Source organism: Peromyscus leucopus, chromosome 9, assembly GCF_004664715.2.
Source record: "Peromyscus leucopus breed LL Stock chromosome 9, UCI_PerLeu_2.1, whole genome shotgun sequence".
Classification (NCBI taxonomy): domain Eukaryota; kingdom Metazoa; phylum Chordata; class Mammalia; order Rodentia; family Cricetidae; genus Peromyscus; species Peromyscus leucopus.
The window spans coordinates 54,277,768-54,349,856 of NC_051070.1; the positions used below are offsets into that span (position 1 = coordinate 54,277,768).

At 39.9% G+C, this 72,089-nt stretch overlaps 1 long non-coding RNA gene across 1 annotated transcript; it reads right to left on the reverse strand.

Annotated features, from left to right (window-relative positions):
• Window positions 1–21,802: 21,802 nt before the first annotated feature.
• On the reverse strand, window positions 21,803–41,995 carry LOC119088511. The gene is made up of 3 exons (XR_005092160.1): window positions 41,435–41,995; window positions 22,275–22,375; window positions 21,803–22,007 (listed from the first exon to the last, which is right to left on the reverse strand). It is a non-coding gene; the product is annotated as an uncharacterized LOC119088511 (long non-coding RNA).
• Window positions 41,996–72,089: the final 30,094 nt, after the last annotated feature.

Below are 72,089 nucleotides of genomic sequence, written 5' to 3' on the forward strand. Positions count from 1 at the left end.
GATGGGTGCAGAGACAGGAGAATTCCCAGGAGCTCATAGACCAACTACCCTGGTATATCCAGTGGTTATCAAGAGAGTCTGCATTAAACAAAGTAGAAGAGGAGGGCTAGCATGTGACCTCTGACCTCCACATGTGTGCCACAGCATGCACATGCCTGCTATACACACACACACACACACACACACACACACACACACACACACACACACACACACACCTGTATGATTGCTTATATTTAAATCTTGGCTCTGGTACTTATAATGATAGATCTTTGTGATAAAGTTACTGTGAATGTGACAAGAATTGATCCACAAAATGCCCTAAAAGACCTTTTGGCCCAGAACACCTTGATACATAGTGATGCTTTTATGCACACGATCATCTTTCCAATGAACAAACTAAAGCTAAGAAGAAGCAAGTGATTTGTTCAAGGTTAAATAGGAAATAAGTGGGAGACAGGAGCTCGAGTCTGTCTGGGATCCCTTGTCCTTGTGTTGTTTACTCTTCTCAAGACAATAAATGCCAGCAGCCTATGTAGATATTGTAACTGTGTATGTACCACAGAAGACAATGCCCAGTGTGCTTGTCAAAATGGCATTCAGCAGTCACTGTGAGAAGAAATAAATGACTGTGATTACTGATACTGTGTAGAAGTCCCCATGCTTGCTCTGGAGGGATGGGCTTCCTGTTTGCATATGACCTGTTCACCTGCTGTGTTTTGCATATCTACTACTTGTGCTGGTGGTTTGAATTTCCTAGACTTTACCTTGAGAACATTTCTGAGATAAATCCCGCTAGTAGGAGTTTGCTGTCCATGATTCTCTAGTCCTTTACATAATTCATGAAGCACATTTTGAAGCCAGCTGTGCCTCAAGCCTAGAAGTTTCCTGTTTAGCATTCTTTACAGGACTAATTATTGTTGATATGTTGAGGAGGGTTCTTGTGGATGATGATACTGCCTTTCCTGGCCCTTGGACTTAATAGACAGAGATGTAGGAGAGCCAAAGGCTGCATGCAGTCTTTGCAATAGTCAGTATCATAATTCTGGCTACTTAGTAACTGTGAAACAAAAGAGTAGTTGTTTACATTTCATTGCAAATTTGTCATTCTAAAAATGTCACAATGATTGCTATGGTGCGGAATATTTATTACATATCACCCACGCCTGGGTTATAAACCAGGTAGGCTTTTCTGTGTATCTTTTCATTGTAACTCTCACTGTAGCTTGGGTTGTAAGATCATTCATTTCTCAGACTCCTCAAAGAGTCTAAAGTTAAAATTCAACATTCAAAAGGATTCAATAAAGAGAAGCAAATATAACAAAGAACTAACTGAACTGCATCCATTACTTCAGGCTAAAGGACTCTAAACTAAAATGATAAGGTTGAGAAGCTTTTCCCTGAAGGTAACCATCAATTTATCACCTTGACTTCCCTAATCTAAGGAAATCCTTCCTGTTCTGGGAAGGATACTAGAGAAAAATATGTGATGATTTATTTCTATTCTAATATGTTTAAGAGTAATGTAGGTCAGAACGTATATGCAAATAGGATAACACATCCATAGTCAATGTAATTCCAATGAAAATAAAAGTCAGGCGAACTTTTAGAGTCATGTACTCCTTTTATCTAAAAAACCTTTCATTTGAGTATTGTGCTGGAGTCTAGGCCTCACTCATATGCAAGAGCTCTACCACTGATATATATATATATATATATATATATATATATATATATATCCAGTTGTGAAAAAATATTGTTATAGTTTATTGTCACAACAGGAATATTATTCCTGATCTTGTTACAGTCTAGAATTATTTGAGATAAGAGTCTCAATTGAGGGAATGTCTAGAGCAGACTGACCTGTGTCTGTGTCTGTGGGAGATTGTCTTGATTGCTAATTGATGTAAGTGGATCCAGCCCACTGTGGGAGCACCATTACCTGAGCTACTGGTCTTGAGATATATATGTACACACACACACACACACACACACACACACACACGCTCACAGGCTCACGTTTAACTAGCTCTTTCTATATAGAGAGCTAGTTAAGCATAAGCCTGCAAATGTGCCAGTAACAAAAACATTTCTCTATGGTTCTTCTCTTCCTTCCACTTCCTGCTTGAGTTCTTGCCCTGATTTCTCCCAATGATAAATTGTGACCTGGAAGTATAAGCCAAATAAAATCTCTCCCTCTTTTTTTTAATTCTAAGTTGCTTTGGTTGGGAGTGTTTTATCACAGAAACAGAAAGGAACTAGAACAATTCCCAAAGAGCTAGGAGAAGGCTAGCTTCAAGATAACCTTCTTAAGTGAGGGAAAGAATCATCCAGTGGAAGCATAAAAACATGAAGTCATGCTGAGTATTAGGGTTCAGAGTTCTTACTTGATGTATGTAGATGGATTTGTTTCATGGTAGGTTTATTGATATGATTCACATACTGTGTGAACTGCACATGGGTCTACATGGTGACAGCTTCCAGCCATGGTTTAATAACTTCCATAGTATGTTCTCATGTTTAAGGTAATACCACAGAAGATTCTTGCTTTACCCTTTCATACTAAGTCTACATTCTTGTACTGTTCTGTGCTGGAAAAAGTTGATTCTAGGGCTAGTTTCTCTTTCTGGAGGTTCCTGGAGAGTCCTGAAACTCTGAAAAATGTGTTATGGGTCCTCATCTGGGTGCAGGGCCTTAATGGTCATTGGATATTCCTATCTCAGAAAAGGAATACCATTACCAGCTCCAAGGAGTTCTTTGAGGGATACTTTATATATCAGAATAAACTGTACAGGAGGCACCCAGGCTTTTGTTCAAACATTATTCTGGATATGTATGTGAGGCTGCTTTGGGATGAGATTTTGCTTTATACCAGCAAGTTGACCTCTTAGATATAGGCCCACCTCATGCATTTGGTTAAAAATAATAGAATAAAAAAGCTAAAAAAGAATTCTTCTATTCTGACTGCTGAGCTAGGACATCAGTCCTATCCTTCCTTCAAACTCAAAGTGACACATTGGCTATTCCTGGGCTTTGAGCTTACCTGCATGCAGACATGAACACATACTAGTAACTCTACTGGTTCCCAGATTTTTCATCTCAACCTATAGCCCCTCACCAGTTCTTCTGAACTCCATCTTTCTGACTGAAGATATGAAGGTTTCTCAGCACCCATAATCACACAAGCAAATTCCTTGTAAGTATTATCCTTGTCTCTCTATATAAATATGCATACATCATATTGGTATTATTTCTCCAAAGAACTCATATAATTTCAATGAGTTAGGGCACTGCCAGATACACATATTATAGTCCAGTGAGAAGTGATAATTAGGGTTATTCTATGACTTGTATTTTGATTTTTTTATTGCATTTTAAGAAAAATTAATTATATTATAAGAATTGATATTAAAATGTCATTTGTGTTTCTATGCCAAAAATATGCCTGGAGAATTTGATAGGCACTTTTAGAGCAGTGGGTTTTTTGCTCAAGAGATAAATGACATTTAGAAATGAAAATTATCTTCATTTTGAAAGTAATTTTGCTCTTATTTTTTTTATAAGTTCCAAATGTAAGAGTGGATTTGCTTTGTCATTCTTCATTTTAGTTTGCTGCCAGCTCTTGGTTTGTCCTGGTCTTAGTGAAAATAGTTTCATTCCCTGTAGAAAGGGTGTCCAATTGTTTTAATTTTCTTCAGTGCATCTGTTAAGCAACTCTTTCATCTTTACAACAGATCAACTTTTGTTGCATTTGAAATCCTTCAAAATGAAAATTTGCTCAAGACAAGAATATTGACCTTGGAACACAAGGGTTCTGATTAAATGGAAGGGTCATGTAGGGAGAAAGGCCAGGCACAGCACTGAGGGCCCTGGTGATTGAATAACTGTTGATCTATTTGGAGAAAACTTTGTCATCTTGGGCCTCTATTGAATGTTCCTTTTGATACTCTCCTACACTGAATTCTAGTTGGGTTACATTCTGTCTAATATGAATCATCAATTTTTAGTTGGTTCTTTTCCTGACCTGGCAAAAGTTATTAATAGCCATGAAGATGTATTAGCTCATTGTCTCTTGGTATGACCTGGCATACCATAGACTAGGTAAATCACACCTCAGAGAAGTTTATTTTGAATCATAATTCAGGAGCCCCAAGAACAGGATGCCCATGCTCACTTAGATTTTGATAAGGACTTTCCTCCTGGCTAGATAGATGCAACATATGTGAGATAGAGAGGGCTTCTTTTCATATCTCTGCCTCATCTTATAAAGTCACTAACTGCATCATGAGGATCCCACCCTCATATCTAACTTTAATTGTAATTACTTTTTTATGTTATTGAGCTTTCTGTGACTATAATAAAACCCTAAAGATAATAGATTCAGAAATAGATTGATCAATACATAGCCTCTATGTAATTCTAAAACCCAACAAGAAAAACCATCCTAAACCTCAAGGCATTGGAATTATTTTCTTTGGTTCCTTGTCCTGCTGCATGGACATGCTTGTATTCAGGTTGGGCCACCAAGACCTGGGGCAACTCAACTCTTAAGAGGTCAGAAATAGATTATCTGCTTTGCTTTGGGCCTGTGGTGAGGTAGCACATCATGGAGGGAGAATGTGGTGAAGTGAAGTTGCTGGCCTCATCACCCAGGAAGCAGAAAAAAGGGAACAGGCCAGGTTCTATGACTAATTTCAAGAGCATGCTCCCAATGACCCAAGGACCTGCTGCTGCTCTCTACCTCTGAAGATTCTACTAGCTTCTAGGAGAGTCACTAGGGACCAAATCTTTAAGACACGGACCTCAGGAGGGTACTCATCTAGGCCACAATTCCTCAGAAATGTCCTGTCTCCATAATATCACTAACATACAACCTTGGGGATTAAGTTTCCCAAGCATGAAATTTGAAAGACATTTCAAATCTTCAGATTTTTCTCTTGGACCTTAAAACCCATGCCCTCCTCACAAACAAAACATTAATTTTATCCCAATAGTGCCACAGTCTCAAGTTCTTCCAGCATATCTGAAAAGTCCAAGTCCAAAGTCTTGTCTGAATCAATATTGGTGAGCCAATATTGACAAATGAGACAAATCCACTCCAGCTATGAGTTTGAAAAACAAATAACTTTGATTCTAGAATATCAGAACTGCTGTAGGATAGTCTCACTCCTTACGGGAAAAATAGGTTTTTCATTAATGGTGCTGACCTGTTTAACTACCACAGCTGCTTTTTCAGATAGAAAATCATACAGATAATTCCCCTCCTTGTATCTTTCAGGTGCTGGGCATCAGCTCTCCATTTTTTTTTCTCAGCATTCTTCAAGTTCCTATTCAAATGGCCTTTAAGCTCTGCTCCTAGCATTCAATGATTTTGTTTCTCTAGAGACCACTGATTAATACATAACCCCATGTAATTCTAAAACCCAACAAGAAAGCCATCTTAAACCTCAAGGCTTTGGAATTATCTTCTTTGGTTCCATGTCCTGCTGCATGGACATGCTGGTATATTGGGGCTGGGCTGTCCAAGATATTGGACGGCCCAACCCCTGTGACCTTCCTTGATTTAACCCGTGCTCCTTTTCTTAGTAGATACAGTCTACCTGTAGCTGTCCCTAGGCCAGCCTTGCATGCTCTGAGTAAACACCGCCCTGGTAAGGATCTTGTGCATCAGCTTCAGCCCGACGTCTCGGTTTGTCATTATGTTACAAAGGTGCTCTCTGTGGTGGTTCTGCCTCTGTGATAAGTCTCTCCTAGATCCTCAAATAGCTAGAACATCATTTACAATTGAGGTGAACTTCTCCATCTTCCCACAGTTCTTGCTTTATGCATGTTAGCAGATGTAATGCCATGTAGAGGCTGTCGTGGCTTGTAGTTTGTGGTCTGTGGAGTGCCAGGTTGAGTTGTACTGAGAACTGCTGGAGCTCCGGCTAGAGAAGCTATGACTAGACTATAAGGATGGGAACTTCAAGCCACAGCTTTATGCTTGGTAGAAGGAGCCAGGCTTGGTGGCTGTGTGGATACCATGAAGGTTCTAAGTATTACTGGATGACACCATGGGTTTCAGGTGGGGCCGTTGATTTCCCCAGCATCTCCATAGGTTTATTTTGAGTGTAGCCACAGCATACATCCTTCATTTTTGATTAACTTGAAATCATACAACATCATTTCACTTGAGTCTTTCAGCAGGGTTTCTATTTATAGTGCCCCTGTCTTTTATACATATTTGTTATATGTCATGCTGTTGCACAGAATAAACACTATAATTGATTATTATTTTAGGCTTCAGAGGATCAACAGATTTCCTAGAATGATGGCACAACCTGTAATGCTAGCATTTAAGAGGCTGAGACAGGAGGATGACTTCAAGTTGGAGGTCAGATTGGGCTACATAGTGAATTTCAGGACAGCCTGGGTTACAGAGTGTGACCCTGTCTAAAACAAGCAGACAAACAAACCTCGATCAATTAACTTTTTAAAAATTATTATTATTAATTAATTATTACTATTATTGTTATTATACCCTGACCACAGTTTCCTCTCCGTTGTCTCCTTTCAGTCTCCAACTTCCCCTCTGCCCCACCATCTACTCCTCCATTTCTATTCATAAAAGGGCAGGTCTCCCTGGATATCCACCAGACATGGCCTATCAAGTTGCAGTAAGAATAGGTACCCTCAACTGGCTTTTTAAAAAAGGAAAAATCAGAAGAAGGCTAGTCTCTATGTTTCCATACATGTTCAGTATTCCTACTGCTTTTTTTACTTTTGCCTGCCTATTTAAAATTTTGATCTGTTCTCACTTTGCTTTGGTCAGGAGGATTCTCTTAGTATGTGTTTTATAGTGAGGAATGACAGAAGTCAAATGCCTTCAGATTTTACATAAAAGCGAATTACATTGTTCTCATGTTTGAAGTGTTTTCTGCCTAGATGTAGAATTCTAGGTTGACAATTCTTTCAGCACCAAAAAGACAGAGTTCCATCAGCTCATGGACCCCACAGTTTCTGAGAAGGTGATTTTGGCAGCTCCCATTTTTTCCTAAAATGTATAACCCCTCCCCTCTGCTCACCTTGTCTTAAAGAGTTTGCCTTTTTAAATCTTGTAACCCCTCCCCTCCTCCCCCAATCCTCTCTCCTTTTCTTCCCTCTTCCTTCCTTCTCTCCCTCCATCCATTCTTCCCCCTTTCTTTCTCTCTCTTTCTCTGTCTTTGTTCCTTCATTCATTCATTCATTTCTTTCTTTCTTTCCTTCCTTCCTTCCTTCCTTCCTTCCTTCCTTCCTTCCTTCCTTCCTTCTTTCTTTCTTTCTTTCTTTCTTTCTTTCTTTCTTTCTTTCTTTCTTTCTTTCTTTCTTTCTTTCTTTCTTTCTACTATTACAGGCATAAGCATTATTTTCTTCAAGTATAGACTATTTTATCTGCCTAGATCCGTAATGTTTCTGAACAAAATTTGGAAAAAATTTAGGCAATTTTTTTTTAAGGATTTTGTAATTCATTATCTTCCCCTTTCTTATGGAACTATAATTACAACCCAGCAATGCTCCACTGGTGACTGACTGATCTTCATTTTTCTACTGATGTATTGTAGTGTGCCTAACTGTGTGCTTTGTGTTGACCTGTGTTTTATGTTTGCAGGTCTTCTCTCCCTTTGGGTATGAATACTGTCCAACAACAGTCAAGTTTAGCTGTCCTATTATTTTAGGTTTGAGATTTCTGTTTGGTTATTATTTATAGTGTCAATAAATAGAATATAATTTCATTATAGCAATTCTATATTGTTCATAAAATAACCCATCTTTTGGCCCATTAAATATATATTTTCTTGCAGATTCTTGAACATATTGATCATTAGTATTTTAAAGTTCTTATTAAGTCAATCTAGGGCATCTGGAACACTTGTGATTTTGTTCTTATTAAACAGAAAAAACATTCTGTCTTTATTTTAGGTCACATTTTCACAAATCTAAAAATATTTTATTCAAACACTGTACATTTTGTGTCACTGGCTTTGGAGCCCGTGATTCTCTGAGTGGTGTCAAGCCTTGCCCTCGGCTCCTTGCAGTCTCATCCCATGAGGTGATGTTCAGGTTGAACATTAACCGTGAGGGTCATTTGTGGGCAGAATTTGGAGTTCTACCTTTGTGATTTTCTTCAAGCTTCCTACCTTAATTTGTAGCTACTGTGGCAGCCCCGATTCCTCCAGCATGTTCAGAGGCTGAAAATACTATGGTATTCTGCTTGAGCTCTACAAGTTAAATGCAATGAAGACCCATAAATACCTAGAGCAGCGTCAGGAGTCAATGGAGTAAGAAAGATGCATGCTTTGTGTGCAAAGTTTGAGCAGGTAATCACAGGTCACCCAAGGATTGGGTTGCCATATGAAGATTATGTTCCTTACATTTTGAACTGTATTATGTGCATTCCATATGAAGTCCTGCCTATCATACAGGGAAACCGCTGAATAAAAAAAGAAAAAAGAAAAAGAAAATTAGTCATTACAAAAGAAAATTGAAAAGAAGATAAAACAAAACCAAAGAATGGTCTTTATCACTTAGTGAACTCACACACACATTCACACACATATATACATACTCATATGTACACACACACACACACACAACACACACACATGTGTATACACAAACAAGAGAGAAAGAGAAGAGGGAGAGCACACTGAGAGGAAGGACTATAGGTCAGAGACATGAGTGTATTTGGGACAGAAGATAAAAATTATATGAATGTGAAAGTTTCCTGTTTTACCTGTTGGAGGAGCAGACACCTAAAGGACTATAGAGAAAAATGTGAATGAAAAGGAAGGTCCTGGAAGAACTATAGGCTATCCAGATAGGAGACAACAAGGAATGTGACAAAAATCGGGGGCTCAAAATCTATATAATCGATAGTGAATCTTAACACTCTATCTCCCACCCCAGTCAACTGCATGTCTGTCTTGTATATCACTTCAGATGACAGAGACTAGTGCATCAGGAGAGGTCAAAATGGTCTGTTCCATGCCAGAGGTTAAGCAATGTATTTGAAGTAGGGGGATGCAGAGAAAATATATGTCTACTGGGAATATTCTTGGCTCTGTTTCGATACTCTGCAGCCGGCATATTGGCAGCTAGCCTTCTATCTCCCTTGGCAAGAAACTATATAATTATTCTCTGGAGGAACTTGCTTAAGAGAAATGCCTACAGATGCTAACATCTGGGAGTGCAGTAATGAAATGATCAGGACTGGGTCAGATTTATAACAAGATTGTAGCCTTCGATCTACTTATGTCAGAAACTAACAAGCCAAAGAAGACAACACTGAACAGAAAGCTGCAGCTATAGAAGAAATAAGTTTGGTGCCTAAACTCCTGGTGTCTAGTAAACTGAAAACAAGCAAAGACTTACTGTTAATAAAAATGGACTGTTTCAGACCAAAGGGGAAAAATCTTCACATATGTTATAAAGCAGAAACTTTATAGACTATATTTCCTAGCTCTATAGCATGGCATCATAAATTGCTAGTAAAAGCACTTTGTGGTTGCAAGCAACCGAAGCTAATATGATTCTTATGGACAGTAAAGAAATTTGTTGGAAGAAATGCAAAGAGCCTATGGAACTGAATGTACACTGAAGAATTGAGATGAGAAACAAAGACGCTCAGGCTAGGCATCAGGAAAGATGGCCAAGGGCTGATATTCAGGTGTCATTGTATCTATCAGCACTCTTGACATCTGCTGGCTCTGGACTTTGCTGCTGCCCACACCACTGCATCTATTGTTTTGTATGTATGTGAGTCCAGAGCTAACCACTTGGTATTAAATAATCAATGAGGGGCTCATTCCTGGGAGGGACTATTTCTCCCACTGTCAGCATTGCCTAGTTCCCTGTAGTTCTTTGTCTACAGGTGAGGCATCATGAAGTTTCCTCCTTTTTGTTAGCATATCTATTGGTGTGGTACTTTAGATGTCTTGTTTAGGCAGCCATTTTGTTGTGGTATCATGGTTGAAGCTTCTCTGTCATTTCTAGGAGACACAATCTCACAGCAGCTTCCTTGATCCTCTGGCTCTTAGAGTCTTTCTGCTTCCTCTTCCTCAATATACTCTGTGCTTCAGGTGCAGAAGCCATATTGTACTTGGGGGTGGGCACCCCTTGATTTTTTGTTTTCTATATGTTGACTTGTTGTGGTTTTCTGTGACAGTGTCTTGCTGCAAAGAGAATTTTCTTTGATGATGGGTAAGAGCTAGACTTATCTGTAGGCATGAGGGTAGATATTTAGAATTATTGTGTGTTAGTAAAAGAAATAGAAGATAAACAGATTTCTCAACAACCTAGATCAATAATCATCATTTCAACAAGACAGAAAACTTGAAGATAACAAGAATCAAGGGAAAACAGAAAATCAGTTACTGACCTATCACTTAAAAATGAGACAACCGGCCCCAAGGGAAGAAATCAACCTGATCTAGGGAGAAATAATGCTATTTAAGGTATTCAAGCAGGAAAATATGAGGTGTCTCCTAACTTCTCCTATGTGGCTATGGAGTCTATAAAAATTGATTTGAGAAGAGTAGTGCAGGGCTGGAGGGATAGCTCAGCCGTTAAAGGCTAGGCTCACAACCAAAAATATGAGAAGTGTAGTGCAAAGAAAACTATAGATTCATTTCATTTGTGCACAGTGGTGTAACAAATAAATAAGCAGGATATTTTCAAATTTGCTGCAGGGATGGATTAACAGAATAATCACATTCTAAGCATGGCTTATCCCAGGGATCGCAAGAATGATTCAACAATTGGAATCTATTACTCTAGATTAACATATTAATTGAAAAAAAACAAACACATTGTAATATCTTCTCAGTAGGTGCCACAAGGGTTTTGATGGCGTTTTAACATTTGTTCCTGATTTTAAAAAGCCTCCTCAAACTAAAAATAGAAAATAGCTTCCTTGGGTTGATAACACCCTGTATCAGAAAATTACAGCACCCAGACTAACAATTACAGAAACTCTAGATATATCTCCTGGAAAGTCAGCACGACCCATGCTGTTCTGAGTCCTCTTTTCATAACCATGTCTTCCTTTCTAACAGAACATCAGGGTCCTTTAGGGACAGATGTGATCCCAGGTCATGCCTGTTCATCATGCCTTAATTTGAACTAAGAAATAAGTTCAAACCCCAGGTAAACCTCAGCATTTGAAGGATCGTGAAAAAAAAAAAAAAAAAAAAAAAAAAAAAAAAAAAAAAAAAAAAAAAAAAACTAGATGCATTTCTGGAACTTTCCTTGAGCAGTTATAGCATAACCAACAGCCTGTGGCTTCCTGCTTCTGATAAGAGGAGAAAGGAGGGAAACTTTAACTGAGCTATTCCCAGAAATAAGGCAGGAATGCCCTCTATAATTAATACCACCCCATGAAAGTGTTAGAAGTTAGAGTTGACATGGTATGAAGAGAATAACTGATTAAAATCTTCAGGCAACAGGCAGATTTGCACCATGAAGAAAATGTCTGCCTCGGAAATTGAACAGAGTCATTGTAAAAACTAAAACACTGAAGGGGATTCTACAGTAAATGGTTATAGTATTGACATGCAATGGTCCACCATTATCCTGGTTAGGAAATAGATGGGGGGATGACACCACACATGATAGAAACAAAACTAAGCAATGTTTAACAGGGCACATGCATCTATTCAAAGACAATTGAAAGATTGGGCTGATGGGCAAGTTAAGTACAGAGACATATCTTGCCCCTATGTGATTTGATATTGATTGAATGATTCAATATTTCAGAGGTGCCAACTATTTCTAAGTTATTTAAAAAATTCAGTGAAATATCAAGTTGAAGTTCCAGCATAGTATTTTATTAAGCTTACCAAGCAGTTATAAAAGTTCTACAAACATATTAAATAGACAAACTAAGCAAGAATATTTGAATGTAGAAAAAAATAATTTAATGACTATTACCCTCCCTTATCTAAGCATACCAAAAACAAAAAACAATCAAACAAACCAAAAAAATCCAGGATAATTAAAGCAGTATGATGTCATCCCTGTAATAAGTCAACAGTAATAACTCAGTTGGTTCATTAGGACCAAACAAAGACTTAAGAAATGAACTTGTGTTTATGATAAAGGTCTATGTGTTTATGGATACATATCTGTGTCTTAGCCTCTTCTAATGCTCAAGGTCAACATATTTTGAAGACTTTAAAAATTATTGTTAAGGAAACATCATTTAGATGGACTATATTAGATCTATAAACATACCTAAAAGAAAGGTACATAAAAGTGCTGCAAAGACAAAGGCCAAATGTGGATCCTTTCGTTTTCATAACCTAATGTTGATATACACTCTCTGATGTCTTGAAATTCTCAGATCTACTGGAGTACAGACATTAACAGCCTCTGAGAAGAGGTAGCTTAGGTGTCCTTTGGATTGGTGGCCAGGTCTCTACAGAACATCTTTGATTACAGAATAGAGCGAGAGTCATGGGCATAATGTGGCCAGGTCTGGATCACTCTATAAGCTCAGCCACTCTGGAAAATGTTGTGGTTTGGGGGATGAGAACTGAGCATTTGAGTATTCAGCCTTAGATGAATATTCAGCTAACACTGTGAACTTGGGGGCATTGGAACCAGGGAAAGCATAAATATGGCAGTGGTTTTGTGATCCTCAGACTGTACAGGGATGGATGGTTAAAGGAGCTCCCTGTGGCACAATCAGACATGTGGAAGCTGTTAACAGACTGGCCGTTCTAGTGCCTCATTCTGCCTAGTGATTGGCAATAGATTTGAGGAGCACCCCACTACCACCATAACTCTGCCCTACTTCCTGTTGTCATTTACAGCTAGGAAGGTGAGGGGCCTTGAGAAGATACCAGATCTGTTTATAATCTCACACATTCAAGATTTAGTGATTAGAAAATGCATCTGTTGTGTTCTCTTATCTGATAAAGTTACAGAAGATGTAATTTGTGGATGTCACAGTCTACCATTAAAATTATGAAGGAACTCATAATTGCGATTTTATAAACTTAACTGTTTTCACTCCATATGTGTCATCTACATCTTTCTATACTATTGTAGATAAACACACTCTATTCTTTTAAAGAACTTAAAGGTCTTAGTTTTGGAAAATGCAAATACTTTTTTTAAATGTCTCTTGCTGTTGAATGTACCCACTGTTTTCCTCACTTTATTGGAAACTGCAGTGAAGAGTATCTACATGAATGCATCTCTGCACCTTCTGTGGGGTAAATGTCTAGAAAAAACACTGGACCAAAATGTATGTTTGAAAAGAATTGTACGACTGCCAAATTGCTCTCCTAAAATTTTTGTTTCAGTTAGCAATTGCCAAAATGATGTTTTAGAGTGGGCCTGGTTCCTTCTTGGCAATCGGTGAATATTCCTATACAGTTGCCAACTGATAGATGAAAAACTACATCATCTCTTCATTACTGTGTTTTGAGTTTCTTAAAACACAAGAGGCTAAGGTACTTTTAATATTTGCTGGCTGCTTATATGCCTTGATACAAAGGTAGCCAGCAAAGACTTTGTTAAACACATTACATTTACAGAACTAATATTTGTGTTATCATTTCTAATTTCTTTTTATTTTATTTTCCTGGCATTACTTTTTCTAGGTCTTATTTTTAACCTTGCATGTCATTTCACTTCATATGCTTTTTGAAAATCACAATTACACTATAACATATACTATACCCTTTGTTTTTAATAGATACAGTGTATTTATTTGAGTTTGTTATTTTTGATATGTCTGGACCTTTGGGGACTTGATGACTATTATGCATATCTTTTCTAAATTTTATTTCCTCTGTGGTCTTTCCCTCCTTATCCACATACATATCTGTGTTTCTTCTTTGCTCCCGGGGTGATTTGAGATTCTACATTCAGGGTGGATGTTGGTTGTAGCTGCTCAAGTATTTAACAGGAATGTTTAAATGACCTACCAGAAGATGAATTATGAATAATGTTAATGGCTTTTCTTTTTGAACAAGAAGAGATCCTTAGTCTGCTGCCTCAAAGCCTGCCCAGTCATATCCTTTTCTCCATGCTGAACTCCTGTTTTGCTGATATCACTGACAATTTAGTTTTTGGATGTTAATATTCTTGTTATAACTCCATCACATGTTTCCCATGATGCAGTTTTGATTGTTTCTTAGCAATATCATCAAATTTCATAGACATTATCAATATTTATCTAGATTTATTTAACATCTCACTTAATCTGCTATATCACATCCTCCTCCTCCTTAGGGACTTACTCATGGTCAGTTGTGCCTATTTGATAGGCTTCTTAAGGAAAGTGTCCAAAATGTACTTAGATGTCATTCTTCTGCATTTGGTTCTGATCAGGTTTGATTTTTGAGATAGGTTCTCATCCAGCTCAGGTTGGCCTCTAATTTGTTATATAGCTGAGGATGGCCTTGAACTCCTGATTCCCCTTCCTCCACCTCTTCTTGAGTGCTGAGATTACAGCACTGAGCCACTATGCTTGACTTTTTTGAGATTCCATATATTTAAAAATATCTTCCTTCTTATTTATGTGACAAAAGCTTGACCTTTTATAACCAAAGCTCTCAAGGGCATCTTGATTGGCTTTGAATTCTATCCTCTATGTGACTAGGGTCAGGGAACATTCTAGATAGAAAGGCCAGAACTGATGACACTTTGAGAGCACTGATTGTGATTAAATTTATCTTTATAAAGGATGAGAAGTCGTATACTAAAATGAATGAGGAGGCTGGAGAGATGGCGCACCAGTTAAGAGTGCTGGAAGCTCTTGAAGAGGACTCGCGTTTGCTTCCCGACAGCTAGATGGTGACTCACAACAGCCTTTTTACTTCTAGCTCCAGGGGAATCTGATACCCTATTCTGGATTCAGTGAGCACATGCACTCACACATGCACTGTCGCCTTCCACCCTGTATGAAGAAAGAAAGAAAGGAAGGAAGGAAGAATGAATGTAGCTAGAAAGGAAGAATGAGTGTAGCTAGAAATTGGGTAGTTTGAGAAATAGAATCATGTGTCATATTTTATTACATGTATTTATTTGGTGTGTGTGTGTGTGTGTGTGTGTGTGTGTGTGTGTGTGTGTGTGTGTGTGTGCCACACACATGAGTAGAGGTCAGAGGACAGTTGTAGGTGTCAGTTCTCTTATTGCACATCTGAGTTATAGGGCTCCAATTCAGATGTCAGGCTTGGAGATAAGTGTCTTTGCTCACTAAGGCATCATCCTGCTTTATGGGACACAGTCCTGCCTGGGGCATCCACTGTGATCCTGACATCACACTGACACCCTGACTCATGCCAAGACCTCTCTGCCAGGCTTGACAGCTTATCTCTCCTGACCAAGTGCATTTCATCCTAGAATAAAATGACTACTGAAAACACAAAGCTCTTCTCAACAAACTCCCCAGGACATTTCTTGAATGACCTCGGTTTACCTCTGAGAAGTAGTGTTCATGTAAGAATTCCACAGAGGGACTGGCTTTGACATAGCTCAGATTATGTGTCCTTGGGAGTGAAAAATATTTTCTATCTGGATGCTTGGATCCAGACCCATGGGTTTCCTGTCAGATGAGGCAAGGACATCAGGCTGTTGCAGCTGGGGAGACCCCCGCTGCTGGCTTAGCTTATCTGAAATTGCTCAGAGATACAGCAAATGTCATTGAGATGTCAAAGCCAAGAGACCATCAGCAACATTGAGCATCTGATTGGGTTTTATGTTTTGAATTACAAAATAATTAAGCTTGCTCTCCATTTTCCAAGAAAAACCAAGTGAAGTTAACGATTAGATATTAATTCCAAGAGATAAGTATTCCTATCTTGATTTCGAGGGCCTCTCCATGAAACAAGGGGGCGATCTAAACTCCCCCATCCCTGCTCTTCTGGTATGAAAACATTGCAATCAAACACAGTGGTGATTTGGGGAACAGTTTCTCTTCTGTCCTGGGGTACCATTTCTTATTGGATAGGTCTCCCCCTTTCTCTCCCATGCTAGCATCCTTTAAAAGCAGTATAAATGCAAATGGATAGAGTGATTTATAGCTGCCCTCACTCATAACAATTCTGGAAAATTGCTTTTGTAACCGAGCCGATTCTCAGTTAGTGCTCTTAGTTATTTTCAGATTTTTCCATAAGCAAGCTGTGCTGACCACAGAGAGGAGGTAGGGATATAATCCTTCATTAATTTGGTGAGAGAGAAGCAATGTCACCCCGTCCCTACTCTGTGTAGCAAGTGAGAGGTGACCTTGTCTCTTTAGTGGGGAACTGAGCATAAGAGAAGATACCATTTTCCCGGAATAAAAGCTGGAAGGAAAGAAACCATTTTTTTTTCTCTTTTTTAACCCAGGAACAATGTTACATGCTTTTATTTGCCATTTGTCAGTGCCCTGACACCCCATGAAGTAGGTTATGGAATTCTCTATTTGTAGGTTTTTTTAAAATCCAGGCTCAGGAAAGTCACTAAAGCCAGGAGGCAGCACTTTTTCACCCAAAGGACAGCCTTGTCCTGCAGCACACGGGACCTAAATGAAGAGCTAGCTGACTACTTTGGAGGGAAAACATATTGGAAACTTCACACCAGGTAATGATGATGTGTACTTCTTCCAAAAACGATTCAGGAGAAATTGAGAAAACCTAACGGATACAATGTGATCTAGATCGGCAGGCTTCATAATGTTAGATGGGAACAAAATTTATGTTGTGACCCATGACCACATGCATTTTTTAAACTAGTCTGTTTTATAAGAAAATGCTGGACTAAGCTCTGCTAAGTTCATTTCTTGGTCAGTTTAGTAGTGAGCTGTTATCCCCGGATCTCTTTGTAAACTATAGAGATGGAGAAGGAAGACATGCAACCCCTATCCTGGGCTAATTTTTAGAATTACTTCTCCAGACTTTCTCTGATACCTTATGTACTATTCTTCCTATCAAGACCTAAATTACTGGGCCTAAATTACTTTTTTCTTCACTGTGCCCTGCTCTTTGGTGAGCCTTGGCTTCATGGATTCAGTAGAAGTCAAATACTAGACCTCCCTTAAGAAACGTTAAGATTTGGACTTGACCTTCTGAGCCATGCATTAAATCATAATAAAAAACATAAGCACTTCATAGGTTTGGTTTAGCTGTATGGATTCCTCATGTCAGCATCTTAAACCACAAAAGTAATTTTATTATTGATGACATCAAGGACTGAACTTGAAGATGCCTGATGAATCTTCTACAGTGTGGGGAGTCTTGGAAATGGAGTTAAAACCAGTAAATTGTGTAGCTTGAGTGATGCCCTCCAGGAGCTCTTTCATGGGTGCCCCCAGCCCATTTAGGAGGACACTTTAGAATTCATGAGATTTATTGTGAAGTAGGAAGTTGAAGAAGCCTTTTAATCTCCTTTCTTCTTGGTTAGGATTTAGAAGCCCCCTAATAGATGGGCTTCACCATCTTGTTTATTAGTTTGCAATGCAACTGTGATTAACTATGGATGTAAAATGCAAGGCAGCAATGATCCTCCATAAATATGAATGCGAGTATGGAGTTTCCTCAGCTTGTCTTGGTCTCAGCTCACTCTCCACAGCCACCAGGAATGCAAACTCATTGCTGGTGGCTCCCAGGGCTTGGGAAACTGCTGCTCTCGAGCTGTACGAGCTCTGTACGAAATTGGAAACCAAGTCAGGGGGACTGGGGCTTCTCAGTGGACTACAAAGGAATCTCTTCTGCTTCTCCTAGAATCCCATCCACCTGGCGAGTTCAACGAATGTGCTCACAAATGCGTTAATTTTTTTAGCTTTTAGAAGGAGAGGGAAACAAAAAAAGAAAAGACCCTTAACTATTAACAGACTACAGAAGTTGAAGTGGGACTATGTAAACTCTAAGAACTATAGATGAGAGAAAGCATAGATTCATTTATCTGAAAAAGTTAACTTGTTTAATATGATCATCTCCCACAAACAACATAACTTTGCTCTTCTTTGTGGCTAAGAAACATAAATTTGCGTGTGTATGTGTGTGTGTGTGTGTGTGTGTGCATGTGTGTATGCCTATATATGTATATGTGTATATATATGTATTATTATGTATATATATATATATATATATATGGTATTGGTCATATATCATACATATCACATTCCTCTGTTGTTGGGCATCTACGTTGGTCCAGAATTTGGGTATTGTGAACAGTGCTGAAATGAACAGTGCTATCTCTATGGCAAGTGGGCTTGGAGGCCTTTGAGTAACAAAGGGGATGAATGGGAAGATGACTAGGGAAGAAGAGAGACACGGGGAAGATAAGAGATTCAGGATAAGGGAGAAGAGAAATGGGAGACAATATGTTCAACACACAGTATGTGCTGCCGGAAATACCTTAAAAAGAAAGTGCTAGAGGGATGGGCCGATGAAAGGAATTTGGTAACAACTGAATAAAGTTTGAAGGAAAAACCCGAAAGAGGACAGTGAACTGAAAGATTCCATTTCTGCATAGAATAAATATTCCATAATCGCTTAGACACTCTGTTTTCTTGTGATTCCCTGGGCTACCATCCTCTCCTCCTATTTGAGGGCTTAGAAAGCCAGTCGCTCATGCTGTAGCCCTCATGTTATGCGTGTCAGATATTGTGTTGGTGCTGCCATGGGAAGGGGACTTAAACATAGCCCCTTCCTGCAAGTCATGTAGTACTACAGGTTACAACAGCCTAAATTCCAGTGGGTACTGGAATAAGTATAAAACCCTATCAGGAAAATAAGAGGAAGTGGGAAGCCAGCAAAATCCTCCAGTAGACATTGCTGCCTCTGTGGGATGGACTTTCAGGAGATTGTAAAGAGGGGAATGTTTATCTGCCTTTCTCTTTTCAAGGCAGGAGCGACTGCTGTTGGGTATCATAGACCAGAGCTACTGAAGGGATGATTAAACTTTGGGACTGGTCTGAGTGAAGCCAGAGCCAATATCCATATATTTTCAACTGTAATGCAGACATGAACTAAATGTTCAAATAATGGCTTTCATGACTCAGGTGGTCACAGCAGGATGTTCCAAAGCTATCCCTTCTTCCTGTAAATCTTCTAGGTCACAGCCAGTTATAGACTATCTTGCTGTTCATCTTTGTGTTTTACCGGGACTAGAACGTGCCAGGCTTCTCTTCTCTTCTCTTCTCTTCTCTTCTCTTCTCTTCTCTTCTCTTCTCTTCTCTTCTCTTCTCTTCTCTTCTCTTCTCTTCTCTTCTCTTCTCTCCTCTCCTCTCCTCTCCTCTCCTCTCCTCTCCTCTCCTCTCTCCTCTCCTCTCCTCTCCTCTCCTCTCCTCTCCTCTCCTCTCCTCTCCTCTCCTCTCCTCTCCTCTCCTCTCCTCTCCTCTCCCCTCCCCTCCCCTCCCCTCCCCTCCCCTCCCCTCCCCTCCCCTCCTCTCCTCTCTTCTCTTCTCTTCTCCCTTCCCCTCCCCCACCCCTCCCCTCCCCTCCTCTCTTCTCCTCTCCGCTCTTCTCTCCCCTTTCCTTTTTTCTTAAGCTAAGATCTCATTGCATATCTCTGGCTAGCCTGGAACATGCTATGCAGACTAGACTGCCCTTGAACTCACAGAGATCTACCCGCCTTTGTCTCCCCAGTGCTGTGGATGTTTTTTAGCTAGATTGGCTGGAGAGCAATCCCCAGTGACCCTCTTCAGTCTCTCCCTCCTGGGCTAGGGACACTGGAATGTGTGTGGAGTCACACCTAGCTCTTATGTGGGTGCTGGAATTTTAAACTTGGGTCCTCATGCTTGCAAGCACACACTACCATCTCCCAATCCCTTTAACCTCATTTTTTTCAAATGAGAAAAAAGAGATATATACACACAAACAAAAAGAGATAAATATATTTAACATATAATGGTACATATAGAAACATTCAAGAATTCTTGTATTTTGAATTCTTGTCTCAGTCGGTATGTGTTTACCTTGCAAGTGCAAGGGCCTCAGTTCAATCCCCAGAGCCTGCATAAAAAGTTGGTCAGTAGCCAGGTGTGGTGGCACATGCTTTTAATCCCAGCACTCAGGAGGCAGAGGCAGATGAATCTCTGTGAGTTCGAAGCTAGCCTGGTCTACAAAGTGAGTTCCAGGATAGCCAGAGATGTTACACAGACAAACTCTGTCTCAAAAACCCAAAACAAACAAACAAATATGCAGAGACAGAAAGGACCCCTGCAGTCTTGTGGGCTAACTAAATGGTGTAATTTCACACCAGTGAGGAACTCTGTCTTAAACAAAAGGTAGAAGGTGCCTGAGAATTGAAATCTGAGTTTTTCCTTTGAGTTCCACACACATACAATGTACTTGTGTACCCATATGTATAGCCCTATATGTATACCCTCCCCCACACTCAAAGTATTCTTTAATTTAAGTACATATATGTGTGGTGATAAATAAACACACACACACATATACATGTTTGTGTGTATATATACTCATATGCACTCAGACACATGTAGCATGAATTGTTAGAAGGTCTTATTAATAAAAACAAACCCAGAGCCAGGTATTGGGGTGAATGTTGAAAGATCAGAGAAACAGAACCAGCCACAGCTAACCTCACTTCTTCAGTTCCTCAGCTGATCACGTTTCCTCAAACTGGAAGCCTCTGTGTCCTCATCTGAATGGATCTCAGCTGAGCTCAAAAGCCTAAAAGCTTAAAGGCTTAACCAGACTCTAGTTCCTGGTCCTCATGCTTTATATACCTTTCTGCTTCTTGCCATCACTTCCTGAGATTAAAGGTGTGTGTCACCATGCCTGGCTGTTTCGAGTGTGGCTTTGAACTCACAGAGATCTGGATGGATCTCTGCCTCCAGAAGGCTAGGATTAAAGGTGTGTGCCACCATTTTCTGGCTTCTATGTCTATCTAGTGGCTGTTCTGTTCTCTGGCCCCAGATAAGTTTATTAGGGTGCACAATATATTGGGGAACACAATACCACCACAGACACATAAATGCATAAATATAATATATCATACTTTATTGTGTGGGAACCACACAAAAACAGGTATCTTTGCTCTGCTCATTAATATATCTCAAGTAAATAGACTTACAACTAGTATATGATAGATGTTAAAAAAAATTGTTAAGGGAATTTTCTGAAGTTTGGAATCTTCAGAGGCCCCATTTTGTCACCTTCAGAGACAAGATAAAACCCAACGTCAGTTTACAAGTGAACTTAATCTTGCTGTGAGGGCTTATGGATTGCATTTCATGCATACCGCATTCCTTATATACCCTTAAAAATGTTGTTGCCAGTCATGTTTGGTTCTGTCCTAGGTCTCAAGAGGAGGAGGAAGGATTATGGGAGTGAGAGGAGCCAAGGACACCTCAAGAATCAACTAACCTGGAGTCCCAGGGGCTCACAGAGACTGAACCACCAACCAGAGAACTTGCATAGGACTGACCTAGGCCCTCTGCACATACGTTATGGTTGTGTAGCTTGGTCTTCCCGTGAGACTCCTAACAGTGGGAACAGGGGCTATCTCTGACTATTTTACCTGCTTTTGGTACCCTTTCCTCCTACTGGATTGCCTAATCCAGCCTTAAAAGGAGAGAAGTTGCCTAGTCTTACTGCAACTTGATATGCCATGGCTGGCTGGTATACATGGGAAGACTACACTTTTCTGAAGAGAAAGGAGTAGATGAGGTGGTGAAGAGGGGAGGTTGGGAGAGGACTGGTAGGAGAGGAAGGGGAGGGGACACTGTGATCAGGCTCGGAAAAATTAATTAATTAATTAATTATTATAACTACGATCATATAATTAGTTAATATAACTATTATTATTATATAATTAATAAAATTGTCTAAGATTTAATAAAATGATTGTGGCACAGGTCACCAAGAGTGCCCTTGTATCAATATTAAATAGGGAGATTTTCCCCTCTTCTTAGCTTCTTTTCTTCTGCTTCTGTGTAGAGTCAGTGTCCCTGTTCATTACGCCATCTTCAACCATGTGTTCTCATCTAAGGAAAGTGTGGCTCAGGCATCCACATCTTAGTGTGAAATCTGGAAAAGAAGGAGAATGAGTACATGTGTCTCCTTAAGTTGTTCTAGATGAGTACGTGTTTCTTTAGGGCAAAGTTTCCAAATTTTTGGCACCCCTAATATTTTTAGAACAGTACCTATCCTGTGCACAGGAAAATGTTTATCCTACTGAGGGCTTATCTTACCCATAGTAGGGTGTTTAGCAATATACCTGTCTTCGCCAACTTGATGACAGCATCCATCAGTCCGCTCTACTCCCACTTACCATGCTCTCACTTTCAGACTTACCCCCCTTGAAGAAGAGGAAGAAAAACATTCTCTTGGTTGAGGAGCACTACGCAGACAAGTGGACCATTTCTCCAAGGTTGTTTACCATTACCAAGAGTTTCCTAAGAATGAAATTTTAAAAGTCTTAAGAATGTATCTGGGGATTCCTTGTTTAGAGGTCCATAGAAATATTTAAAAGTGACTGGTTATTAGGATTTGAAGCTTAGAACTCATTCACTTTGAATCTTGCATGGGGCTTGAATAGGTTAAACATTTATGAGCTATCTAAAGACTCTTCTTGAATGTGTATGTGAGCTTTTATGTTCATCTCCTGTGATCTTCCATACTTTTAATGTTACCAGAATAGACTGTGTTTATACACTACGTTAGACTCCTTTCTAGCACTGTAACAAAATACAAGAGAAAGTGAACTTGGTATATTTACTTTGGCTCACAATTTCAGAGGTTTCAGTGCACCATAGTGGGAAGCACATGTTGGGAGAAACAAGAGCTGTAATATAATGGATAGGATCCCAATGACCTAAATTCTTACCATTAGGCTCTACCTCTTTAAAGGTTTTATCTCCTCTAATAGCACTGTGGGCTGGTGATGGAGCCTTTAGCACATAGCTCTTGGAGAATATTTAAGATCCAAACCATTATATATATTTAATAATAACATAATAGAGGTGTGTGATAGGATGCCACACCAATGATTACAATTATGAGAATGACATTCATCAAGTGACTTATCTGCTTCAGCAACTGTGCTGAGTGCTTAGTATGGAATAATTTACTTCTCCTAGCAGCCCTTTGTAATAGATGACATTCACAATTGTGTAGCAGATAAAGGACAACATATGCTAATTGTTATGAGTATTAGTGCTTTACTTCATAGAACATTCTTCCTGAGCAGTTGATATATGCCAAATATTCTGGAGAATAAAAGGAAACATGCCATACACTGGTTGTCTTAGAAAATGAGTTGTACCATCCATCTTTCTGTGTTGTGATGCATATACAAGTCTGTTTCTAGCACTTGTGAGGAACTGCCTTATTGTTTTTGGATCTCTGGTGTTTGCTACTGTCCTGATTTAATTTTACTGACATGGTCTAGATTTCCCCTGGGGAGAGGGAGCTACCATGTGTGCGCTGGGAATTGAATTCTGGTCTTCTGCAAGAGCAACGAGGGCTTTTAATCACTGAGCCAACCAAGACTTTTAAAAACATTCTCTCCCACAGTTGCTGCTATGAGGATGTGGGTCAGTAAGAAAGTAAGTACCTTTTCTGAACCAGCTATTTTATCAAGGATATTCTTTGATGTTATTCCTTATTATCTTTACGTGGAATAGATATGCAATTATTAAACCCCATTGATTTCAAGAACAAATGACTAAGGCTTAAAGATGCTATTGGGTCACTTTTGTTCCAGATCAAGTAATATCCATTGATGTAGCTGGACAGACAGAGGAAGTAAGATGGCAGGGAACAGAAAGGAATATAGGCATGAGTATACAGGAAGTAGCTCTCGCTTGGCCTAAAGATTTCCTAGTGGTAAGAAATTGTGGCTGTCTTTTCTATTCCTCTGATCTGGGTTTATTTTAATTAATTAATTAATTAATTTAGGTTTTTTGAGACAGAGTTTCTCTGTGTAGCTTTGCACCTTTCCTGGATCTTGCTCTGTAGACCTGGCTGGCCTCAAACTCACAAAGATCTGCCTGCCTCTGCCTCCTGAGTGCTGGGATTAAAGGTGTGCACCACCACTACCCGGTCTGTTTTTTTTTTTTTTTTTTTTAAATTATTTTATTAATAAGACCATTTAGCAATTTGTGTTGCAATCTGTAGAGTGACTATCATTGTGACAGTGAGTCTTCATTGCCCACTGATTTTAGAATCACCACGGCAACACACCTCTGCATGTATCTACAAGGGTCTTTCTAGTAAGGCTTAACTGAGGAGAAAAGACCGATCCTGGATATGAGTGGCACCACCCCATGGACTGGGATCCCAGACTAAATAAAAAGGAGAAGATAAGTTGAGTCTTAATATTCCTCTTTCTCTGTTTCCTAGCTGGGGACACCATGTGACTGGCCACTTCATGTTGCTCGCCATGATGGACTGTATCTCTTCTAAATGTGAGCCAAGGTAAATCATCCTTCCTTAAGTGACTACCTGTCACAGCACCAAGAAAAGTGATTTATTCAATTACTCTGCTGGAAGCTTTGCTCCCTTAAATGCACATTGTTCTGTGGAAAACCATCCCATCTAGTGAAAGGATTGTGTATTGTGATGCTCCCACTGAACTGCTGTCTTTTGTTGGACTTGTGGAATTCTAGCACCTCATTTTCCTCAGCCTTAAAATATGAACATTGCACATTTGTGCCATCTGACCATGTCAGTGAGTATTTTGAAATTTTTAAATAGAAGTCCTTACATAAACAACCAATATAGTCATCCATTGACAGTAAACTATGAAAGAAAGTATCTTGGGGCTATAGTATCCAATTTAGTCCTTTCAATTCTTTTAATCCAAGTGGAGACAGGCTGGGTACATCGTTCCACAAACCTCCCAATAACCACACTTTACAGAGTCCGGCATTCTGTCTGGTTCTAGTAGACACAAGGGTTAAGCAGATCATACCAATACCCCAGCCTGTGGCTCCGAGGAGTCTAGGTACATCAAACCAGATGTGCAGGCCACTGAGCCATGCCCTCCAGCTGTTGTAGGAAAACATTTTTTAGACCAAGAATGAACATCATGCTTGTCATCAGTGAGCTGTGCGTAGCTTCCAGCGAAATGGAGACCAGCAAGTACTTTTCTGTGTTTTGATAGTGTCGAGCTCTGTTCATTCTTGTGGTCTGCTTTATTTGTGTGTGAGAGAGGCTTTAAAGAATACATGTTTTCACTCTATCTCTCTTTGGGTATTTTCTTGGGGACAGTCTTGATTGAGGACAATTGGGGATTGCCCAATGGCCAGTAGTGTCATGACACTGTTATCTTATTTTCCAACTAGACAAATTGCTTCCTCCTAAAACTGTTCATATGTTGACCTGTATGGTTCCAGTTTGGGGATATCCTCTTAACCTTTGTATAAAATATCATTTGGGCCCATTCGCGTTCTAGAACATCAGCTAATGGCTTCTACTGCTATTTCAGACTTTTCCAGTGGTAAAGATGCAACAGCTGGAGCGCAGTATGAAGAAAGAAGCAGATAAAACATCTGGATTCACTTATCCTTTGGATAGATGCCTCTTCCCTTGTGTCTAATCCAGTATGCACGAGTTCTGGGTATCAGGTCGGAGAAGAAAATGTCCTGGGACATTGGTGTCTGAAATATCTCCCTCCTTCATGATATGAGCAAATGATGAAATCATTTGAGAAGCATTTTCCCCTCTGTCAGCTAGTAACCATTCAATAGATGTAAGGCTAAGTTGCAAACTAGAATGTCAGTGACCCTGATGCCCAATTAAATATGTGGGGAAGGTAGCATTCCCATCCCCATGCTCCTTTCATGGCAGTTTGGACAATGGAAACACTGTTACCTTAGAAATATGCACCATTGCGCAAAAAGCTTTTTATCTTCAGACCAAAATAAATGCTTGTGTGGTTAAAAATACACTCAAAGAAACCTCAGGAAAACCTGGAGTAAATTAGCCAATTGATGTCAAAATGACAGCGGCTGGTACATTTGCCTATTACTGTCACACACTGGCTATGACCTTCTGAGTGCCTCCCTAATAGCTTCCCTCCACTTCGCTTTCAACATCGAATGTATTCTTATTTTCCCATGTTAGACATTCTTTACTCTCATCCTAGGACACATCATCTGCTTATTGATATCCTTTTTGCCCTGAGATGATACAAAGGCATGGTGTGTACCACTAGGTTTTCCATCCTGGGCTTCTCTGAAAGTGAAACTCTGCATTTCTATCGTGTTCCCTCAAAGGACACAGGACTCTGCTCAGAAAATCTGTTTTCCATCACCTTGAGTCTTTGGGTATCCCCTGTCTCACGTTAGTTTACTGCAAACAGAATTATTCACTCTGGTTTTCCAGAACAAGGAAACCACCTTCCTTTTTGAAATTGAGTGACACAGAATGGCTTTCTCTGTGCCTACTCATCTGAAATGAAAGCTTTGCAAGGAACCAGTGGCCTGACAGTGCCCATGTGGGGCAATTAATAACTAAAGACAAATATCTCTAAGGAATGCTCTCTCAAAACAACTTGATCTAAGCCAAACTTTCTGAGAGAAAGGATGGGTACTAGCGTGCCCCGCAAGCCCAACATCACATTTTCCTGGTTTGGTGCCCTTTTTGTTTCTCAATCTGCCTCCCGCTGTTCTTATAGTCTTTATTTAGACCATACTGAAATGTGTGGCATTTTGATCAGTCTTGTGATTTAGACATGGTGTAAACACCACAAACCATAACAGCAATAAGGCATCCTATGGACATTGATAAATTCTGGCAAAAACATGGAATTTTTATATACAAGTTTCCTTGCTGCAAACTCACATTTCTCTTGGCATCTTTGAACCTTCCTATCCTACCTTAAATATGTTTTGGACCCAAATTGTTCTTTTGAGGCTACTGATAAGCACTAGAATGTGCAATATGTCATTATTTCAGTATGACTATTCAGAATGAAAGGAGTAATGAATGAAAAGGGTATATGATTTTCTTTCTAATCTTGTCACTGACTAGTGTAGAGTTAATTAGGACCTTAACAAAGGGCTGAATCCTTAGATTTACTTCTTAATGCTAAGAAAATCTTAATGATAGTCTGAACAATGTTTGTAATAAAAAGCATGGAACACAGAACAGCTTATCAAGACCCATCCATGACATATAATCTTATGTCCATAGATGCTCTTCCATATTATCTGGTGGGGATAGATACTAAATTAGGAATCATAGATGAATGCTTTATACTTCACTTATTACAGAAATACTGATTGAAAGCATAACCCTACATGACATCATCTTTTCAACAAGCTATTCACAGAGGTGTCATGTGGAAACCAATGACTCTCTTAGTTAAAACCAGGGGATATATAGATGCAAACAAAATTAGCAGATTATAGGAGATTAAAAATGTCAATAATCTGTATGTCAGGGTTCTGAATAAAATTTGTGAGATTTAAAAGAAAAATAGTGAATTTAATGAAATATAAAATACATAGGGAAAAATCTGAAATTCTTCATATGCCATGAAATTATTGATCAGGGTAATTAAAAAGTCAAGATTATGTATGTTTAGCTTTTCTGCTCACAAATTTATATCAATGAGTAGTTGAGTATTATCTCTATAAGCCCAATAACTTATATTGGGAAGTTTTGTAAAAGATAAAAACAAGATCATCAGTCACACAAGTGTTTGCCTCCATGGAGTGTGTCTTTTCATTAAAGAAACACTTTGCCTTCAGTAGCTTGTGCTTTGTGGGTTCAGTAGGCATGGAGGAAATGCAGAAATGAAATAATTTTCTTTGGTAGGCCTGCTGTGGAATAAATAAACCATGCTGTTAGGTAAATTCTTTTATTGCTCCAAGAGTTGGTTTTCTCATTTATGAAAATAAAGGCATTGGTTTCTCTGTTGGATATAAGTTCATTTCTATATTGAATAGTGTAAGAAACTACTGGAAAATGTGTGTTCATAAAAAACAGGGGCATTTTAAAATCCAGACAGATGCATAGGCACTAATTACTACACATTTGGTGTGGTCAAAGGGGCAGAAGATGAATAGTCAACAAAAAATGCCTATGGAGAGAGAACTCAGTGTTGACAGTGATCACTACATTGCTCCCACTAGGACAGGGCTGTCTGAGGGACTAGAAACAGTTCATGTAGTTGACTAAGAGTTGAAAGCTGATATCATGATAGTGAATGTTGTGGACTATATATAGGCTTGGGTTTCCCTACCGTCCCACATTACAGCTCTAACACACAGAGTGTTGGAACAGGAAGTGGGGGCTTCTGGAAGTGCTGATTAGGTTTCAATTAGGTCATAAGGGTGACCAAATCCTCATGGTTCCTTTGGTGGCCTTATAGGAAGAGATATGTTTCTGTGTCTCTCTATATGCACAAAATGAGGAGAGGCCATGAGCACAAGTAAGACGCTGACTAGAAACAAACAAGAAGGAAAGCCCTCGCCAAGAACTAAACTTGCTCAACCTTGGCCTTAGAAGCCATTACTGTGAGCAGTTAATGACTACTGTTTAAGCCACCCAGTCTTATCATATTTTGTTGTATCTGCTTAAGACAATTGACAACAGGGAGCAGAAGGCCAACATAACTAAATGATTGAGGGCAGCAGGTATACTAGGAGTGAAATCAGACTCAGAAGTACCCCTAGTCCAGCCATATACTTTCCAAGTATATCCTTAGACCCGAACTTGGCCTTCCATGGCCACAGCCTCTTCATTTAATAAATGAAGATAATGATATCTAACTTACAACATAGTCTTGAGGATTAAGGGTGGCTATGTAAATAAATAGAAAAGACGAAGATGAAACACACTTAAAAAAAAAGCTTTCTTATGTAACAGTTTATTGAATAGCAAGGGCCTTTGAAAATCCAACAGATACCATTGTCTTTCATTAAGACAAAAGAGTGCAACAAAAGAGAACCCAATAACTTATTACATCTTGGTTTTGAACCTTGTTTTTCAAGCTTGCCATCACTGGAGCAAGTCGTTTTTCAGAATCTCAGTTTTTTCTCATTAGCATCACTCCTCCTGTTCAATTTCCTCCCTTCACATCCATCTCCTTTCCCTCCTCTTCCTTCTCCACCTTTCCCACCACTACCACTATCTCTTCCTTCTCTACCCCTTTCCCTCATTCTCCCTTCCTTCTGTCTTCCCAAAGGCCCATAATTGCTGTGGATATCGCTCTATATAAATAAAACACCGACTGGCCAATAGCCAGACAGGAAGTATAGGCGGAACTAACAGAGAGGAAAATTAAGGAAACAGGAAGGGAAGGGAGGAACTGCCTGCAGCCACCACCAGGACAAGGAAGATGTAAGGTACCAATAAGCCACAAGCCACATGTGCAAAGTATAGATTAATAGAAATGGGCTAAATATAAGAGTAAGAGCTAGACAATGATAGGCCTGAGCTAATATTCAAGCAGTTTAAATAATGTAAGAGTCTGTGTGTTTGTTTTGTAAGTGGGCTCCGGGACTGGCGGCACTTGACAGGAGCTGGAGAGAAATTCTCCAGCTACACACAACAGCTATTCAAGCCTGCCAGACCCTAGAAAAGAGATGGTAACTTGCACTTGTCATGTGTGCACCTGGCCGCCTACAAGGTTTCATTTACAGTGAAAATCCAGACATTTCTGAAGGGTCTTCCTTACTCTTGAAAATCAGTTGTGATGGTGGAGAGGTAAAGCTGTAGTAGACTAAGAACAGCATCTAGCAGGTTGGGGTGATAGTTCCAAAGTACCCTATACTGATCTGGGCTGCAATGGTTCAGATTTTAAGATGTGCCAGCATCACCCTGAGTACTTGTGAAAACACAGATTCCCAGGCTTATCTAGGAAGGACCTGATACAGTAGTTCTTGAATGTGATGCGATAATGGCATTTCTCAAAAGTTCCTAGAGCAGCTAACGCTGCTAAGGATCATACAGTGGCGCTGGCTGCTCTGGGGTTGTTCAGTCAAATAACCCACCCCTTTCATCTCACCATGCATTTCTTTATTATGTTGAGATAACTGAATCTATAAAGCTTATCAAACATTGACACTTTCTCATGGGTCCAAATGATTTCAGGGTTGTCAGGTTTCTGAGAATTCTGATGTATCTTCTTGAGTTACACCACATCCCAGGAAATGTCTCCAACATAGGCAAGACTTGAGAGTAGGGAAAGGGATGTGCCCACCATTTTCCTTGGGCTGCAGACTCAACAGGTGATGACAAGTAGGCAGTACATCTGCTCTTCTGTTTGCTGTGGTGAAACTAGAAACACACAAGAAGCAACAGTTTCTGCCTACAAGAAGTTTACAGACTGAAGATAGATAGAACTATCAGAACAACAAAATGGATTGCACTCTGATAGAACCCATAAGTAAAAACAAGTCCTGTAGAAGGTTAGAAGGCAAGAGGACTAACCAAGCCAGATCTGCTAGGAAAGACATCACCACAGAAAGTGTTTAAACTTGGTCTTAAAAAGAATAGCAGGTACTATACAGACTGATTCCATACAAACCTTGCATACTACTCTGTTTCGGTATTATTGGAACCACATCCCCGGCACTGTTCTGAGTATCTTTCATAGACTGACTAGCTAAGGAACTACTCTTATCCTCATTTTAGAGCTGAGGCAACAGAAGGAATAGAGCTTTGAAGCTTGTCCAAGATCCTAGCTGGTGACCAGCAAAGTTTGTTGGGAGTATCCGTGGCCTGGCTGAGGGCCTGTGTGCTTGAATGCTTTAACATACTGGCCTTTCTGAAAAGGGCAAGAAGAACATTCCTCAGCAGAGAAAGTACCACATGCACAATCAAAACTGAATGAGAATTCTTAATGGATTAGGGAGTGGGTGGATGAAAGTCAAAAAGAACAAAGGGAGAACAGGGGGGGGGGGTAAAGCAGGGGAGATGCTTTGGAGACAGGAGAAGAGGTCCGTGGGACAGACGGAGATTTAATTAATTTTCTGAATAATGGGTGTCCATCAACAACTTAGGCAAAAAGCTAACTCTGAAGACAATAGAGTGGTAGATTCAAGTGTTAATCCAGGTCAGGGTTTCCACAACAGTATATTCAGCCTTGACTCTCTGACACAGAAATATATTAGAACTGACATTCATATTAGTGATTTCTTGCTAACTTAATAAATTAATATACTATAGTATCAATTGTACAAATTAGGTTTTGCATGTATACATAATTTAAGACATATATTGGTGTATATACTCAGTTTTTTTATCATATAAGTAAAAGATAACTTGAGGTGGTTGGTTTATTCAAGTAGACCTTGCATGATCATTGACCCATTTTAGAATCTGATAAAAACTTTGCCAAAGACTATATACTTTATGCATTTTTTTGTTTGAGAGGATGATTGAAAGAAAAGAAAGAACATCAATGAAGTGTAATATTCAGTACAACTTCATGCAATCAGAACATATTTGTGGCCAAGGTGAGTGTTTGATCAGTAACAAAGGAGGCTAGGAATGAAGAAAAGAGAGAAAGTAAAGAAATATGTGGTTACCATGGAGTTGTTTATAAATTATGAATAGACTCTTGAGTTTCCCATTTGAGCATGTATGGAGCTCTGGTGCTGTTGCATTAGAAAACCTGTGTCTGAGTCATGTCACTGGTCCTCTCTAAGCTTTGAAATGTAGCTTATGTATCTATTTTACTATTGATCTTAATTCATTTTTATTTTATTACTCTCTTCATAAGTTTTGGGGAAAGCACAGAATGTGAAATTTACCTTAAACAAATTATTAAAGGTATAGTATATTCTCAGCTATATGCACCATCTCACACAGCATAGTTCTAGGATTTTTTTGCAATTTCAAAACCATACACCCATTGAACATCAATTTCCCATTTTTTGAAGCCATGGTTTGCTGTTCAGTTTTGATGAATTTGATTACTGTAGATTTTTCAAGGAAATGAGAAGACATGGTATTTGTCCCATGTGACTGGTGACCTTCACTTAGTACAATGTCCAGAAGGTTCATCATGTAGAATTTTTCAGGACTCATTTTTCTTTCTTTCTTTTTTTTCCTTAAAATATTTTTTTCCTTTTATTTTATTTTACAATACCATTCAGTTTTACATATCAGCCACAGATTCCCTTGTTCTCCCCTTCCCTGCTCTCCTTCCCTTCCCCCCAGCCCACCCCCCATTCCCACCTACTCCAGGGCAAAGCCTCCCCCGAGGACTGAGATCAATCTGGTAGACTCAGTCCAGGCAGGTCCAGTCCCCTCCTCCCAGACTGAGCCAAGCATCCCTGCATAAGCCCCAGGTTTCAAACAGCCAACTCATGCAATGAGCACAGGACCCGGTACCACTGCCTAGATGCCTCCCAAACAGATCAAGCCAATCAACTGTCTCACCTATTCAGAGGGCCTGATCCAGTTGGGGGCCCCTCAGCCTTTGGTTCATAGTTCATGTGTTTCCATTCGTTTGGCTATTTGTTCCTGTGCTTTATCCAACCTTGGTTTCAACAATTCTCACTCATATAAACCCTCCTCTTTCTCGCTAATTAGACTCCTGGAGCTCCACCCGGGGCCTAGCTGTGGATCTCTGTATCTAGATCCCTCAGTCGTTGGATGGAGTTTCTAGCACGACTATTAGGGTGTTTGGCCATCCCATCACCAAAGTAGGTCAGTTCTGGCTGTCTCTCAACTATTGCCAGCGTTCTATTGTGGGGGTATCTTTGTGGATTTCTGTGGGCCTCTCTAGCACTTTGTTGCTTTTCTCATGTGATCTTCATTTACCATGGTCTCCTATTCCTTGTTCTCCCTCTCTGTTCTTGATCCAGCTGTGATCTCCCGCTCTCTTTCCCTCCATCCTCGCCCTTCATTACTCCCACTAATGTCCAGGTTGTTCTTGAAGATCTCAGCCATTTCTCCGTCATTGGGCGATCCCCGTGTCTTTGTTGGTGTCCTGTTTTCCAGGTAGCCTCCCTGGTAATGTGAGTAGCAGTCCAGTCATCCTTGTTTCACATCTAGTATCCTCCTATGAGTGAGTACATACAATGTTTGTCTTTCTGAGTCTGGGTTACCTCACTCAGGATGATTTTTTCTGATCTATCCATTTGCCTGCAAACCTCATGATGTCATTGTTTTTCTCTGCTGAGTAGTATTCCATTGTGTATATGTGCCACAATTTATTTATCCATTCTTCAGTTGAAGGGCATCTAGGTTGTTCCCAGGTTTTGACTATTACAAACAATGCTGATATGAACATAGCTGAGCAAGTGCTCTTGTGGTATGATTGAGCATTCCTTGGGTATATGCCCAAGAGTGGTGTAGCTGGATCTTGGGGGAGATTGATTCCCAATTTTCTAAGAAAGCGCCATATTGATTTCCAAAGTGGTTGTACAAGCTTGCATTCCCACCAGCAGTGGAGGAGAGTTCCCTAGTTCCACATCCTCTCCAGCATAAGGTGTCTGCAGTGTTTTTGATCTTAGCCATTCTGACAGGTGTAAGGTGATATCTCAGAGTCGTTTTGATTTGCATTTCCCCAATGGTTAGGGATGTTGAACAATTCCTTAAATGTCTTTCAGCCATTTGAGTTTCTTCTGTTGAGAATTCTCTGTTTAGCTCTATAGCCCATTTCTTAATTGGACTGTTGGGCATTTTGATGTCTAATTTCTTGAGTTCCTTATATATTCTGGATATCAGTTCTCCATCAGATGTGGGGTTGGTGAAGACCTTTTCCCATTCTGTAGGCTGTCGCTTTGCCTTGTTGACCATATCCTTTGCTCTACAAAAGCTTCTCAGTTTCAAGAGGTCCCATTTCAGGACTCATTTTTCAAAGTTGAGTAGTCCCTTGCCTTTTTGGATAGTGGAAAATGCTGTGTTGACTAAGGGAGTATAACTATTTCATTTACACATTGTTTTTTAAACTCTTTCAGATAAAGCCTCAGAATTGGGAGTTCAATAGTGGTTAGTTCTGGCTTCAAATTTCAGGGGGCTTCCTTGTGTTTTCTGTAGTCGTATCACACCCTGACAAAGTTGTCGAAGCATTTCAATTTTTTCTGCCATCTCAGCTGATTTGTTTCCTTGTTGTGTTTACAACAGCCAGCCTAGCAGATGTGAGGTGATATTCACTGTGGTTTTAAATTTGTAGTTCCCTGATGACTAATGCATCCTTTTTGTGTACCTATTGTCCATTTGTATGGTTTTTTTTTTTTTGTTTGGTTTTTCAAGACAGCGTTTCTCTGTGTAGTTTTGCGCCTTTCCTGGAACTCGCTTTGGAGACCAGGCTGGCCTAGAACTCACAGAGATCTGCCTGCCTCTGCCTCCCGAGTGCTGGGATTAAAGGCATGCGCCGCCGCCGCCGCCGCCGCCGCCACCACTGCCTGGCTCCATTTGTATGTTTTATTTGGAGAGATGTTTATTCAAGAAGAGAGAAAGGGGAGGGGAGAAGAGAGAGAGAGAGAGATACAGAGAGACAGAGACAGAGTGAGAGACAGAGACAGAGAGTGAGACAGAGAGAGACACAGAGAGAGGACAGACAGACAGACACAGAGAGAAAAATTTTAATGACTTCAATATGGAAGATAATTTATATGAGCACAATATAGGATTTTTTACATCTTAATGCCTTTTCATTTCCTTTTCTTGCCAAATTGTCCTACCTAGGACTCCTATCTTTGGTGAATAAATGTGTACAATGTGATACCTACTATGCTCCTAATCTTTGAGGGAGTTTTCAGTTTTCTTCCTATTGTGTTTGTTAGTTATGAACTTTTCAAACATGGCCTTTACCATTCAGAAAGAACCTCCTTTAATACCTTGTTTCCTTGAGTTTTTATCTATAATAAAAACACACTGAATTTATAAATGTCTATTGAAAGGATCAAGTGATACATTTGAACCCTGCCATGTTTTTATCACTTTTATTGGATTTGTAGACTGAAACAGACTTGAGCTTCAGAGATCAATTCCACTTGACTAGGGTTGACAGTTTTTTTCTATCCTGTTGAATGTGGTTTGCTGTTGTTGAGTAGCTTTGCATCTGTATTCATCAGGGATAATGATATGAATAAACCTTCAATTTAGTTTTCTTATGGTACCTTTGTCTGGCTTCAGTCCTGCTTTGGTATCTGTTTTCATAAACCCAGTTTGCAGGTGTCCTCTACTCCTCAATGTTTTGGAAGAGCTTGAGAAAGATCATTGTAAAGTCTTACAGGTTTGGTAGAATTTCTCAGGTAAGTCATACATTCACAGATTGTACATGATTGGGAGGCTTTATTTATTTATTTATTATCGATCCATTCTCTTTACCACTATTGACAGTTCTTTCTTCACAATTATGCCTTAGTATTTTTTACCTGTCTAGGGAAATATCTACTCCACTCCTCCTAGGTTATTTAATTTGTTGTGGTACAATCTTTAAAATGTTGTAACTGCTTTATTTATTTATGGCGTGTGTGTGTGTGTGTGTGTGTGTGTGTGTGTGTGTGTGTGTATGTGTGTGTGTGTAGTCCACAGTGAGGGTGTAATAGTCAGAGAACAATTATGAGAGCTGGTTCTTTTCTTCCACCATGTGGGTCCTGTGGATGGAACTCAGGTTGTTAATCTCTGCAGAGCCAAATTTTCACAATATTTCTTATAATCCTTTATATTTCTATTGCCTTGCTTACAACATCCCTCTTCATTTCTTGTTTTATTTATTTGAATTTTTTCTGTTTAGTTTTATTTGAGCCCTAGTTACCATCACTAAGGTTTGGACAGATTTTTGTCTTTTTAAACAATAGTTTAGTTTGATCTTTTTCCTACTTTCCATCTCCATCATTTATTTCCATTCTAGTCTTTGTTATTTCCTTATTTTTGCTAACTCATTGGCTCTTCTTTTTCTAGTTCCTTGAGGTGAGATTTAGGATCTTTATTTGAAATCTGTCTTTTCTTATGTAGGCATTTACCACTGGAAACTTCCTTATCACACTCGTTTTTGCTGCATTCTCTACACTTGGTATGTTGTGTTCTTGCTACAGCTGTCTTAACATATTTTCTAATGTCCCTTTGATTTCTTCTCCAACCTACCAGTTGTTCAAGTGTCTTGTTTAGTTCTCACACACTTGAGACTTTTCCATGGTTCCCTCTGCTATTGATTTCTAGTCCCATTCCACTGAGTGTGGGACAGATACTTGGTCTGATTTCAATTTTGAATTTAAGACTTGTTTTGGGGACTAATTTGTGATCTATCATGAAGAACGTTCTGAGTATACTTAAGAGTTTATATTTTGCTGCTGTTTTCTGGAATTCTCTGTGTGTCTATTAAGTCTGTTTGGTCTTTAGTGCCATTACAATCCTATTTTGCTAATCATCTGTCTGGATGCTGTTTCTATTATTGAAAGTGGGATTTTGAAATCTACTGTTATTAGTTCTCACGTAGTTCTAGTCGTGCTTATTTTGTATGATTCAGTTCTCTAATGCTGGGTACATTCAAGTATTTCTGCTTCTTAAGTAAATTGAAACAGTCATCACAACATAATCTACGTACTTGCCTTTTGTATTTTAATATAAATAAATAATTTCTTGGATAAAATAGAGTGATTTGATAGCTTAAAAATAAGATCTAACTATGGATATAAAAGCCTGACCTTAGAGTCAGTGGCATGTGTGCCATGATGGTTTGTTTTCACAGTCACCTTGACAGGAGTTAAAATCACCTAGGAGATGTATCTCTGGGCTTGTCTTTGAGGACATTTCCAGTGAAAAAGACCTCAGATAGAAAGAATCAGTCTAACTGTGGGCAGCTGCATCCTGCAGGCTTCGGTCCCAGGACTGAGTTAAAAGGAGAAAGTGAGCTGAGTACTCATCTCTCTGCACCCTCCGACTGTGGACACGATGTGACTAGCTACCTTAAGTGCCTGTCCACCTGTCTTCTCCACCATGAGTGGATGTGCCTGGAACACAGTGAACCTTAAATTAACACAAGTTTCCTTTTGTGAGATGCTTTTCCAAAGCACCGAGAAATGTAACAAGTCCATAGGCTGAAGTAAAGAGATGCAAAAGTATATGCTGTAAAAATGGACCCTGCTTTTGCTGTCAATTTGACTGGATTTAGAGTCACCATGGATACATACCTCTTAGCACGACTGTGAGGCTGTTTCCCTAAAAGTTTAACTGAGGAGGAAGACTCACTCTAAATATAGGTGGTACTGTTCTATGGACTGGGTTCCTAACTTGAGTAAAACATAGAAATTGGGCAAAGCACCAGCATCCATATCATTCTGCTTCATAACTGTGAACATAGTGTGACCAACTACATCATACTTTTGCTGCCATGGCTTCTCCACTGTGATTGGCTCCTTCCTTAAGATGCTTTTGTGAGGTATTTTGTCATAGCAACAAGAGAAGTGATTGATATACCCAAAGGGAGTGCCCTTAACTATAAAGTCAGGCTTTTATATTCATAGTTATATCTTCTTTTTAAGCTATTGAATCACTCCATTTTTTTTTCTTTTTGGTTTTTTGAGACAGGGTTTCTCTGTGTCATTTTGGTGCCTTTCCTGGATCTTGCTCTGTAGACCAGTGCTGGAATTAAAGGCATGTGCCACCAGCACCTGGCTAAATCACTCTATTTTAACCTAGGAATTGAATTTATTTATAGTAAAATAATTACTGTTATATAGATTAAGAAATTGTTTAAACTTTTTAATTGTTAAACTTTTGATTTTTTTTTATTCATTGTACATACCAACCACAGATTGCCCTCTTATCCCTCTTCCCGCTTCCCTCCCCGACCCCCTTCCCCTTCCAACCCACCCCTCATCCCCTCCTCCAACAGGGTAAGTTCTCCCATGGGCGGACAGCTAAGCCTGATACATTTGGTTGAGGCAGGATCAAGCCCCTCTCTGCTCACGTCTTTCTTACAGCTGTTTTGTCTTTTCATCTCTTACTATCTTTTTTATTTCAATGGTGTGTGTGTGTGTGTGTGTGTGTGTGTGTGTGTGTGTGTGTGGTGTGATGACATTTTTGTATGGTTATTATGAAGCTAATATACAATATAGTGAATTATTTTAAGCTAGTAACAGCTTAATTTAAACATATTTTTCTGCCTTTTTTCCCATTTATCCACTTTATGTTATTACTGGTAAAAAATTACATACTTATATTTCTTATCAACTTAACATATTTTATACTTTTAATCCAATACTAGAATTAAAGTTGATTCACACATCATTGCTACCATGCTATATAGCATTCTGCATTTATCTCTGTATTTATCTTTATTGACTAACTTTATACTTTTATTTGCTCTTTTCCTACTAATTAACATCCTTTTGTTTCAGACTGCAAGACTTCCTTCACGTGAAAGATGGGTCTATTTAGCAATAAACTTGTTAGCTTGTATTTATCTCGGAATTTTGTCATTCTGTATTGTTGATGGATAGTGTTGCTGGGTATATTAGTCTGTGTCAGCATTTTTTTTTTCCTTTCAGCAATTTGTTTCGAGACAGGATCTCACTCTGTACTCCAGGGTGTCCTGGAAGTCACTGTGTAATCCAAGCTGGGTGTGAATGCACAGCAATCCTCCTGCTTGGAATTCCCAGTGCGGGGTTATAGACATGAACTGCCAGTATTGTGAATGTGTCACCTCAATCCTTTCTGCAATGTTGCTGCTGAGAAAATGAACTGACATTTTTACATAGATCTTTCACATACCCCAAACCCTTTTGCCATTTTCAAATCCTTCCTTCCTTTCTTCCTTTTAGGCAGTTTTATTACAATATGTGTTATTGTAGACTCTTGCTTGAACCTTGTTGAAGGTATTTGGATTTCATGCCTGTAAAATGTCCACTTCCTTTTAGATTTTGGTAAGTTAGGGACATTTTCCCCTTAAATAAACCTTCTGTCCTTTTCTTTCTCTCTTCTTTTTAGGTCATCATATGCTTGCATTGCACCATTTAATGATATTCAGCCCACTTCTTTTACTTTCTTGATTCTGTTTTTTTCTTTGACTACTCTGGTGAACAATGAACACATGTTGTATTTTCAAGCTTTTGATTCTTTCCTTTGCTTGACCAAGTTTTCCAGTAAACTCTTTTCAAGAATTTTCATTCAGTTGTTATGTTCTTTGGCTCCAAAATTTGCTTCTCTTCATATTTTTCAAATCATTGTTTGTATTCTCATTTCATTCATTATTTTGCTAAGCATGTTCATGATGGTTAAATCACATCCTTCATCAGGTAACTCATATATTTCTGGTTTTTTAGGGTTGATTTTGCTGATTTACTTTTGTTCTTTTGAATGGACTATCTCCTTTATCTTTGTTTGCCTTGAAGCCTTGTGTTGGGATGAACACAATTGAAAGCACAATATCTCTCCCTGTGTTTATACACTGGCTTCATCCAAGGAAAGACCATCACCTGTCAGCCTGACAACATTGGGGGTATTTTCTCAAATCTTTTGAGTGAATGCATTTTCTCTAGCCTTGTGAGTTTAAACATCAAGTTTATGAGATATGCTCACTCCTTTTTATGAACTTTCACAATCCTTTATTTCCCCTGGTTTTTGACAATGCCAAGCAGTTTGTATAAAAACAGGCTGTTTTCATTGATTCTGTAAGCTCACAGGATTATAGAGTATACTAGGTCTTATCAGTTCTCTAAGTTATATGAATCAGAATAATCCCTTTGAGTAGCCCCAATAAAGGCTGAACGTATAGAATTATTATGCCATCCACTGTGTGACATCTCCCTAGAAACAGCAGCAAACTATACAGATCTCTTTTATTTATAGTGGTCTTCCAGTATATGGAGTATACCAGGTTCCACCACCCCTCTAAGATAGGCAAGGTAGAAATAAGTTCCTTGGGGCTCAAGAAATTACTCAGTAGTTAAGAGCACTGGCTGCTTTTGCAAAAGAGCTGGATTCAGTTCCCAGTACCTACATGGCAGATAACAACCTCTGACTCTTGAGTTCCAGGGGATCCAATTTCCCTCATCTGGCCTCTGTGGGCACTGCACATATGTCATTCACACACACACACACACACACACACACACACACACACACACACACACACACAGAGGCAGGCAGGCAAAGCACCCATACACACAAAATATATGTAGTTTACAGATATATTATGCAGGCAAAACATCCATAAACATAAAATAAAGAGATTCTTTGTCTACCCTTGAGAAAAGAGTGGAACATTAGATCCATGCTTCTTCTCTACCCATCTCAGCAAGAAGCAGAATACTTAGGGTAGGCTTCTTGTCTAGTCCACACTGGGATGGTGAAAGGTGCTGTGGATGATTGATTGATTGATAAATAAAACACTGATTGGCCAGTAGCCAGGCAGGAAGTATAGGCAGGACTAGCAAAGAAGAGAATTGAGAGAACAGGAGGGCGGAGAGAGTGGAGACGCTAGTCTGCCATCCAGGGAGCATCATGTAAAGGCAGCAGGTAAAGCCATGGAACACATGGTGACATATAGATTAACAGATAAGGACTGAGTATAAGAGTAAGAGCTAGACAATGATAGGCCTGAGCTAATGGCCAAGCAGTTTAAATAATATAAGCGTCTGTATGTTTATTTTATAAGTGGGCTACGGGACGGCCAGGGCTTGGCGGGCCCTGGAGAGAAAAACTCTAGCTACAGAGAGGGACTCAGAAATGAGCGTCCTATGTGAACTAATCCAGATAACTGTCTTTGTGGATAGCTCCCACAGCCTGAAGTTCTTTCTTGCCGGCTCTTAGATGCAGGACAGATTGAAGCTAAACCCTAGAGAAGCGACAAAACAAGCTGCATAATTCATTCAGGGGCTACCTTTTAAGAGTTGGGAGCTGCCAAACCCATTGTTTGGCGGCAGGGTGGGCATTTTCACAGTGAATGCCATGAATCTTCCTGCCCGTGTCAGTGAAGCGGGTCCTGTGGGTGTGCCCTTCGGGAACTGGTTTAGCTGGACTGGTTTTCCCAAAGGAACCTGGTCTCATTTGTCTAGCCAGTGCCTCTGTAGCAGGAAGTAGGAACCAGGCTCATAGCTTCCTTTGTCAAGATTTGGATGGTATCACTATTCCACTGTTTCCATTCAGTCAACTTCAGAAACTACTGAAGCAGCAGCTAAATACTTTTGAGTGCCATTTATCAACTCAAAGTTTTCAAAAAATATTTTTAAACTGTATTTGTCATGTATATTAGTTCTCTGGGAAATTTCTCAAAAGCTTGAGGTTCTGTAATCTAATAAATTAGACCTTCTCTGAACATATCTCAAAGCCTTTTAAAGTCTGAACCTAGTGAGATTTTAAATTTTAAAACCATTAACCAATTATACAGTGTAAATTTGAATTTGTAAGATGGACCAATCAAATTCTATTTATTCTGTGTCTTAACATCAAATACCCATTGTTTGGAACCAAAAACTTCCTAAGCTTGACAACTAGAAAATAAGAACTGATTATATACTAAATGTTCAATAGTTGAATATCAAAGTACCCCCACCCTAATGTCTTGTTCTCCTCATAACCAAATTGGCCCCACTTACTTTATGGATTGAGTTCAGTCCAGCTTTGTTTGTAGTGGAATGTGCTGCCTCCTGCTGAGGGGAAGTTTAGTTTCTGGAAACTTCTGTTGGACTGTCTGTTCTGATTCCAAACCCTTAGGCTCCTCCTCACTCTAATCAACCAGTAAAGAAAAATTATGGGTACAGGTACAGCTACTCTTGTAACTGGCATCATACAGATGGCAGAAGATATTCTAAAGCTGATCTCTTTCATCTGATGTCAATAAAATAGTTCAGATTTTTTTAAAAATATTTTCAAAGGCATTATCTGCCTTCCTGGATTCTTCTGGCATGAAGAGTTCTCAGAGTAGCCCCACTCATCTTCTGCTTTCTCAGTAGCAGGTGGCAGGTAGACCTTTATCCATTTCCAGACTGACTTAGGAGGAATGGAATAAAAGCCATCTCCAGTCTCTTTTATATCTGCCTCCCATGTCCTTGTGATAATCTTAGTTTACACTGAAGCTCACCCACACCGTTCCCTGCCTCCCTGCCAACAGTCTCTGTTATGGTTGGAATCTAAACATTTTCTTGAAGGCCCATATGTCAGTGCTTGGCAGCTTGTTGCTAGGTGATTATGTCATAAAGAGTCTGACTCACATGTAGATAGTCCATTGGTAAGTTCACAGCTGAGCAAGCTGTTAGCAGATGGTGTGGCCTAGTTGGAAGAAGTGGGTTAGTAGGGACATGTCTTTGAAGAGTAGATCTTGTGCCAGGAGCCTCCCTCTTTGTTTTGTGGCTGCCATGAGGTGAATAGCTTAGTTCTCGCATGCAGACTCCACCACCAAGGGCTATCACAACACAACTCCCTGTCACCAGAGTGACTCTGGAGTGACACCTCTGAAATTCTGAGCCAAAATATGTCCCTTCCTCATTTAAGTTGTTTTTTTCAGGTGTTTTTTCACAGCTTCAAAAAAATTGTCAGAACTTCATTATATCCTTTGTTTGTCTTTAGACTTTTTCTTTCCATTATCTTAAAATCCTGGTTCATATGACTGCCTTTCTTTAGAATTCTGTTTATCTTTATATCATTAACTATTATTCTTTGTTGATAACAATTGTGATGAAAAATAGTATTTTAATTTTCATTCCCCTTTTTTCTGATATTGAGAATTGATTTTAATGTGACTTGGAAGACTTGGCTTTAAGGGGCTTATAATTTGATCTTTATATTAAATATAGTACTGTTAACTTTCATCTTACTAGAATTCTTCTGGGACCATATTCACAACTTCTTGAAATAGAAGACAAGATCATATGTGTCGTAACAGAAAAACCTTTATGGATCTATTATCATGTGAGATTCTAAAATGTAATCTTGTATTAAGCAACCTTTATCTACCACTGTCCTTCTTGCATACAAAATGCTAGTAAAATACAGGTATGTTTATTATTATTATTTATTTACAGTGCTGAGCAATTGAACCCAGGGCCTCATGTACACCAGGCAAACACTCTACCAACTGAACTATATCCCTATCCACAGCATTAAAATATTTGAAGGAGGGGGTTGGGGATTTAGCTCAGTGGTAGAGGGCTTGCCTAGCAAGCCCAAGGCCCTGGGTTCAGTCCTCAGCTCTGAAAAAAAATATTTGAAGGATATTAAGGATAACAATTCAGGTTAGTTCACTTTTAGTGTATACAAGGTCACAGCAAAAGAGATCTTAAGAGTAGCCTATGACTAATGACTGCACACACTGAAATAAGTACTCTAGACTTCTGAAAAGATGGGAGGCCGATGAGATTCAGAAAGACAAAGTGATAGGAGATGATAGAAAGTAAGATTTGAAGATCTGAATGTGTAAGGTGAGACGTGGGGAAAGTTGGCCTGTTTGGTTAGATTGGAGCACATGAGGAGGATTGACATGTGACAGAAATGTAAAAGGTTCAATGGGAAGAGGAACAGAGTGTGTCAGGTGGTTAAGTACCAATGTTGCTCAGAAGGCTGAACGACGCTGACCCCAGTGGAAGAGTAGTTGGTGTGTGGAGAGAAGAGATGGCATAAGAGCAGGACTCTGGTGTGCAGAAACACTTAGTACTAAGCGTTCTTGTTCGAAATAACTAAGAGAAAGACAATAGAGATTACTTTGGAAGATTCCTGGGGGGGGGTTCTCTGTGGGTTTACTGTCTACAGATATTTCTATAAACTCACTGTCTTGATAAACTTGCAAAGCTACTTGTCCTTATTCCTATCTTCATAATGCTCTGCAGCTTGCCTGAGATTTCATGATATTCATACAAGAGAGGCTCATGTCATGCCGGGTGTCTCAAGAGTCAGTGACTAATAGTCTTAAATCCAGGCTTGGCTTGCATGTGAAGATGAAGCGCTGTTCTTGTCCAAGTTTGGCATTTGCTCAGACATTGAAGTCCCAGTGTTTCAAACCCAACTCAAACTCTTTCAGTGTGTTTTGAGTTTGGTTTTTGGCACAGCACGATTTCCTGTTTCTAAGAAAAAAGACTCATGAGAGAGCCTTAATAAAGCTTCTTGGACATCAAAATAACATTTTGATGAATTAATTGTAAATGAATCAGAAACATATGGAATCACTCTCTGGGGACACACATGTTTAAAAGATGAGGGGGGTGGTTGTTGCTCAGAGCTAAATGTGTTTTCAGTTTTATCAAATGCAAAATGCTTAGGGGGAAGTAGGGAATGGGGAAATCGGATTGTCAGCCTTTGCTTTAAGTAGATGAAGCCATTTAACAGCCTTATTCGCTGCCACCTCTTCTTGTGTCAGATGAAGTTCAACTGTGATGAATAACACCAGCCAGCCTTTACAGCTCATATTATTACATAGTAAAGTTAGTCTTAATGGCTGAGACCCTGGGCCTAGTAAGCCTAAGGAGCCTGGGAGAGGGCAGATCTTGTTTTCATGATCTTACAGAGCTCAAGGTAGGTTACCCGAGGAAAGTGGCTTCCCATAAATCATTTGGACATTTACCAATCTTTTATTGACTACTCCTCTATTCTCTTAAAATGTCTTCTGAAAGAGCAGAATAACTTTCTGGAAATTTCATCTGAAAATTAAAACAAAACAAAACAAAAAAGGAATCCCAATGAGATAGCACTTCACATGCATTAGGAAAGCAATTGTCAAAACAAAAACCAGAAAATAAGTATTAGAGAGGGTGTGGAGAAATAAGGGTATTTGGGCACTGTTAGTGGGAATGTAAAATGGTGCAACCACTATGGAAAATAACATCATAGGATCCAGCAACTCCATTTCTTCTATATACACAGTGATTGAAAGCAGGGCCTTGAAAAGATGTTTATATATTTGGTTCATAACTGCATTACCCACAATGACCAAAAGGTAGAAGCCAACCAAATGTATATTGGCAAATGAAAAAGTAAACAAAATGTGTTTCAAACACACATAATGGAATATTATTCAGCCTAAAAGTAAAAGAGATATTAATCTGTGTTATAATATGGATGAAGCTTGGAACATTGGCTAAGTGAAACGAGCCATTTGCAAAAGAAAATTCTATGTGCTTCCATTTGGATGAGGAATGCAGAGTAATCAAAATCATAAAGATAAGCAACAAAGTACTACCAAAAAGTGAGGACAGGAAGGAACAAGGATTCGATTTTGTGAGATTAAAGACACTTCAGAAATTGGTTTCACAAGAGTTGGGATGTGCTTAATGCTACTCAGTGGTATACTTAAACGTGGTTAAGATGTAATTCCCCCCCCCCCCCGTATGTGTGTGTGTGTGTGTGTGTGTGTGTGTGTGTGTGTGTGTGATATTTGTGTATGACAAGGTGCAGGTATGAATTCTCATGTGGAGAGAGGAGGTCAATGAATTTCAGATGTCATTCTTTAAAACACCATCCAGGTTTCTTATGTTTTTGATTTTTGAGTCATCTCCTTTTTTGATTTTCTATTTGACTGTTTTTTTCTCTTTTAAAAATTATTTTTATTTTTAAGTGTGTGTGCGCGCGCATGCGCAAGAGAGAGAGAGAGAGAGAGAGAGGAGAGGACCTTTGATCCTTTGATGTTCTGAACCTACTGTGTTACAGGGCATTGTGAGGAGGCCCACGTGGGTGCTGGGAATCAAACTGTGGCCTCTGAGAGCCACATTCTCTTAATAGCGGAGCCGTCTCTCCTGCCCTGCTTTTGTTCCCGTCCGTCCTTCTATTTCACATTATAATGGAGGATGTATAGTTTTGTGGTTTCCCCACTCTGTTTATTTACTTTATTGCTGAGTGTATTAATTTAAGACCCCCAAAATCCAGAGTCCTGGGCACTCCCCCTCCAGTCTTCCCAATTTTGTGCTGCGGTGACACATGGTGGTGCCACTGAGAGCTCCCTAGGGCTACACTCAGGTGAGCTGGCCCTGGCTGCTGTTCACCACGCGAGTGGCGGTGGGCTAGTTGGTGAGGTCCTTCTCTGCTGGGTGCCATAGCTGTTTACGCTTTCTGCTCAAATACACAAATGTATGCAGGTAGCCTTTGGTGCAGTGTTTGACGTCTTTGAAAGATCTCTATGCCATTACCTCCAGGAGGAGAACACGCTATAACGAAAAGGATAGGGACATTCCTGAGAGGGCTGGGGGAGGAGCTAGGATACTTGTTTTAATCTTACAATGACTGCGGTCCCCACCATGGCACTTGGCCATTTGGATTGTTTCGGTTACTTTCCATTCATTTGAAACAAGTGTGTGTGGGAAGGAGCTGGTGGGAACTTGGGGATGGAAGAGACATAAAGTTATTTTGAGCATTGCATATTAGTCATATTTCATGTACGAAGTCACCAACTGAAACAAACACCCGGCAGCCATAGACGTCACTGGTAAGTGATACGTTTTGTTTGAAGAGAGGCTCTTATGGCTGTGATTAAGCCCTGTTAAACATTATTTGCCACCGGGGCCGGAAACATTTCCATTGTGCGTTCTCTGTCCCGAAATGCCAAGACTCAGGAAATACACGAACTTTAAGAACTCTTCTGGCTGGTTCCATAAGGGCTTCGGGAACCAAGGAAGGAAAATAGAGTCACGTGACCACTTGAGGCCTTGATTATTTGAAAAGTTACTTCTAAGTTCCCCAAACAGTTTCCTAAATCTGCTGTGTCCTTTGGTTTCCTCTCCTTTTTAGTGCTTCTACATGTAAATGTGATTTAGTTTTTTCATTTAGCTGTAGCATTTCAAATTCTGTCCATGGTAATTTACTGGTACACTGGAACATTCTAGAACAATCATTACACACACATTTACAGTAATTCTCTGCAGTGTTGCTTTTGATGGTCTTAATCTAAAACTGGTGGACTGGATTATTTTTAGTGCACTCTCGGGATTTTGCTAGAAGGAAAGCAGAAGTCTTTACAAAGAGAGGGCACAGTTTTTTTTTTTTTTTTTATTAGTATCATTAAAGCAGTAGAGTTAGCCTACTACCATGTGTGTGGATTCTGCCTCTGTGGTTTTAATAAAGAATAGGTAAAAAGTATTCGGGAAACGTGTATCTTCATCTTGTCATTCTTACTTCAACAATATGGAGTAACAGCTTCAGGAATGATATTGCTAGGTACCGTCTGCAGTTTGGAGATGACCTCCCATGTGAGAGAGCACATGGGCATGATCTGAGCAAGCATGACAGAATTTTATGAAAGGACCCAAACATCTCCAGACTTGGCAGTCTTGGCATGGACAGCTGACTGCTTTTATTCAAATAGCCCATTGACCAATCAGTTTCCCAGGGAACCCTGAAACAATGTGAGCTGTGAAGTACATCTGTGACATGGGGGATTTCTCCTCTTAATAATATGATCGGAATTGTAGAATAGTCTAGACTACAATAGCACAGCAAGTAAAACCACAGTTCCTTCCTGCTCTCTGCTTCCCCTCCCCCCTCCTTCCCCTCTCCTCCTCCTGTTCCTTCTCCATGCTTCCCCTTTCCCTCTCCTTCCCCTCTCCTGTTCCTTTCTCTATACTTCCCCTTTCCTTCTCCTGTTCCTTCATCCTCCATGCTTCCCCTCTTCTTTCTCTTTCTCCTCCGCCATGTTTCCCCTTCCCCTCTCTTCCTTATACTGAAGATGGAACCCAAAGTTTTGTGCATGCTAGACAAAGACATTACTAACGAGCCATATACCCTTACCCTCATTTGGATTTTAAAGAGAAAAAACAAGACTGGTTTGAGAAAGAGCACATGGTTCCTATGCCATTATGTATGTACATAAATGAGTTAATAGTGACTTCTCATTTCATTTGAAAATAAAGATCTCATCCATGGCCTAGGAAAACATTTGAATCATGGCTTCTCTAATTTCCGTGTGTATGATTACTTCTAAATACCACATTAAAAATATTTAAAACTGACCAGGTGGTGGTGGCTCACACCTTTAATCCCAGCACACAGGAGGCAGAGGCAGGCAGATCTCTGTGAGTCCAAGGCCAGCCTGGTCTACAGAGTGAATTCCAGGATAGGTGCCAAAACTACACAGAGAAACCCTGTCTCAAAAAATTTAAATAAATAAATAAATAAATAAATAAATAATAAATGAAACAAATTCTACCTGCAGTTCTGCAGTTTGTCAGCTAAAGTAATATACGAGCACATGTTTCACTGTCATGCTTAAATTTGACAAAGATTCTCACATACCAAATAATTTGAGCCAAAGTTAATAGCAAAAGCTAGTCAAAATAGATGGATTGATATGTATAAAAAACAGCCAAAAAAAAAAAAAAGAGCCAAAAGAAGTCATTGAGTATACTGTGGAAGTTCAATATTTGTATGTTTCCTGTTAATTCAACAGAAAACTCAAATATAATAAATTCTCATGGAAGAACTATGTATCAGAGAAGAAACTGAATCTGATAAGTCAATGTCAGTGTGCTTAGTTTTTTAAAATAAATTCCAACTATAATTTACAGATGAACTGTTCCTTTACTTGGTTTGTGCTCCAGCCTCTTATTCAAAGAAGAATTTCTGTGTATCTCACATAGCTTGTCTCTGGTTGATATCAACCTTGCCCTGGTGCTTAGCTTATGAAAATGTCAACTGTGAATAGAACCAAATAGGATAAACTTAGAGCCTGGATGGATGAGGGAAAATCAGAACCTAGCTTCTACTCGAGGGTTGCCCCACCTTAGAGTGATGTTTAAGTAGATTGGATATAGAATTTTAGGAAGTAAAATAGGAGTGAGCTCTAATCTTTTCTTCTTTAGGCTGGCTAGTATATTTTCCCATTCAACCAACTTACTAACACAGTACACAGTCTGAATATTTACTGAGTCACACTGTTTCGAGCAAATTGTCCTTAGCACATAACTGTGAAAAACACTGCTTTAGCCATTGTTTCTGTCTGATTTATGCTAGACACAGGAATAACAGGTTTGCTTGTAATTTCAACAAATAAGTAAATAATTTCCTTCCCCCTAAACTATGTTTCAGGTTTGAATACATCTAATGAAGGAAACAATACTAGTAATATGATAGCTTATATTTGCACATGTTTGTGTAATATATACATGTATGTGCATGTGTGTGGGAATGTGTATGCCTTTATGTGTACATGCAGAAGCCAAAGGTGGATGTGAGGTATCTTTATTGCCCACGCATTATTTCTGAGACAGGATGTTACACTGAGCTTGCCACTGGCCAAAACTGGTTAGCCAACAAGGCTCAGGGTCTCCATAGGTCTAATGATGGGGTTGCAAACTAACATCCCACCATGTGGGATTTTTTTATTTAGGTCCTGGAAAGCAGAACCCAGATGCTCAGACCTGTGCAGAAAGTACTTTATATGCTATCTCTCCATCCCTTATGACTTACATTTTATTTGAAGGTGCCATTTGAGATTCCTGGCTAGTTCTGAGAATAAGGGTAACATATCCCAGTTTTTGAATAGAAAAGAAAATTTAAGGACCAAGGAATAAGAACAGAATTCTAGTAGAAAACTATTAAATTTATCCAGATCATGGAAAGTGGGCCTTTAAAGTAGAAAACTAGCAGTGGACATGGGGAGTGGTCTTCAGGGTGGAATGTGCAGAGGGGGCTTATCCCACCACGTTCCTGCTCCCACATTGAAATGCATGATCACAGCATATGCTATAAAAGTTGCCAAACAGAACATTTTTTTTAACCCTATAAGTAGTAACATATAGCTCATCTAACTCATAAGAATTATTATGATTACTATTGACTGAATATGCTTATAAATGAGCCTTTGGTAATTTTCATTTCTTTATCTCTTTTGAGTCTTAGCCCAATTTCTTTAATATCACTTGGTTGAAATCTGTCTGTTGTTTTCTTTCCTGATTAATTTACTGTAATGTTAGTATTCTAATACAGGCATTCATAATGATTTCATTATTAAGATATCCTAGTGTCTTAGTTAGCATTTTTATTGCTGTGAAGAGACACCATGACCACAGTAACTCTTACAAAGAAAACATTTAATTGAGGAGGTGGCTTACAGTTTCAGAGGTCCAGTCCATTATCATCATGACAGGGAGCATGGCGACGTGCAGTCAGACATGGTGCTGGCTACATCTTGACTAGAAGGCAGCAGGAAGTCGACTGACTGTCACACTGAGTGAAGATTGAGGAAAGAGACCTCAAAGCCCGCCCCCAGAGTGACTTCCTCCAATAAGACCACACCTACTCCCACAAGGCCACTCCCTTTGAGGGCCATTTTCATTCAAACCACCATGCCTAGCAAAATGAATGATTAGGATTTTAAGCATTTTGAACAACATAATTAGAATGATTATATTAATGATATTATTTTGAATAATATGATGATGAGATAATTTAATTTTCCAATTTTACTTATACTTAACCTTAGTAATTCAGCATTCAACTTTTTAAAACTTTTGCTTAGACAAATAAATATAAGAATAGAATCTTGAATTTTTTCAGTCTTTCTAAAGAATAAAGAGTAAAATGTAAAGAGATGAAATATATTCATACATATTTTCTTCTGTCTTAGAAAAATTTCCTTTAAAGTGATATCAAAGAAGTAGAAATGCAGATAAAAAGTAAACTGAATTGTCTTCAATCAAATTGTCATTACTTTGGCATTTATGAGTCTGTATTTTTTTAAAATTTTTTATGAGTCTGTATTTTTCACAATACTATATTGTATAGTCTTTTTAAACTCTCTTTTACTAAATAATATACATTATGCATCTCTATATAATTACATATTTTCTACAACATCTTATTACTTCCTAATGTATTGCTAGCTGACTTGATATTAAATATAAATATTTTTCTATTAGTTGAGAATTTTCTGTTTCCTGCTATGATGTGCAAGTTGCTAGGATACTTAGGAGATGAAATCTTATGGACACTCATCATTACTTCTTAGCATCTACTTTTAATATGAATTTGCATCTGCATTAGTTCTATTTTAAAATCTTTTGTCTTGATAGCAGGGTAGGCTTTTTGAACCTGGACTATGGAACCTGGCTACTTTAGTGAGGATCCTAGTTCCATCCCTTAGTAGTAATTTTGCTTGTAAATGTGGTCAATTTTCCATGTGCCATTTTTCTTGTGTATCTAGCATTTGTAGCAGTCCCTATAACACAATTGTTAGGGGGATAAAGTGAACTAATATATACAGTAGCTTCAAAGAGTGCTTGACACATAATGACAAGTTACTTTTAGTATGTACTGAAAATTACACTTCTAAAAACCATGTCTGCTATAATTTTTAAGAAGTCTCATGAAAGTTCCTATTTATACCGAGTTGTCATTTTAATTTTTAAGGGCCCATTTGAAAATTCAAAATGCTGTGCCATTGTTATGCTTGACAACCATTTATGCTTCTAGGAAGAATAGCCATTTTAAATTCATGAATTAGTTTCTGGTTGAGATTACTAATCTTTGCATATGGGAAGAGAGAACCTCAGTTGAGGAATTGTCTTAATCAGATTGGCATGTGGGCCTGTCTGTGGAGTGTCTTTGGGTTGGCTAATTGATATAGGTAGGCCTGGCCCACTGTGAGCAGTGCCGTTTCTAGGCAAATGGGCTTGGACTGCATAAGAAAGGTGGCTGAGTAAGCAAGAAACAAGCCAGTAAGTAGCATTTCTCCATGATGTCTGCTTGAGTTCCTGCCTTCCCTCAATGATGAGCTACAATCAGTTTCTTCCTCAGGTTGCTTTTGGCCATGTTTATTACAGCAGCAACAACAGCAACAAAATCAGATAGAACAGTGGTATATACTTGTTCTTTTATTAACTGTCAACGTATTAATTGCTGTCAGTAATTTAAAATCCACTGACATGAACTCAAATGCTTCATATACCACAAATGCTCTCAGCTGTCAGTTATTTTCCTTTAATTTCCATATGAGTTTTTGTGTTCAGCTAATTTTCCCATTGCTTACGCCAAAGTGACAAACATTTCTAAGACACTGTGCTCAGATTGTGGCTGCTTCTTACTGAGGAATTTTTTTAAAAAATATTTTGTGTGGCTCAGATATTCTGGGAAAAGAATCTTTCTTGCTTGATTAAAAGAGTTTTATGCTTTATCTTCACCTTCAAGGGACATGTTTGATGGGACAAATTCTGGGTTGCCTTTTTTATTATTATAACATGTCATTTCACTACGTTCTGAGTTACGTAGTTTCTGCTGCTACATTTTGTTCCTCTTTATGTAATATGTTTAACTTCAGCCTTTGTTTTGCAAATCTTATATTGATATTCATTTTTAGTAGCTATATTATTTTCGGCATTTATTCTGCTTATTTTTCTCTGTGCACCTGGGGTCTTTCTTCTGAAATATTTACTTTTAGAAAGTTCATGACCATTGTCCTTCTAATATTTCTTGTCCTTATTAACTTTTTTTCCTTCAGGTTTCATCCAATGTGTCATAAAGTATATATTATTCACAAGCATTTGTGAGGTAGGTTTTTTGTGTGTGAATCTTTTTTAGTTTAAATATTAACAAAACTCACACAGACTTATTTTCTAATCCATCAATTCTTTTATTGCCACTAATAAGTGAGCTTGTAACCCATCTACAAGTCCTTTTGGCTTTGAACGTGTTTTCAAAAGTATTTAAAAAATACAGAATACTTCAAAAATTTTCATGACATCTCACACAGGAACCATGGTACTCTTCACTTATAATGTCAAATTGAGTGTATGCATGCTGATGTAAATGTCCTTGCCTAGATGTCTGCATCACTGATTCCATATGCCTGAGTATTTCTAATGGTCTTATTTTATTAATTTTCATCTCCATATGTAAGTTTCCTATGTAATTTGTTTATGTTCTGTCTTTTCTGTTACCACCTTTAGCATATTAATTATAGCCACATTCCCTTGTGGATTATCCCAGTATTTGATTCATCTCTGAGTCCTGTTATATTAACTACTGTAGCTCTTGACTCAATGTACTCTTCCCTTGCTTTATTTTGTAACTCACGAATTTTTTTTCCATTGGATACTAAACATGATGTCATACTGAGGTTAACTGAGTCCACATCCAGACACAATCATGCCTTTTTATATGCCAGACTGTTGGTGTGGAGGATGAACTTACTCCAGTCAGGATGTAAGCCATCTTGGTGACTTTCTACTGTCATCACCACATCTGGTACACCACCTGTATCTAAGGACATATAGTAAGACAACAGAGTGTTTTTTATAGATATTTCTCCTCCACCTTCTTTATGTCATAAATGATCCTGTATGCTTGAACTCTGGAATATGACTCTTCTCGGAAGTCCACTCCTCTTGCTTGACACCCAGTCTAGGTTCATGGTAGTTGGAGTGGCTCTTTGTGCCCTGGTCCATGCTTACTCAGCTTTAGCCTCCTTCCTACTGCATGCAATTCTCAGATTTGGTGATTTCACAATGCTTATATCTGTCCCCTTCCATGGCAAAAAGTTTCTGTGGGTTAGCTGTCATCTTTGGGAGAAAGTTCTCTTAGTGGTGGTAGACCTCTGCTGAGCATTGGTGTAGGACCCTAAGACAGGGATAGTGGCCTGCTCTTCCTCCAGAGGTAGAGGATGTTTCCTACCTCTTTCTCCATGTATCTTTCCCTAAGGATACAAATGTGTCTTGTGCTTGGGAAGATTTTCTATTTTTCCTCGAGGGAGGCATGTTTTTCTTCTATCCTTCTATAGTATCTGCCATTCTTTGCCTATTTTTAGAATCAAAACTTTTGCTATTTTCCTCTAGCAACCCATGAGTTTGCTTCCAATAAAGGTGTTACATAATTCAAAAATGCCTTCCATATGTTGGCTTTATATTGTTTATATCTTCAGAGTACCATTGATGTATTATTATGTAAAACCATAGTTAATTATTGCTTATTCAGACAACCAAAATATTAAGTCAGATTAAACCTATTCTTATGAATTCACAACCTATCTTTTTAAAAAAGATACTCTAAATTACTATACCCAACATCTGCCAATCATAAATAAGATAAACTATAGTGTTATAAAACCTGCTTTGGTAATTTTTGGAACTGTCTGCCCAGAGAATATTTAATGCTGTTTCATGCCATTGTACAGATATCCTGGTAATTTTCAGAATTGGGTTTTATCTTTTCCATTTGAATAATGGTTTGCATCATTGTTTGGAAAATATGATGCTGTAATAGGCATTTCATGCACCATTCTCACACACATACATATGAAAATATATCATAGTGACATTCAAATAAAGGTCATTGTTAATAATGACCTGTGATGATATATATTTTTTTTCTTGATCAGCTCTGGTATCCCTGAATCATTGCATGTGCCAATGAAGACAAGATAAATCTTGATTATTTGAGTCTACTTAGTCATTGTACAATCATTTGCCAAGCTGATCCTGGATAATCTTAGGTGACTGAGGCTCAAAAGTTCGAATGTAGGGCTGGTGAAATAGCTCAGTTGGTAAAACACAAGGACCTGTCTTTGATTCCCAGAACCTACGTTAAAAAAAAAAAAAAAAAAGCCAGACATAATGGCACGCACTTATAATTCCAGTGCCAGGGAGGCAGAGACGGGAGGATCCTTGGGGCTTGTAGGACAGAAAGCTAGCCTATTTGGTGGGTGCCAGGTCAATGAGAGACCTCATCTTTAAAAAATAAGGTAGATTGCTTCTGAGGAATGACACTCAAGGCTGATCTCTGGTCATCACACGGGCACCTAGTTATAAACATATTTGCACTTAAATGAACATACACACACGAACGAATACAAAAATGGAATATATACATTATAGTTTAGTATGGTATTACTGTGCTCTATTGTAATCTGTATTGTCTACTTTTGTATCTCATTATCCTGGTCAAGTGGTAGTCTCTAGCATTGAATAAGCCTTCACCTTTAGAATTATTTTTAGGTGACCATTACTGAGTTACCCAACGAGAGTAGCACACCAGCATGGGTCTTCAACCTACAGGTGCTGGACATTGAAATACCTCTGGTATCAGACAGGCAAAGGGAAGAAGAGCACATCTCACAGTCAAATGTGGGCCATTCATGACTATATAGCAGGATAAAATGGTAGGGTGTCTTTGCAGCCAGCCTAATGAGGAATGGCTCTCTGAGACTAGAATCTTTCTGTGTACTGACACCTAATGGGAGAAAAATGTGAACTGATAGCAGTAGTACTAGATACAAAAATGGTAAGGTTAGTGTGGAGGAGGACTTGGACTCTGGTCCACAAAAACCTTGCTGATGTGGATTTTTATGACTTGGAAACCTATTCATCCTACATTAGGCCTCATCACAAACTGGGCAGAATGTCAATGGAAAATGTTAGCTAAGGCCAAGGATCTTCACCACCAGTTGGGGACATTGGAATGGCCTTATCAGGCAACAGATAGTGTGAATGTGATGATTTTGGCAAGTCCAGAAGAGGCTTAAAGGAGTCTTGAATCCATCTAGTTTCTTAGGTGTGTGGAAGTGGGTAAAGGGGACTGGAAAATATATATTTTTTTTTTACTGGAAATTCTAAAAGAGGCCATAAATGCTATGAATCTAGAGCAGGTTGGGCAGGCTGGGTGGGGGAGGTGGATTGGAGGCTGGAGAGAGAGGGAGAGTAATGGAAGAGGCATCTTGATGAGGGGACATTTTGGGGTTAGGGAGAAGTGTGGTGCCAGGGAAAACCCTAGAAACTCACAAGGATAACCCCAGCTAAGGCTCCTAGTAATAATGGAAAGGGTGCCTGAACTGGTACCCATCTATTGCAATCAGATTGATGACTACCCTAACTAATGGTCATCAGAGATACTCTATCCAATAACTGATGGAAGCAGATGCAGAGATCCACAGCCAAGCACTGGGCTGAGCTCTAAGAGTCTAGCTGAGGAAAGGGAGGAGGGATTGTACAAGCCAGGGGGGTTGTGACAGGGGAACCCACAGAGACAGCTGACATGAGCTCATGGGAGATCATGGACTCTGGACCAATATTTAGGAGCCTCCATGGGACCAGCCTAGGCCCTCTGCACGTGTGTGACAGTTGTGTAGCTGGGTCTGTTTGTAAGGCTCCTAGCAGTGAGATCAGGACCTGCCCCTGGTGATTAGGTGGCTTTTGGGAGCCCGTTCCCCATGCTGGATTACCTTGCCCAGCCTTGATGCAAGGGAAGGAGCTCTCGGTCCTGCCTCAACTTGATGTGCCATGCTTTGCTCAAGCCCATGAGAGGCCTGCCCCTTTCTGAATGGAGATGGAGGAGGAGTGGAAGGGGAGGTGGGTAGATGGGAATCAGGGAGGGGGGAGGGGAGTGACTGGGAATAGAGGAGGGAGGGGAAATTGCAGTCGGTATGTAAAATAAATAAAAAAAATGTTATTTAAATAAAAAATAAATAAATAAAGCCCAGACAGTCATGCCCAGTTATAATTCACAAACATTCAGCAAATGAAGGACCCTGAATCGGCTGAAGAAACAGAGACCCTCGGTATCTATTAATTTATCATACTGTGAACACACTCTCCAACTCTTTTTCTTGCCTTCTCTCCCCCATGGGAACGCCTCTGTCAACCCTACACTCTCCAGAAATGTCTCAGACTCTAAAGTAATTGTCCTCCTCAGGCAAAGCTGTCTGATGCCCAAATAGATACAGTCCTGAGCTAAAACCTGAGCTAAAGAATGAGGTGATAAGATGTGATCAGCCTCTTCCAACCCACAAACTTAGGGTAACAGCCCAGAGTTAGAGGGATGGACAGGAGTTTCTGCCTGTCTGTCCATAGCCCAGTGGTTCCTTGTCTTTGTCCTCATGTCTCTGTGTTGAGGGGTAGTGGAGTGATAGAACTCACCAAGGCAAATCATAGGGAAACCTTGGGCATGCCTGGTTTTCATTCATTTTAAACAGGTGGCGGGAGGGAGGCAGAGAGAGGCTGCTTTCTTTTATATACAATGGACTGGTCTCACTGAAGTTGAGTGTCTCGGTTATCATCAAAATATGCACTGGGTTTGATCACTCCCTCTACTACTACCTCTCGTAGAAGTGAACACCATGCTGGTTACATGAGAAACCCCAATTCTGTCTCAGATACTCCATTCCCTTTACCTTTGCTCTTCCCATGACAGCCAGGGTGATGTTTAGGAGTAGAAGTCAAATAATTCCACTTCCCTGTTAAATCCCTCCTGAAGTTTCTCATGGTGCATTCAGAATCTATTTTTATTTATATAGTAATTATGTAAATTAAGAGTGGGATTGTTCTTATTATAATCCCACTCTGCTATTGCTTCCTCCTTTGCCCTCTCTTCTGGTGTCACAGACCTTCTTGCTTGTCTCACACACTTCAGGCACGCCCTTGCCTAAGCCTTTGCATTCCTGATCTCACTGACAGGAACACTCTCTCCCAGTTATTTCTGTGATCTATCTCAGCACCCTGTCTATAATAACTCTTCCCCCACCGTTCCTCAGACTGCTCTATTAGTTTTCATAGCACTCTGCACAGGCAGCCAGCCTCCATGTCTTTCCCTTCTCCCACTGAGTGTGAACTGGGGAAGGTCTTGCTTCTATTCCGTATGTCTGTAAGCCTCTCTATAGCAGGATCTCTGAGGTGTTGCTGGGTATCATTGGGTCAGTACCAACAGTATTCAGCCAAAGGCAAATACTACTTCCAGAAAATAATCTTGATAGGTGAACACTCAATCATTTTCCTTTAGTACTAACTAATTATTAAAATAATCAGTTGTTAGAGTGATTGACATGGAGGCAGGAAGCCCTGATATTGAGCACTACAGCCCAGGTTTTTTTTTTTTGGGGGGGGGGAGTGGGGTTTGTTTGTTTATTTTTTGGTGGCATTTTTTTTTTCTTGTTTTGTTAAGCCCAGAAGTATGCTATGCACTTGCAATCTCAGAGCAGGGGAGGTAGAGACAGGGCTTTCTGGCAAGCCCATACTTGGCGAGCTTAAGGCCAATGAGGGACTTTGTCTCAAAAAATAAACAAATAAATAAAAATAAAGGCAGACAGCACTTGAGAAAGGTCAGCTGGCCTACACACACACACACACACACACACACACACACACACAGAGAGAGAGAGAGAGAGAGAGAACAATCAAATTTAAATGACTGCAAACACATTTTTCTAGCACCTTCATCTTTAATTTGCAAGGCTGATCACCAAGCTATAAGTGTTTGATGTAGTAAATAGATGTTTAGGAGAAAGTGATAGTGCATACCCCCGACACAAACACACACAACATAAACACACATACACATCTGCACACTCTACATCCCCACCCCACACAACTTACTGAATTCATTTAGTGCTGTTCATTTGTAGATATGTCTAGGGTTGACTACTTGGGATAAAATAATTTTTCAGTAGAGTCATCCCTAGGGAAGACTGATTCTCCCTCTCTCAGCAGCCATTGATTGCCTGTAGCTCTTTACCTAGTGGCAGGCCTTTGTGAGATTTCCCTCATTGGCATATCAGCCAATGACGTCATTATATAGGTCTTTTGTAGGAAAACATACTGTTGATATTTCATGGGTACAGCTCCTCTGTCATGTCTAAAAGGAAGTCTCTGTCTCCTGGTTTAGGTAGTGTAACTTCTTTGAAGCATTCTCATAAACTAACATTTTTATGTGAAACTTGAAGAAAACATTTTCTGAATATTTTCAGATTTAGGTTTAAGATTGCCGTCCTCACTATAACAATTATTTTAAATAATCCTGCATTCATTTGTAGTTTTACATAACCACTGTGGGAACGATGCCCTCAGACTATATATCCAGATGAAAAAAGCAGAAATTGAAAGTAATTAGTTTTTGAGATAGCAAATTTTTCTTTGATTAATAATCTGCCGCTTAACTTTCCTTTAATGAATATTAATTTGGCATATTTATGGATCAGGATTACAAGAGGATCCTTGAAGCTGATAAAATGTAAGAAATTCATGATGTTTCTAGATGCTTTGGTGTGGTTACATCTTCAACAGTATCTGTTTCACTTGTGGCAGCTGGTGTAAGAAGTGGTCAATGTAATAGTTCCCACAATGCAGCCATGGGTTTCTGTAACAGATTATTAAACTTTTATTTTACTTGTAATGTCTTCTTAACCTGTGCTCCTCAGTTAATTTTATTTGAAGATCTCAGGTAAATACATGTTAAAGCAGCCCTTTCATCTCTTACATAGACTTTAGTTTAGTTTGCCTTGGCTGAAAAACATGTAAATGTGCTCAGTGCCTTTCTGCTAAGGCAAACGGTATTCTCTACATTCCTTTTGAATTTACAGCAAATGGGTGTTAGCAAAGAAATGTTAAGTTGGTGACTAGCAAGTGATGTAATGCTTATGGCTTGTTCTAGTTTCCTTTTCTGCTGCTATGCTAAAACATAGAGCCAGAGCAACTTAGGAGAGGAAAGAGAAAAGTTTTGTTTACAACTTACATTTCTGGGTCACAGACCATCATTGAGGGAAGTTAGGGTAGGAACTCAGAGCAGGAAGGCCAAGGAAGGACTGCTCACTCATCCATGCAACATCACTTCCTACCAGGGAACTCCTTCACACTGAGGAAGTACAGCAGGAACCATGAAGGATACTTCTTGCTAGCTGGCTTGCTCATGCTTGGCTAGTTTCCTTATATAGTTCAGCACAACCAGCTCAGGGATGGTGCCACTCACAGTGGGATGGAACCTCCTGTATCAATTAATAATCAAGACAGTTTCCCCCTAGACATGCCCACCAGCTAATCTGACCTAGGCAATTTCTCAATGGCTCAATGGAGGTTTTTTTTTTTTCTCAGATGACTCTAGGATGCATCAAGTTGATAATTACAGTTAACTAGAACACTGGGGTGTTTTGAATGAGAAATACCTACTCCCCATAGCCTTGGGCACTTGAACATTTGGTCTCTCATTGGTGGCACTGTTGGGGGACATATGAATAGTGCAGCCTTGCTGGAGGAAGCATGCCACTGCGTGTGGACACTGAGAGTAAAGCCCAGCCTATGCCTACTTTTAGTCTGCTCATTCTGCTTCCTGACTAGGGTTAAGATGTGAGCTCTCAGCTTTCCGCTCCTGCTCCAGTGCCTGCCACTTGGTGCCATGACTCCCCACTAGGGAGGACCCTTTTCTCTCTGAAGCCAGAAGTTGAAATAAGCTTCCAGGTGTTGCCTTGGTCTTGGTATTTTCCCACAGTAACAGAAAGGTAAATAATACAGACAGACCTCGTTTGTGTCAGTGTCAATGCCAGTTGCCGGACAATAGTTTAAAACTTACTTTGTAGGCCCAGTTACATCCACCTACCTTGCTGAGTCTTGACTCAGAAAGTTGCAGCTTTTTCCTTTTCATTTTCTCAGTCTCTTTCTTTCGGATGCTTGGTAGAACCTAAGGTTGCTTTTTTCTGATACGTTGGGCTTCCTTGCTTCTTCTCTAGAGCTCCCTTCTCCACCACGTCTGCTCTCATGTAAAAGGCCTCCATGTCAGAAGCCCAAACTGCATGGTTTTTCTCTTCTCTGTTCCATTCTCCTCCTCCGGGTAACTGCTGAGATTTACAGATGGCCTGCCCTGCGGGGTTTTCTTATAGTAATAAAACTGCCCTCTGGCTTCCATTTGAGTCCATTCTTAAATGTTTGTACTAACGAGACTAAGAATTCTAAGAAGAGACTCCTATTGGTTGTTTTTTTACTCTTTGTGCTTTACTCTTTTGGCTCTTTAACTCTTTGCTCTTTGTGGACCCAACACCCAGCTCCCAAATAAATCACAGGGAGTCTTATTCTTGCATATAAATGCCTGGCCTTGGCTTGGCTTATTTCTAGCCCACTTTCCTTAACTTAAATGATCCCATTTACCTTTTGCTTCTGGGCTTTTATCTTTATCCTATATACCTTTCCTTACTTCTTACTCCATGGCTTGCTGTGTAGCTGGGTGGCTGGCCCCTGGAGTCCTCCTCCTCCTCTTGCTCCTAGATCCTTCTTCTCAGATTTCTCCTCCCATTTATTCTCTCTACCTGCCAGCCCAGCTTATCTTTTCTCCTGCCTTGCTATTGGCCATTCGGGCCTTTATTAGACCAATCAAGTGTTTTAGACAGGCAAAGTAATGTAATTTCACAGAGTTAAACAAATGTAACATAAAAGAATGCAACACATCTTTGCATCATTAAACAAATGTTGCACAGTATAAACAAAATGTAACACATCTTAAAATAATATTCTACAATAGACCCCAATTTCCCCTGTTATAATTGTTATGGTGATTAGATATATGGTATTGAAATTTCATATGTCATCAGTTTCAGAGGTAATTAACAAGGTGTAGTGGCATATACCAGAAAATCCAGGCACTTGAGAGGGAGAGGTAGGACAATCAGGAGTTTAAGGTCACCCTAGCTACACTGTGATTTTGAGCACAACCTGAACTATGTGAGACACTGTCTCAAAACAAAGCACAACTTTAGAAACAAAGAAAGTCCTATACCACATGGTGGATTTAGGAGGATTCCAAAAAGAAAGTCCTATACCATATGGTGGATTTAGGAGGATTCCATAGCCAAAATTGTAATCTGGCATATTCTAATAGCAAAGCTTATCATTAAAAGTGAACTGAACAAACAGGCCTAGTATTCCTCTACACAGAACCCACAAAATGGAAAGCTGACCCGACTGTATCTCAACATAACACTGAAAGCCAAGATATTTGGACAGCATTGGTTCACTCTGCCAAGCTTCTGTGTCGTCTTCCATGCACCTGGCACATTCTGAGAGCTGTAGGTAGTGGCTCTGCAAAGAAGAAACCAGGGGTAGACAGACAAGAAACATATAACACTTTCCATAGCACCGCAGTTGGTTTCTATGACAACCATTAGCACAATTTAAGGAACAGTAATTGCAGCTTCTCTCTTGGCTTGGTTAGGGAAGAGGTTCTCCTTCAATAAAACGAGACTTGACTTGTGTGGCTATCTCGAGAAAGAATGTTGCAGTCAGAGTAGAGCATGTGCAGAAGCCTGAGGGGTGACTGTACTTGCATATTTTAGTGACTGAAAAGAAACAAAATTAAGTAATTATGAATGACTGCTATATTTTATAGATTTCCATAATAAGCCCCTGCAAGATGTTTCTGCATCCCAGGAACTTGTTTTCAACAACAACAAGACCAAAACAACAACAAAAACCCCACACTAATTACAACTATGATACAAAAGCAACAATAGACATGATTTCCACTTTCAAGAAAGGAGGTGAACTCTTTCAGGGTGCCAAAGTGGCAGAGAGTTGCCTTTTCACTAACTCTAACTGTGTTGATGGAGGAGTGAACGAGTGACCATTTGAAGAAAGTTAGGAGGGAGGAAAGGGTAAAGGTGGGGATTATGACAGTGACAGATTGCCTAGAATAAGATCAAATTGTACCTAACTTTGTTCTTGTCCCCTTGTTTAATTTTCTTTTCACTTTATATCCTGTACATTAACAGGATATCACCTGCTCATTGAAATTCTCATGTGTTGTTGTAACTATCCTGGCAGGTATGATGCTATCATGCTCTTGATCTTAGATAGATGGCCACAAAAGGGTTAGTTAAAAATATATTCTAAAGAGATACCTGTGCCCCACCCTTCAGTTATCAGACTATTACAAACATTCCCAAGGGATTCTCATGCTGGGAGGATGAAAAGGTTGAAGCCCTGGTGCCAGGTGGAGGAGGAACCAGTCTCCCAGGGAGAGATTTCAAACAGTTCTGACAGCTTGTAAGACCATCTTTCAGGAAAGACTAGAGACTAGACAGTGATGTGTCAACAATGGGCAGGACCATACCTAGCACCAGAACTGCTCAGTTAAGTGTGCTTTTCGATTTCCATTTCAATATAATCCTCATGTGAGTACTGGAGGGTCATTGGACCTCTTTACTTCTTCTTTGCAATATAGTCACATTCAATAGGTCTCTTTCCTGTGCGTTTTGTTAAGATGGGTCTCTGTAGTTGGCCTGTTGGGGATGAGTGGCTGAGCCTAGGTTGTTAGAGCTGCCAAAGCTCAAGATCTAAGCTTAACAATGCAGTAATATCCTTACCTGTTGCTCAAGTGTGGTTTTCAGGGCTCTGTGAGCAGGTGCCTTCAAAGCCAATAGACAACAACAACATCAAAGTTCAAAGAACCAGGTGACTGCAAATGAGTCACAATAAAGAAGAAATGGTGCTGGAGAAGGCAAGTCCTGGGATGCCATCCATCACCACCTGCTCCCCGAGCTGCTCTGTGTTCTTCAGAGCAGGTTAATTGATGCTATATTTTAATTCTTTCTTTTCTGACTTGTCCTTGTTTTCATCAGTTTCAGTTGAGAGGAAAAAGAATTACAGTAACAGGAGAGATTTCTAGCTATCTGGTAGGCATAGGAGGAGCTTAGAAACCACTACTATAACCTAAAAATATGGCAAAAAGCTGGAATAATCAATGACTGATGATATGAGACAAACTACTGCCCTTTAGATTGGAAGCGAAGCATAGAGAATCACAAGTGTATGGGGCAGAAACATATGTTTCAGAAAAGAAGAAAAAATAATTTGGGCAGAATCTTGATCTACATGATGTAAGGAAGGACACCAGGGAATAAGCACAGGAAGATAAAATACATATTTAGCCTAACAACAGTTCACAATAATAATAGCAGTAGTTAATTTAACTATGCAAGCCATGGTGTGCATACAGGTGTCTGTATATGGTTTTAAGTGAAGTGGCTGGGGAGATGGCTCAGAGGGGTAAGGACTCATTGCACAGGTAAGAAGACCCAAGTTTTGATCCCCATAATCTACATTAAAGCTAGACATGGTGGCATGTGCCTATAACCCTAGCCCAGGTGGCACAGACAGGAATCCCAGGGATACACTGGCCAAAATGGTGAGAGAATCTGTCTATGAGACACTATATATATATATTGAGAGAGAGAGAGAGAGAGAGAGAGAGAGAGAGAGAGAGAGAGAGAGAGAGAGAGTTACAGAAAGATGGCTGAGCAGGACTATTGGGAATTATTTGTTATTATATGATACTTGCAATACTAATGAAGTATTATGTTGTTATCTGAAAGCAGATGGATTAATTAGCTACCACTGCAACTCTCAGACAACCACTGATATGCTTTTTAAAACCCGGACAATTAATACATTAAGAAAGGAAACAAACTCAAATTCTACAAAATTCTGAGTTAAAAACAGAAAGGACAGGGCTGTGAGATGGCTCGGAGGGGTAGAGGCAATTGTCCGACAAGGATGACAGGGAAGGCAAGCCTGACTGAGGACCTGAATTTGATCTCTAGAACCCAGTTAGGAGAGCACTGGCTCCACATGTTGTCCTCTGATCTTCCACAAGTATGGGGTGATATGTGCATCTGCCCATCTTGCTTGCACTCGAGTGCACACTCACACATACAGACATACACACACACACTAATAATAATAATAATAATAATAATAATGATGATGATGATGATGATAGATGAATTGATTAAAAATAAGAAAACCCACAGACAAAGCATGAAGGATAAAGGGGGGCAGCAAATTGAAAACAGAAATGAGCATGCTCAGTCTTAATCCCATTGTAATGAGGATTATTTAAAATTTTATTTTTAAATTTTATGATTTATTTTGGAGGTAATGGGATTCAAAAGTAATTTCCCATTCTTGAAATCTAGATCTTTAGAACTCAGACATGAGCAACAAGCTTTTATTGCCAAATAATGTAAGAGACACCTTCGACTAAAGTGATAGTCGTACTATGTTACCCAGGCTGGCAGGAATTCACAGTTATTCCTACCTCAAACATCTGACTTCTGGTTATTATACACATTACCACACTTAGCCTTCCACTTATTTTTCTGCATCTGGTTTTCCTTGGTGGTTTAAAGGTTCTATCTTCAGGCTGGTGTGAATATTTCAAAAATATCATTTGGCCATTTTTTAACCAGTAAAGTTTATTTGTCACACACTAAACCTTCCCATACCATTCAGCAAGAAATGTACTAAATTTGAATTAAAAAAAAAAAAACACAGAATGCACTAACACATAATTAAAATGTGCCATAAATAATTCTCTGGAGCAGTGATTCTCAACCTGTGGGTCATGACCCTTTTGGAGGTTGAATGACCCTTTCACAAGTTGCATATCAAGTATCCTGCACATCTGATATTTAGGATTCACAACAGTAGCGAAATTACAGTAATGAAGTAGCATTGAAAACAGTTTTATGGTTGGGGGTCAGCACAACATGAGGACAACACAACAAGGATCACAGCATTCGGAAGGCTGAGGACCACGGCCTTAGAGAAAGAGGAGTGACATCACATACTAGTCTTTCTAGTCTATCAAAAGTAACTTCTTACAGGATGGAGAGTTGGCTCGGTGGTTAAGAGCACCCGTTGCTCTTGTAGAGGACCTGAGTATGGTTCCTGCACCACAAGAGGCATCTCACAGGCTTGTAACTCCAGCTCCAGGGGATGCCTGGCACCTACACGTGAGCACATCCACGTACACAGACACACATCAATAAAAATAAAATAAATCTTAAAACCAAACAGTTTTAAATTGTAGTGGTCTTTTCCTTTTTTAATGTCTATTAGGTTATGTATCCACGGGGAATGAATTTTAGTGGCTCAGTCTCCGTCCCATTCCTATCATCTTTCATAAAATGTTCTTTGAGTGGACCAAGCCGGTGCATCAAATGGACAAAGGTCCTCTTCTCTTTGGCCTCCTTCCTTTTCTGACCACTTTTCTCTACTCTTTTTAGCAAGCTGTCTTTGCTTGTGGAGTGTTTGGAATGGTCAATGTGCACGTTAATTCTCTTGACAAATTCTTGCCCCTACTTTGCTTATTTTCAACAATGTCAACAGCACACTGGGTAGACTGTAGACCGTCCCAGTTTGGCGGTGGTAACTTTTGTCTTCATAAGTAGTACTCATTCCTTTGATAGATAAACTATTAGCCTTCATGTAGGTTCACATTACTGTGGCCAAACAATCAAACTCGTGTTTTCTAAAAGGCTAGGAGAACATATATTGGGGCCTCTCTTCTTTTCCTTTGTGCTTGTCATTTGTGATGTGGGGAGACCTAGTCTGAAAGTGGGTATCACTTCCTGGCTTGGGGCTCTGCGTTGTCTGAAAGCAGAGAAAGCAAGCTGAGCACCAGAAGTGCATGCCTTTATTCCTTCCCTGTTCTTGCATTAGAGGTTACTAACTGCCTGGAATTCCTGCCTTGGCTCCCCCCTCAATGATGGACTGTAATCTGGAAAGTAAAGTAAGAAAACCCTTTCTCTTCTACGTTGCTTTTTGTTAGGGTATTTTATCACAGAAACTGTTGTGAAACAGGAACCGTGGCATGACAGTTTCTACTAAAAAGTTGTCTGATTGCTTTGAATATCAATTGTCTAATACACTTAGCAGGGAGAGGTTGTCAGAGTGACAGAAAGCCCCCAAGATATGTTACCTACAAGAACTCTACATTAAAGTCAGACCTAGTGGCACAGGCCTGTAATCCCAGTCGCAGGGCAGATTGATGCCATAGGAGTCCAAGTTCAAAGCCAGCGTGTGTTATAGAAGAAATTAAACATCAACTTGATCCTATTAGCAAAAATCCTATCTCAAAAAGTCTAAAGAGAGATGAGAATATAGCTCAGTAGTGGAGCTTTCTCTAGCATGCATGATGCCCTATATTTAACCTCATAATACATAATATATTTATATATATATTTATTATGAGTTTTATATATATTTAATATAAACCTCATAATAAATATATATATATATATAAAACCTCATAATAAATAATAAATAGCCACTTTAAATAAGATGCTTACCAGTTAAAAACGAAATGATACAGATCATTGTCTTGTGTTACTCAACAGGCAATGGGAGCACATGGATACATTTTAAGCAGACCAGACTTTAGAGCAAGGAGAAATTACTTTCAAGGATAAAGAAGTACATTATAAAATGACAAAGCTGTCAGTTCTCCAGGAAGACATATCAGTCCTGAGTGTGTATGTGGTTAACAAGAAACGAATCAGAAAATGATTTAAGGAACTATGAGAAAAAGACAGATGAATCCACTATTAGAATGGGGACTTTGACATTTTTCTATGAGACATTGACATACCTATTAGACAGAAAATCAGCAAAGGAATAGTTGAACAATATCATAAATCAGTTCCATACAACTGACATGTATAAATGGCCTCTTCTGACAGTACAATACACATTCTTCTCAAGATTGCATGGAACATTCACTGAGCTAAAACACATTCTGGGCCATAAATCTTAATCTATTTAAAAGACTAAAAATCATATAATTTATGCTCAGGCCACAACAGAATTAAGATTGGAATGAAAAACAGAAATATTATTAGGGAAATCCCCCCAATGCTAAAGGATTAAACACATTTTTATGTGACACAAATTACTGATGAAATTTTAGGAGAACCTTTAAAATATCTTAAAATTCTCCAGATATTAATAAAAATAAAATGGCTTGAATTAAAAATAAAAATAACATTTATTCAAATTAATAAGATTCACTGTTCTTAGAGGGAAATGTGTAGGATATAATAAATATACTAGTAAATGAGAGAGACTTAAAAATAAGCACTATAATCTTCCATTGTAGGAAATGGGGAAGAGAGGAGCAAATGGGATCTAAGATAAGGAGAAGAAAATTACTAAACATTAGAGCAGAAATTCTTGCAATTGAAAGCAAAAATCCAAGAGACAAAGTCACTGAAACCAAAGCCATCTCTGTGAAAAGCATCACTAAGTTTGTCTCAGGACAGTAAATCAGCAAATAACAGAAAAAAGAAAACACAATACTACCACAAAAAAACCAAACAAATAAACAAAATCTCGGTGGTGAAGCTATAATGTGACCCAGTGAGTCACACAGTATACCTTTAGCCCATATCTCTTCACTTGTAAATGGACATTACAGTGAATCATTGGACTGCTTAGAGGCCTTAGCTTCTGCTGCACTGTAAATAGTGGGCTCCCACTCAGGCTCCTCTTGGACAGCCTGTTGTTGCTCTGTGTCATAGAGATCCTGGAGCTTTGAATCTGCAGATGTGGCCCCTTCCTATGCTCCAGCATTCATAAATGAGGTGGGTGTTGGGGTGGGCTACCTCATAGTCCTGCTTCTGGGCCTGGGTAGCAGCTGGGTTGGTCAGTCTGCCAGCTTTCCCTCATTGTCTGTCGCCACCCAGGCAAGTTCTCTGGCCCTGGTCCAGCTAGCTCACCCAATGTAGCAGGCAGCAAGGAGCAGGGACAGTCCTGCCCTCACTCCCTCAGGTCCAGCTCGCCTGCACGCACACCACCAGCCAGCTCTACTGTTTTGCACAGGCAACTCGCAGGGCCTGCTCTCTGGATCGCTGCTGTTGGTGGGGGGCCAGGGCTGGCTCTTTCATTCTCATGCTCCCCTCTCTCAAGTTGTCTTTCCTGCCCATCACAGGTGGCAAGGGGTGAGGCTGAGGGTCTGTTTCCCTTACCCTTGCCATCCTATGACATACCAGGGAGGGGGCCAGGGCAGCTCTCCTGCTCTCGTGGTTACAGGCTCGGCTCACCTGAGCTCCCGCCGACAGGGTCAGCTCTAGTGTGCTGCCCAGGTGAGGTGCCATGCTCTGCTGCGTACTGCAGCTGGTGAGGGAGGGGCAGGGCTAGGACTCCCACTCTCCTGGGGCCAGTTCTCTCACATGCCCCAAGTGGCAGGGGGGTGTGGGGGAGAGCATTTTTCCTCCCACCCATGCCATCAAATGGCAGATGGTGGGACAGGGTCAGGCCTCTTGCTCTCCTGCCTTCAGCCCATTCACCCCCGCGTCTCCCACCACCAACTGATCAGCTCTATTGTGCTGCTCAGGCGAGATGCAGGGCCTGCTCTCCCACCCGCCACAGGTGGCAAGGGGCAGCGGAGGAGAGTACATCATCTCTCTCTCTCTCTCTCTCTCTCTCTCTCTCTCTCTCTCTCTCTCTCTCTCTCTCTCTCTCTCTCACCCCCTCCACCATATGGCCGATGAAGGGTGGGGCCAGATCTCCCACACACGTGAGTGGCGCTGGATCACCTGCACCTCCGTCAATGGGGTCAGCTCTATTATGCTGCCTGGACTAGGTGCAGGGCCCACTGTCCCGAGTGCTGCAGCTGGTGAGGGGGTGAGAGGGTGAGGGAGTGAGGAGTTGAGGAAGTGAGGGGCAGGATCAGCTCTCCCACCCTTGTGCCCCGGGACCAGTTTTTTCGGCCTGCAGTAGGTGGCGAGGAGCAAGTTGGGGTAACCCTCTTTTGCCTATGCCACTGGGTGCCGGGATGTGGGGATAGATAGCTCTCTCACTTTCTCGTATTCCCGCCCAGAGGGACAGCTCTACTGTGCTGCCCTGAGGAGGTGCAGGGCTCACTCTCCAGAGTGGTACAGTTGGTGAGGGGTGGGGCCAACTCTGTGCAGCCCTATCCTCATTGCTTTCAGTGGTAACAGGAGCCGTGGACATCAACCAGACTGTGACTGAAACAGAGCTAAGGACCCAGATATGGCCCATGGCAGAAGTCCAGGCCTGGACGACACCATGGTCCTGGGTGGCAGCGCAGGTCACTTAGATCGGCATGGACCCAACAGCAACATGGCTCTTGAACCCCCACATGGCCCCAGGTATGAACCCAGATTCCAGACATCCACACTGCCTTCGATGGAGACAGGAAGCTTGGACATCAGCGCAGATCCTGTCTGTGGCAGGGTGACAGACCCAGACGTGACTTCCGGCTGCAGCTCAGGCCCATGCAACACCCTGGCCCCAGCTGGCAGTGCATGTTACTCAGGTCTATATGCACCCAGCAGCAGCACAGCCTTCGGGCACCAAGAAGGTCGCAGGTAGAGGCCTAGATCCTGGGAATCAGTGTGACCTTTGGTGACAACACAGGCCATAGACATCAGCACAGAGTCTGGCTATGATAGGACAATGGACTCCGAAATGGTACTTGGCAACAGCCCAAGCCTGGATGTCATCGTGACCCTAGTTGACATTGCAGATCATCCAAATTGGCATGGCCCAAGTGATGACATGTCCCCCAAATGCCAACATGTCCCCAGGTGGCAGCCCAGACCCTGGGTATCCACTCAGCCTTCAGTGGTAACAGGAGCCACTGACATCGCCACTGACTCTGGCTGCAGTAGGGCCATGGTCCAGACATGGCCTACTTCAGCAGCAGTTCAGGACTGGAAGACAAGACGGCCCTGGGTGGCATGATGGGCCACCCAGGTCTGTATGACCCCAGTGGAAGCTTGACTGTCTAAGACCTACATGGTTTCAGGTGTTGGCCTGGACTTCAGGCCTCTGTACAGCCCTTATTGGCAACAGGAGCCATGGACATCATCTCAGAGCCCAGCCATAGCAGGGCCTCAAGACCCCAGACATGGCCCCCAGCAGCAGTCTGGGCCAGATATCATTATGGTCCTGTGTGGCAAGGCAGGAATACTGGATTGGCATGGCCCCTGTGGGGGCACATCCCTTGGATATCAATTTGATCACAGGCAGTGGTCCAGACTCGGGGTGGCCATAGGGCACTCGTTGGTAAAGGGAGCCTCAGACATCAACACAGACCACAGCTGCATAAAGGTTAGGGACCAAGTCATGGCCCTTGGCAGCAGCCTAGACCCAGACATCCAGTCCTAGGTGGCAAGTAGGGCACCTGCCTCAGCCTATTCCTCACTGCCCTCCCCCTCTTCAGATCTGCCTCTCTCCCCAGGACTTGAATTGTTCTGCACCCGACTCCTCTCTTCCTCTCCCTCTCCTCCCAACATCTCTCTCTCTCCCCCTCCCATTTAGCCACCCTGTACTCATAATGGTGCCCAACTTCCCAGTGCCAGATGTGCTGAGCGGGCTCATGGGAGAAATTCTTCCCGCCCCAAGTCTAAAGACCTGGGGTGGAGTTGTACTCATTCGCTGGAATCTGCCAGGGCTAGAAAAAAAAAATGAAACAGATGATTTCAATAAGACATTATTGATGTAAAAAATTGAGTCAATAACTGATATTTTTGAAATGGAAAGACAGGTGTTTTCACTAGTGAATTCTTCCAAACATTTTAATAAAATTATATCAATCTCCAGAAAACAGAAGCAGAGAGGATATTTCTAAACTCTATGAGGGGAAGATTATCCTAATGTCATAAAAACAGTGGTATTTCAAGAAAAAAAGCACTAGATTAGCATCTCACAAAACAGATACAATAATAACCAATAAAATGTTAAATAAAATCACAATAATGTGTACAAAGAATTAGATACTAAGTCAAGATAGACTTTACATCAGCTAGGAGGAGCTAGGAGAACATTTGAAACTGGATATAATTGTATCAATAGACTGAAAAAAATCACATGGTATCAATATAGAAAAGCATTTGACAAGATCCAACATCAATCAATGATAAAAACTATCTGCAAATTAAAAATGTTAGGATAAGGGTACTTCTACAACTTGATAATGACCATCTATAAAAACATACAACTCACATTACAAATAATGGTAAAAAATGACACTTTCCCTCATTTCACTTTGATGTTTTCTAACATTGTTCTAGAAGTTCATGACATTCAAATGAGTCATGGATAAAGGGGATAGAGATTGGGGAAGAAAGAAATTAAATTATTTGCTGGTGATTTTATACAGAAAATTAATAAGAATAAATAACAAATGTGCAAAAACTTATCCCTCCTCCCAGGTTTACTGATTATAATAACGTTACAGGCTACAAGGTAAATTACTTTCCTCTGCACCAGCAATGAATAGCTGGAATTTAAATTAAAATCATATTATCATTTGCTTTAGCACTCTATAAAAATAATACTTTGGTGTAAATCTAGCAAAAAAAAAAGGAAGAAAATTTAAATGAGGGAAGATACCAATTCTGGCGAAAGGACTAAAATATGGAGAGATAGTTAGATAAAATATTATCGCAGGTGTTCATTCTTCCTAATTAGGCCTGTAGAATCAACTCCATCTAGTCAAAATGCCAGGAAGTTATCTGTGTCTTTTAATAAACTCATTCTACTTTTCCATGGAGCAACAAAAGACGCAGAAAAGCTACCCCAATGGTGAAAGAAAAGACAAAGTTGGCAACTGGTGCTCCTTAGCTTCACACATGTCAGAGCTACACTAGTTAAGGCAGCATGGTATTGATGAAACAAAGACAAATAGATTAGTTGGATATGAGAGAAAATTCAGTCAAAAGGAAATCCTTTGTGAGAATAATACAGTCAACAGTATCTTTGAAGCAGCTCTCCTCAGATTTTTGAAGCT